This window comes from Cavia porcellus, unplaced genomic scaffold (genome assembly GCF_034190915.1).
Source record: "Cavia porcellus strain 051 isolate PalLab524CR breed Dunkin Hartley unplaced genomic scaffold, mCavPor4.1 scaffold_27, whole genome shotgun sequence".
In the NCBI taxonomy this organism is placed as follows: Eukaryota; Metazoa; Chordata; class Mammalia; order Rodentia; family Caviidae; genus Cavia; species Cavia porcellus.
Genome location: NW_026947510.1, coordinates 35,937,676 through 36,004,016, shown reverse-complemented (window position 1 = coordinate 36,004,016; position 66,341 = coordinate 35,937,676). Strand labels below are relative to the sequence as shown.

At 35.2% G+C, this 66,341-nt stretch overlaps 2 protein-coding genes across 2 annotated transcripts in view; both read right to left on the bottom strand.

The window, feature by feature from the left end:
- Positions 1-22,818: 22,818 nt before the first annotated feature.
- Positions 22,819-33,474, bottom strand: LOC134473572 (C-type lectin domain family 2 member B-like). The gene is made up of 5 exons (XM_063238287.1): positions 33,176-33,474; positions 32,434-32,520; positions 26,575-26,756; positions 25,703-25,809; positions 22,819-22,933 (listed from the first exon to the last, which is right to left on the bottom strand). The coding sequence occupies exons 1-5, from the start codon at positions 33,219-33,221 to the stop codon at positions 22,819-22,821; spliced, it is 537 nt and encodes a 178-aa protein (XP_063094357.1). The 5' UTR covers positions 33,222-33,474.
- Positions 33,475-58,264: 24,790 nt separating this feature from the next.
- Positions 58,265-66,341, bottom strand: part of LOC134473637 (C-type lectin domain family 2 member F-like) — a 17,315-nt gene continuing 9,238 nt past the window's right edge. Inside the window, exons 3-5 of the mRNA XM_063238601.1 lie at positions 64,173-64,354; positions 63,277-63,383; positions 58,265-60,829 (exon numbers count right to left, since the gene is read on the bottom strand). Of these exons, the coding sequence (XP_063094671.1) occupies positions 60,715-60,829; positions 63,277-63,383; positions 64,173-64,354 (404 nt within the window). The 3' untranslated portion in view covers positions 58,265-60,714. The remainder of the gene's footprint in view (positions 60,830-63,276; positions 63,384-64,172; positions 64,355-66,341) is intronic.

Sequence of the window (66,341 nt, the reverse complement as noted above, 5' to 3'; positions counted from 1 at the left end):
ATAACCAAAATAAAACTACACCCAGACATATAATAATCACCATTCCAGAAATCAAACAAAAGAATAGAATATTAAAAGCTGTCAGAGATAAAAGACAGATAACCTATAAAGGAAAACCTATCAGAATCACAGCAGACTTCTCAACACAAACAATAAAGGCAAGAAGAGCATGGAGTGAAGTATTTCAGACCCTAAAGGAAAATGATTTCCAACCTAGACTGATGTACCCTGCAAAACTGTCCTTCAAAATTGATGGAGAAATAAGATACTTCCATGACAAAGAACAGCTGAAGAAATTCATGATCACCAAGCCAATCCTGCAAAGAATACTGAAAGACAGTCTAGATACACTTAAGAAAAAAACACTTAACAAAGCAGACAATTAAATAGAACAGAAAGATAAAGATGCAACAGCATAAATATAACATGTCACTAATAAACCAATATATAACACTTATAACCATTAATGTAAATGGTCTCAATGCACTAATTAAAAGAAATAGACTGGCAGAATGGATCAAGAAACAAAATCCAACCACATGCTGTCTACAAGAAACCCATCTAACCTAAAAGGATACTCACAGACTGAAAGTCAAAGGATGGAAAACATTACTTCATGCAACAGGAACCCAAAAAAAAGCAGGGGTAGCTATTCTGCTTGCAGACAATGTGAATTTCAAACCAATAATGATCAGAAGAGACAAAGCAGGTCATTACATACTGGTTACGGGAAAACTTCAAGAGGAAGAGATAACTATCTTAAATATATATGCACCAAATTCCAAAGCACCCAGTTATAAAAAACAAGTAATATCAGAAATGAAAAACCAAATTAGCAGTAATACAATTATAACAGGAGATTTTAACACACCATTGACACCAATGGACAGATCAACAGGACAGAAAATCAGCAAAGAGATAAAAGAACTGAATCACACCTGTGAACAGATGGAAGTGATAGACATATACAGAGTATTCTGCCCACCAACAACAGAATACACATTTTTCTCAGCAGTGCATGGGTCATTCTCTAAAATAGACCATATACTAACTCACAGAACATATTTAAAGAAATGCAACAGAGTTGAAATCATCCCCTGCATGTTATCAGATCATAGCGCTATGAAATTAGTAATTAATGATAAAAGATACTGCAAAAATCCCATAAACACATGGAAACTGAATAACACACTCTTGAGTAATCAGTGGGTCACAGAGGAAATTAAAGAGGAAATTCAACAATACCTACAAACAAATGAAAACACAAATACACTCACCAGAATCTGTGGGATGCAATGAAAGCTGTCCTCAGAGGGAAATTTATTGCACTTAGTTCCCACATCAGGAAAACAGAACAAATACAAATAAATAACTTGAATGTACACCTCAAACAGCTAGAAAAAGAAGAGCAAGTCAAGCCCAAAGCCAAAAGAAGAGAGGAAATTATAAAAATCAGAGCAGAAATCAATGCAATAGAGACCAAGAAAACAATCCAAAGAATCAACAAATCGAAGAGTTGGTTCTTTGAAAGAATAAATAAAATTGATAAGCCCCTAGCCAACCTTATTTTAAAAAGAGAAGAAAAAGCTCAAATTCATGCAATAAAGAATGAAAAAGGTGAAATCACTACAGACCCAATAGAAATACAGAAGATCATCAACACCTATATCAAAAACCTCTATTCTCAAAGGTTAGATAACATAGAAGAAATAGACAGATTTCTAGAAGCATATGAAGTACCAAAGCTAGGTCAAGAAGAAGTAAAACTGCTGAATAACCCAATTTCTATTCATGAAATTGAAAATGTAATTAAGTCATTACCTACAAAGAAGAGCCCAGGCCCAGATGGATTCACTGCAGAATTCTACAAGAAATACAAAGAGGACATAATGCCGACACTCCTCAAACTCTTCAATGAAATTGAAATGGAAGCAATCCTTCCTAAGTAATTCCTGGAAGCAAATATTACTCTAGTACCAAAACCTGAGAAAGACCCAACTGAAAAAGAGAACTACAGACCAATCTCCCTAATGAACACAGATGCAAAGATCCTCAATAAAATATTGGCAAATAGGATGCAGCAAGTCATCAAGAAGATTATACACCATGACCAAGTGGGATTCATTCGAGGTATGCAGGGATGGTTCAATATACGTAAATCAATAAATGTAATCCACCATATCAATAGAGTCAAAAGTAAGAATAACATGATCATTTCTATAGATGCAGAAAAAGCTTTTGATAAGGTACAACATTCATTTATGATAAGAACCTTAAAGAAAATTGGAATAGATGGTCTTTACCTCAACATAATAAAGGCCATCTATGACAAACCAACAGCCAGTATCATACTAAATGGCCAAAAATTGAAGGCCTTTACTCTAAAATCAGGCACAAGACAAGGATGTCCCCTGTCACCGCTCCTTTTTAATATAGTACTGGAAATACTAGCCAGAGCAATTAGACATGAAAGAAAAATAAAAGGCGTAAAGATAGGAAAAGAAGAAGTTAAATTTATCACTATTTGCAGATGATACGATACTCTACATAGAATACCCCAAAACTCCATTGAAAGACTCCTAGATATAATAAATAAATTCAGCAATGTGGCTGGATACAAAATCAATACTCAAAAATCAATAGCATTCTTATATACTAACAACAAAATCACAGAGAGAGATATAAGAGAAGCCACACCCTTCACACTAGCAACCAAGAAAATGAAATCTTTAGGAATTACTCTCATGAAAGAAGTGAAAGACCTATACAGGGAAAATTATAATACATTGAAAAATGAAATTGAAGTTGATCTCAGGAAATGGAAAGACATCCCTTGCTCATGGATAGGAAGAATAAATATTGTGAAAATGGCCATTCTCCCAAAACTGTTATACAAATTCAATGCAATCCCAATAAAAATACCATCAACATACCTCATAGATCCCAAGAAATCAATCCTAAAATTCATCTGGAACCAGAAGAGACCTAGAATAGCAAGGACAGTTCTAAGCAGCAAAGGCAAGGCAGGAGGCATCACAATCCCTGACTTGAAGTTATACTACAAAGCAACTGTAGTAAAATCAACCTGGTACTGGAATCAAAACAGAGCTGAAGACCAGTGGAATAGATTAGAAGATACAACCACAACTACAAACACACTCAACCACCTCATCTTTGATAAAGGGGCCAAACAGGTTCACTGGAAAAATGACAGTCTCTTTAATAAATGGTGTGGGAAAAACTGGCTCTCCATATGGCGAAAACTAAAACTAGACCCATGCCTGCCACCATATACTAAAATAAAATCTAAATGGATCAAAGATCTAAATATTAAAACAGAAACACTAAATCTATTGGAAGACAAATTGGGTAAAAACCTTGAAGACATAGAGGTAGGTAGAGAATTCATAAACAAGACTCAAACTGCACGGGGAATACTTCCCAGAGTCAATAACTGGTATCACATCTTATTAAAAAGTTTCTGTACATCAAAAGAAATCTCTAACATAGTGAAAAGAAAACCCACAAACTGGGAAAAAAAATCCTAGTGAACTGTCCCTCAGACAAAGGACTTCTGTCTAAAACATACAAAGAATTTAAAAAAATCAGACCCCCAAAATTCAAAGACCCCATCCAAAAATAGGCATCGGAGATGAATAAACAATTTTCAGATGAAGAAATACAAACAGCAAATAAATATATGAAAAAATGTTCAGCATCACTAGTCATTAGAGAAACGCAAATTAAAACCACACTGAGATTTCATCTCACTCCTGAAAGAATGGCCCAGATCAAGAAAACCACCAATAACAAATGCTGGAGAGGTTGTGCGAAAAAGGAACTCTCCTGCACTGTTGGTGGGAGTGTAGACTGGTGCAACCATTATGGAGGTCATTCTGGAGATGTCTCAGAAATCTGGGACTGGAAGCACCATTTGACCCAGCTATTCCACTCCTAGGCATATTCCCAGAAGAACTGAAAGCATCATACCACAGTGATATATGTGCAACCATGTTTATAGCAGCACAATTTGTAATAGCCAGATCTTGGAAACAACCTAAGTGTCCATCAACTGAGGAATGGATAAAAAAGTTGTGGTATTTTTATACAATGGAGTACTACTCAGCTATAAAGAATGATCACATTAAGACATTTATAAATAAATGGATGCAGCTCTAGACCATACTTATAAGTGAAATAAATCAAACGCACCTGTATAAATACCGAATACTTTCCCTAGTGTAAGAAATGATAAGAATACATGAAAGTACGTGGTAATCATGATTCCCAGTCACACTGGTTTGAAGCCATATAATGTTTTCACTCATTACTTGGAATGGTTTTAATTTGGGTGTTTTTATTTTATTGTCTGTGATACTACAAATGACTGTTTTGAAGAGCATAAGAGCGTAATAGCTAGCGCTGATTTAATGTCATCCTGTTTTGAAGCCCCATCAAGTTTTTGTTCATTTGTTTCCTTTGCTTCTAACATGTGGTACCTTATTACATCTTAATGTATGTGATAGTATAAGCAAGTTTTTATAGACAAAGAGATAATATAGAAATTGATGTTTGGTTTCTGCTAGCTGGTTCTAAATTCCCTGCAACAATTTCATTCTCTTGAACAGTCTCACACTGTCTTGATAAATTTGATGCTATAGTATACAAAGTTAGACTCAAAGATTTCAAGGAAAGAGTCACTATGGTAACTACTATTAATGTCAAGCTATCTGGGTGTGAAACACAATGATGGTTAAATTTTTCGATTCTGACCGGTGTTGTTATATTGATACGTTCTTTTTTTTAAATCTCAGTCTCCCCCCTTTTTCTTTCCCTTTTTTAAAAAAATTAATTTATTTCTTAGTATCTTTTAACTAAGGGAAAATTAAATTAAAATAGTGTGATAGATTATAGTAATTTTTTTGTTTCCCTATTAACCTGATTTGAACCCCTATAGTGTTCTCCATATCTTGTTCTGACTGATTTTATTATATTCTGTTTCACTTAATAGTAACAAGTTTGAGGGTATAGGCAACTGTTTGGAAGGCAACCAGATATTCTATGATGCCCATTGTTATTGACTATTATCTTCTTTGGAATCCTGTAAGCTCTCCAATGTGGTTTTATTGGTCTTATGTACAGTTTTGTTCAATTCTTTTATACTAGCTGATATGGGCTACTCTTTTTGGGATAGCAAGAAGCATAATGGTAACCATTGTTGATCACCTTGTAATCCCCCCCCCTTTATTTTTTATTATTATTATTTTTTTATTTTATGCTATGTCCATCCTCCCGATCTAAATGACTCTGTTTTGCTTTGTCACATTGAGTTTTTCTTTGGTCCATCTTGCTTTCTTTTTTGTTTTTTTTTTTTTTTTTTTTTTTTTTTTTTTTGGCCTTTTTTTCTATCTTTTTTCTGTTCCTCTTCAAAGAAAAAGTTTAAAAAACTGTGAAAGTAATGGAAACTAAAATGCGTGATTGTTAGTGTAAAAAAGAGAGGAAGGAAAGTGATCTCAAGGATATAACTGCAAGTTTATTTAAATGTGTAGGAAAGAGAACCATATTGCTGAGTTTTTTTGGATCACTGAACAGAACTGACTGCAATCTCACCGTATTAATCTCCACTTTGTATGCTTTAATTTTGTAATATAGACAGCTGTTTGTAAGTTGACAATGTGTGATCTATTAACTGGTGAACTCTTACTGTATGTTTTTTCTCTTGAAATTCTGTGTTGCTTCTAGCCTTTTACTATCTTGCTTTGTTTAGTTTTGTTTTTCTCTTTAAATAAAAAAAGAATAGAAAAAAGAACAAGGAAACAAGCAGTACCAATACAAAGGCTAGAAGAAGATACAAGAGAATCTACAACTTGAGAATAAACAATGTGAATGAAGAACCAGGGGTACAAACAAAGGAACCACAAAGGCTATTCACAGAAATAATTAAGGAAAACTTCCAAAACATAGGAAAAGGAAATGATATTGTGATGTATGAGGCATACAGAACTCCAGCCACCTACAACCAAAACAGAGCTACACCCAGGCATATAATAGTCGAGATCCCAGAAATCAATATAAGAACAGAATATTAAAAGCTGTTAGAGTCAAGAAACAGATCACCTATAAAGGAAGGCCCATCAGAATAATGGCAGACTTCTCAACACAAACCATCAAGTCAAGAAGAGCCTAGAGTGAAATATTTCAAGCCCTGAAAGAAAATAACCTCCAACTCAGATTGATGTGCCCTGCTAAACTGTCTCTAAAAATTAATGGAGAAACAAGATGCTTCCAAGACAAAGAGGAACTTGGGAAATTCACAACCACCAAGCCAACTCTACAGAGAATACTGCAGGGCATTCTAGAGAGAAAAGTACTAGGATTCCAGGAACAATGGCAGAGATGCCTCAATGAATGGAGCAGAACACAGAATGAAGAAGATAAGCAGACAACTGATGGGAAAAAACAGAGCATAATAGAAATGAGGCAGAGAAGGTTGGTTATAATCTCTCATATAGATGGCCTTGATACACTAAATTAAAAAAAAAAAATAACCACACGTGGAGTAGATCAGGAGGCAGGGTCCACTGAGATGCTATTTATAGGAAATATAATTAACATGAAAAAGAATACATGGAGTGAAGATCAAATATGAAAAACAATGTTCTATGTGACAGAGAACCAGAGAGTAATAAGGGCAACTAGACCAGCATTTATGGATAGGTTGGAAAGACAGGCTTTAATAAGTAAAGGAATGAAATTAGAGATTATGTCCAGAAAAGAGAAGTTTCAGAACCACTTAGGTAAATAGCAAGTTGCCCCCTCACAAATTAAGACCATGGATCTTGGTCAGACCCAAAAATGCACAGTGTACCCTGGGAAAGTGAAAGGGGAGGGAGAGTCTTAAAAAAAATTGCAGAAGATATTGTTAATAGTGTATCTGGATTTAAAACTCACATTACTCACATCACTCTGCTTAGATAGATTTTATTCTTTTTTGATAGATTTTATTCTGTCCCAGTTGTCTACCTGCATTAGATTTGAGCATACAGACAGCTATCCTAAAAACATCAGAATATAGCATAGTATTCATGTTTAATTTCCTATTATCTTAATCTGGAGCCCTGTATGACTTATACTGTTTTATCATGACTGATCTTAGTTAAATCTGGTTTGTTTGATTGCTGTTTGGTATTGATAGATTTTATTCAAAATTGATACGATTGATAATATCAAGTCTGAGAGTATAGGCAACTACACTGAAACTGACAAGACTCTATGATACACATTCTGGTTTGATAACTGCCTGATTTTGATGTTTTATATTATATACAAAGTTCTATTTTCATTAATACTGTTATGTACTGATATATTCAATTACACTATGTCTGATGATATAGCCAATTCTATTGAAGATAACAAAAAGGAACCATGGTAGAACTCCTTGTACAATGGTCTTATATGTCTTTTTCATTTCATGTGTTTATAGGAATATGCTTTGTTTTGTCTTGCTTTGTTTTGTTTCTCCCTCTAACATAGAAAGGATAGAAATACATGTTAAGACTCATGCATGTGTAGAATCTATAAACAGTTTATGAGAACTTATGACGCATGATGAAATGAACAAATACTTTGAAGAAAAAGAGACACTAAAGTACCCAGTGCCAATCCTGGAGTGTCATAATGTGAAACCCAGCAATAGTACTATTCTTTATTCAGAGTGATATTAGACTGCTTGAGTTTGTTCAATCTCAACATAATTGAAAATATGGATAACTGCATGTATGTTTAAGTGTATAGGATTGATGACCATATTTCTAAGTTTTTGTTGGATAGTTCAACAGAACTGGTTGCAGTCTCATTGTTTGAATCACCACTTTATATGCTCCAGTTTAGTATCTTGAATAACTATCTGTAAGAGGACAATCTGTAATCATCAACTAATGATTTCTTACTGTTTATTTTTTCTTTGAAAGTATGTATTGTTTCTACCCCTTATCTGTTTTGTTTAGTCTTTTTCTAAATAAAACTAAAAATAAAAAATAAAAACAATTCAAATAGCTGCAGGATGATGCAAAGAAAAACAACATAAGGTTGATAGGGATAAATGAAAAAGAGGGAAACAACAAAGATATCAAGATGCTATTTAGAGAAGTAGTAGTTGAAAATTTTCCAAATGTGAGAATGGAAATTAACATAGAAATAAGTGAAAAAAACAGAATTCAAATAGCCATAATCAAAATAAAACTACACCCAAGCATATAATAATCAAAATCCAAGAAATCCAACATAAGAACAGAATATTAAAAGCTGTTAGTGAGAAGAGATACCTAAAAAGGAAAGCCTATGAGAATCACAGCAGACTTCTCACCACAAAAAATGAAGTCAAGAAGAGCATGGAGTGAAGTATTTCAGATCCAAAAGGAAAACAACTTCCAACCCAGACTGATGTACCCTGAAAAACTGTCCTTCAAAGTGGTTGGAGAAATTGGATACTTCCACAACAAAGAACAGATGAAAAACTTAATGACCATCAAACTAACTGTGCAAAGAATACTGAAAGACATTCTAGATACACATAGGAAAAAAACACTAAGCAAAGCAGACAAATAGAATGGAAAAGTAAATGATCAACAGCAGAAAGATAACATGTCAATGATAAATCAATGTGTATCAGTTATAACCATTAATGTAAATGGCCTCAATTCACCAATTAAAAGAAACAGACTGGCAAAAAGGATCAAGAAACAACATCCAACCATATGCTGTTTACAAGAAACCTATCTAACCCAAAAGGAAACTCATAGACTGAAAATCAAAGGATGGAAAACAAAACTTCATGAAACAGGAACCACCCTAAAAGCAGGTGTAGCCATTATATTTGCAAACAATGTTAACTTTAAACCAAGAATAATCCAAAGAGATAAAGAAGATCACTACATACTAGTTGGGGAAAATTTCAAGAGGAAGACAAAACAGTCTTAATGTTTATATGCACCAAATTCAGGGGCACCAGCTATACAAAACAAATATTAACAGAAATGAAAAGTCAAATAAGGAATTTCACAATTATAACAGGAGACCTTAACACGCCATTGACACAAAGGGACAGATAAACTAGACAGAAAATCAGAAAGAAACAACAGAATTGAATCACACTTGTGAACAAATGGACATAGCAGATGTATATAGAGTGTTTAACCCAACAACATCAGAATATACATTCTTCTCAGCAGCATGTGGGACACTAACTAATACACACCATATTGCAGTCCACAGAGCATCCTTAAGTAAATGCAAAAGAATTGAAATTATCCCACGCATGTTATTAGTTTATAGCACCATGAAACTAGAAATTAATGATAAAAGAAACTGCAAAATCCCCACAAACACATGGAAATTGAATAATACACTCCTGAAAAATCAGTGGGACACATGGGAAATTAAAGAAGAAATTACTATCTACAAGCAAACGAAAATACAAATACAACTTACTGGAATCTGTGGGATGCAATGAAAGCAGTCCTCAGAGGAAAATTCATTGCAATGAGTTCACATATCAGGAAAACAGAATGAATACAAATAAACAACCTGATGCTACATCTCAAACATACAGAAAAAGAAGAGCAAATCAAGCACAAAGTGAAAAGAAGGGAGAAAACCATAAAGATCAGAGCAGAAATTAAATGCAGTAGAGACTAAGAAAACAATCCAAAGAATCAATGAATCAAAGAGTTGTTTCTTTGAAAGAATAAATAAAATTGATAACCCCCTATCCAACCATATTAAAGAAAGGAAAGAAAAAAACTCAAATTCATGCAATAAGGAATGAAAAAATTGAAATCACTACAGATCCTGTGGAAATACAGATCATCAATACCTTTTTCAAAAACCTCTACCTTCATAGGTTTGATAATGCAGAAGAAATGGGCAGATTCCTAGAAACATAAGAACCAAAGCTAGGTCAAGAAATTGTAAATCTGTTGAATAACCCTATCTCAATTAGTGAAATAAAAAAATATAATTAAATCCTTACCAACTAAGAAGAGTGCAGGCCCATATGGTTTCATTGCAGAATTTTACAAGAAATTCAAAGAAGACTTAATGCCAACACTCCTCAAACTCTTCAGTGAAACTGAAAGGGAAGCAATTATTCCTAATCCATTCCTGGAAGTTAACATTACTCTTGTACCAAAATTTGAGAAAGAGTCAACTTAAAAAGGGAACTACTGGCAAATCTCCCTAATGAACATAGATGCAAAAATTCTCAATAAAACATTGCCAAACAGAATGCATCAAATCATCAAGAAGATTATACACCATGACCAAGTGAGATTCATCTCAAGAATTCAGGGATGGTTGAACACACATAAATCAATAAATGTAATCCACCATATCAATAGAGCCAAAAATAAGAGTCACATGATCATTTTTATAGATGCATAAAAAGCTTTTGATAAGGCCCAACACTTATTCATGATAAAAACCTTACAGAAAATTGGAATAGATGGTCTTTATCTCAATATGATAAAATCCATCTATGATAAATGAACAGCCAGCATTATACTAAATGGACCCTTTACTTTAAAGTAAAACCCTTTACTTTAAAATCAAGAACAAGACAAGGATATCCATTATCACCACTCCTATTCAATATAGTTCTGGAAATGCTAGCCAGAGCAATTAGACAAAGAGAGAAATAAAAGGAGTAAGGATAGGAAAAGAAGAAGTTAAATTATCATTGTTTGAAGATGACATGATACTCTACATAGAAGATCCCCCAAACTCCATTGAAAGACTCTTAAGTATAATAAATGAATTCAGTAATGTAGCTGTATACAAAGTCAACACTCAAAAATCTATAACATTCCTATACACTAACAACAAAACACTGAGAGAGAAATAAGAGAAGCCACACCCTTCACAATAGCACCCCCCAAAATAAAATTCTTAGTAAGTAAAAGATCTATTCAGGGGAAATTATAATACTCTGCAAAAAGAAATTGAAGAGGACCTCCAAAAATGGAAAGACATTCCTTGTTCATGGATAGGAAGAACAAATATTGTGAAAATGGCCATGCTCTCAAAATTGTGTGCAGATTTAATGCAATATCCATAAAAATACTACTAACATACCTCATAGATTGAGAAAAATCACTCCTAAAATTCATCTGGAACCTAGAATAGCAAAGACAATTCTGAGCAACAAAGTCAAAGCAGGAAGCATCACAATCTCCAACTTGAAGTTATGCTACAAAACTATTGTAATAAAATCAACATGGTACTGGAATAAAAACAGACATGAAGATCAATAGAATAGATTAGAAGATACACCTACAACTACCAAAACACTCAGCCACTTTATCTTTGATAAAAAGACCAGACATGTTCACTGAAAGAAAAATAGTCTCCTAAATAGTGCTGGAAAAGTTGGCTCTCCATTTGCCAAAAACTAAAACTAGACCCATGCCTATCACCATGTTCTAAACTAAAGTATAAATGGATCAAAGATCTAAATATTAAAACATAAGCACTGAATTTGGTGAAAGACAAAGTAGGTAGAAATCTTGAAGACATAGCAGTAGGTAGAGAATTCATGAACAAGAATCAAATTGCATGGGAAATTCTTCACAAAATCAATAACTGGGATCACTTCTTATTAAAGAGTTTCTGCATGTTGAAAGAAATCTCCAGCACAGTGAAAAGAAAACCCACAAACTGGAAAAAATTTTTTAGAAAACTATCCCTCAGACAAAGGACTTCTGTTCAGAACATATAAAGAATTTTTTAAAAATCAGACCCCCAAAATTCAAAGACCCTATCCAAAAATTGGCATCTAAGATGAATACACAGTTCTCAAATAAAGAAATACAAATGGCAAGTAAACACATAAAAAATGTTTAACATCATTAGTCATTAGAAAATTAGAAATTAAAACCACAGTGAGATTCCATCTCACTCCAGAGAGAATGGCCAGGATCAAGAAAACTACCAACAACAAATGCTGGAGAGGCCTCAAGGAAAAAGAAACTCTTCTGCACTGTTGGTGGGAGTGTAGATTGGTGCAACCATGTGCAGATCAGTCTGGAGGTTCCTCAAAAAGCTGGGATTGCAAGTCCCATTCAACTTAGCTATTGCACTTCTGGGCATATTCCCAGATGAATTGAAAACATCATACCACAGTGACATATGTTCACTCATGTTTATAGCAGCAACCCATGTAATAGCCAGATCTTGGAAACAACTTAAACACCCATCAACTGAAGAACTGATAAAAACAAGATGTGGTATTTATATACAGTGGAGTACCTCTCAGCTATAATGATCACACTGAGATATTTATAAATAAAGGGATGCAACTTGAGACCAGACTCATAAGTGAAATAAATCAAACTCACATGTGTAAATAACATATAGTCTCCCTACTGTAAGAAATGGTTAAGTGTACATAAGATTTTATGGTAACCATTGTTTCCCATTATATTGTTTTGAAACCTTGTAATTTTTTCATTCATTGATTGGGTTGGTTTTACTCTGCTTTGTTTGATTTTATTGTGTGATGGTATGAACGGCTATTTTTAAGAAAACATTACAGCAGCCATTACTGATTTACTATCATCTTGCTTTGAAGTCCTACAATGCTTGTGTTCTTCTGTTTTGATTGGTTCTATCCTGTTGTGTCTTATTAAATTTTATTATGTGTGATGGAATAAACAAATTTTTTAAGGAAAATGAGATATTATAGTAGCCATTGTTCATTTCCTGTCATTTGGTTTTGAATGTGTTTTGAATGGTTTCATTCTCTTGAGTGGTTTTATACTATTTTGTTATGTATATGAGTGGTTTTATACTATATTGTTATGTATATGATACTATTTTATGCAAAGGTATGCTCAACTATTTCAAAAAAAAAAGAGACATTATGGTACCTACTGTTGATTTCCAGTAGTCTTGTGATGTGCTATGTTGCTTGAATTGTTTTGCTTTGATTTGCTTTGTTCTGTTTTCTTATGTTTTATTCTCTTTAAAATAAAAAGGGCTTCATTTTTCCTATGGCTGTGTAGTACTCCACTGTGCTTATGTACTATGTTTTTTCTTTCTATTCTTTTTCTTGGCTATGCTGAATAGTGCTACAATAAACATATCAGTATGGGTGTCTCTTTCACAGAATGACTTCATTAATTATGGAGATGATGAAGGAGCTGAATATGATAGTAGTTGAGACACATAAAGTAATTTTATTTTAAAAAATTGAGATAGAATCTTATCTTGCTGCCTAGACTGGCCTCAAACTTGCAACCCTTCTGCTTCAGCCTCCAAATTTATTGAGGCTCCAAAGTGCACCACTATGCTCAGCTTCATTCTTGTATAATTTTTTAAAGAGGATAAAATCAAGGAAAGTAAAACAGAATAAAACCAATAAAAATAAACCAGTATAAGTGATATGGCACTTCAAAATCTTACAAAATCAACAATACTTACCATAGTGCTTTTTGCTGTCTTCAAAATAACTACAAATACTTTTGGACATATTAAAAATTGAACACAACAAAATTGAATAGAAACAATAAACACAAAACAATGAATTCAATGAAGGACTTTAAAGCAAGTAAATCCAAAATGGCTACCATAACATGTCTTGCTATCTTTTAAATAGCTGCTCATGCCATCAGATTTAACATACTCAAACAAAAGAGAATGAAACCCAACCCAACAAAACAGTGACAATGTTAGTGTTTCTAGGAAAGGATCACCTCCTTTCAGCTTGGTTCTGTCCTTCTACAGACTGTGAACGGTGCTGACTCACAGAGAAAGGCTTGGATCTGGCTGTCCCCACTTTGGCAGCAGCTTTCTTGTATGCTTTTAATTGAATTTATTCTTTAGGTTTACTATGGATTTATATTTTTTGTTTTCCTAACTTTCAATTCACTTTTTTCTTACTGCTGTGATTCTAAGTCTTTTACTGGTTAAATTTCTAATAAGAAAAATATCTAATTATCAAATTACAATACTTTTTATTATTTAAATACAAGAATTTTTATGTAATTTTAATACTTAATTCTAGGATGCTCTTGTGAATTGCCTTATAAGTACATTGCCATGTAAAATCTTTATGCAGATGACATATTTTATATTTTTCTTTTGTTTCATAAATAAATTTGAATTGCAATGTATCAGTAGCATGCATAATCTATAGCATAGTGTAGGAAATGTTAGTTTAGATGGTTGTCTTAGATTAAATGGGAATACATGAGGATGAAACAGGGAACTCAATACAGTGATCAAAACAAAAAGATTCTCTTTTCAAGATTATAAAATTGAAAATGAACTTTAGAAGGATAAATGGATTTTAAGATATACAGGTATCTTCTCCTCTTCCTCCTCCTCCTCCTCCTTTCCTTCTTCTTCTTCTTTTTATTTCAAGTACTGAGAATTGAATCCAGGGAGCACTGAGTTACATTCACAGTTCTTTTACTTTTTAAATTTTGATTATGGGTCTCACTGCATTGTCCAAATTGCACTTAACTTGAGAGGCCTCCTAAATTTTGGGGGATACAGCCATGCACCAGATTTGTTTTCTTTTGAAACCTAAGCAGTTCATTTGAAAATCTTTGTTTTCATATGTGTTGAATAGCAAACTTTGCTGCTGGAAAAACAATTCTAACTTTGCTACAATCAAATCTTGCAGAACAGCTTTTCAAAGTTTTATACTTCTGCACAGTAAGAATAGCTCAGTCATTCTGAATATAGTTATACTGGCAAATACTATAAATAATAATATTTTAAATAACATTTTCATCTTAGAAGATATTGTTATAGATTACATATTTAAAGAAGAATAAGAATATTAAAATAGGCTTTATCTACTTTTGAACAGTTATTTACAAGGAAAGAGCAATATTAAAATAGTATTTTCCTGAATGGAATGAAAAGACAAACACACTAACACACACACACACAGAGAGAGAGAGAGAGAGAGAGAGAGAGAGAGAGAGAGAGAGAGAGATTTTATAACAAGTGAAGCTATTGTCTTTTTTTCTAGTAATAATGTCCCCGATGTAAGTAGGTCAATCAGCTTACAAATGCAATGGCTCAAAAATTTTGCATAGCTTTAGTTGATTAAAAATGAAATCTGTTTAGTGCGTTTAACAATGGTGACTTCGGCGCCCGGCCATCGGGTGTGCAGAGGAGGAGCTGGGCAGACCTGGGGTTCCTCCTTCGGCCTCTCTGTGTGTCTGGAGGTCTGTGGAGATCTCCGCCCAGACTGTTGGAGTCCCTCCAGACTTCCAGGTGCAGTGAAGGGGAGAGGTGGGTTTGAGGCTTCTACATCCACCTCCCCATCCCGGTTGCACTTGGAGAACTGCTGAGCTCCCGACAGGTGGGCGGGCCCACACTATTAACCGAGCCCAGCCTGTTTTGCTGCCGTGCCCGGCCATTGGTGTGCAGAGGAGGAGCTGGGCAGATCTGGGGTGCCTTCATCGGCCTCTCTGTGTGTCTGGAAGTCTGTGGAGATCTTCACCCAGACTGTTGGAGTCCCTCCAGGCTTCCGGGTGCAGTGAAGGGGAGAGGTGGGTTTGAGGCCTCTACATCTGCCTCCCCATCCCGGTTGCACTTGGAGAACTGCTGGGCTCCCGACGGGTGGGCAGGCCCACAGTATCAAACGAGCCCAGCCTGTTTTGTTGTCACACCTAGCCATCGGTGTGTGGAGGAGGAGCTGGGCGGATCTGGGGTGCCTGCATCAGCCTCTCTGTGTGTCTGGAGGACTGTGGATATCTCTGCAAGCAGGGAGGGATCACAGGTTCCTGAGGCATCACGGCCTATGGTGAGTACCCTAACCCAGCTGCGATTGAAGAACTGAGGAGCTTACAAGGGGCAGGTGGGTGCACAGTGTCCCTCAGGCCCAGCTTGTCTGGAACTGTGGAGTTCTGAGCAGGCAGAGAAGGGCCATTGGTTCTGCAGGCCCAATGGGGGTGACGTGTTGCCAGAGTCTCAGTAGCTGCAAACATAGAAGGGGATTTTCAACAGATCCTGAGGAAGCTTTTAAATAACACTTGAAACACAGAAATATAGGAAAATGACAAAACGAAAGACCAAATTACAACCTCAAACCTCCAGCCCATCTCAAGAAACCCTAGGAGCGATGTATATAGAAGAAAATATATCCCATCCACCTCATATATCGGACACAATAGCCACTGAAATTGACAAGCAACTCCCGGAAGCTTTAAAGAAATTCAAACTCGAAATAATCTCCCAGATAAAAGAAGAAATGATAAAAGAAATGAAAGAGATTCTAAATATATCTAAAGAAAACACAGATAAAAAATTGGAGGAACTAAACAAAAAGATAGAATCCCTAGATGAGCAATATAAGAAACAAACAGAATACATAATGCAGATGCACAGAGATATACAGGAAATAAAAAACTCCACTGAAAGTTGTAAAAACCACCTTAATGAAAGTGAAGATAGAATTTCAGACCTTGAAGACAGGATTGCAGCTAGTGAACAGGAAAGGAAAGATGTTTTGAAAATAACAAGGAATCAGGAAACAACAGTTCAACAACTGCAAGACGATACAAAGAAGAATAACATAAGAATGATAGGGATTAATGAAAGAGAGGGAGACAACATGAAGGATGTCAGGAGGATATTTAGAGAAGTAATAGCTAAAAATTTCCCAAGCATGAGATTAGAAACTGACATCAGGATCAGTGAAGCATATAGAAGTCCAAATAGTCATAACCAAAATAAAACTACACCCAGACATATAATAATCACCATCCCAGAAATCCAACACAAGAATAGATTATTAAAAGCTGTCAGAGAGAAAAGACAGATCACTTATAAAGGAAAACCTATCAGAATCACAGCAGACTTCTCAGCACAAACAATAAAGTCAAGAAGAGCATGGAGTGAAGTATTCCAGATCCTAAAGCAAAATGATTTCCAACCTAGACTGAGATATCCTGCAAAACTATCATTCAAAATAGATGGTGAAATACGATACTTCCATGACAAAGAACAGCTGAAGAACTTCATGAACATCAAACCAACCCTGCAAAAAATATTGAAAGACAGTTTAGATACACAAAGGAAAAAACCACTAAGCAAAGCAAATAATTAAACAGAACAGAAAGATAAAGATGCAACAGCAGAGAGATAACATTCCTACAATTAACCAGTATTTAACAGTAATAACCATCAATGTAAATGGTCTCAATGCACCAATCAAAAGAAACAGACTAGCAGAATGGATCAAGAAACAAAATCCAACCATATGCTTTTTACAGGAAACCCATCTAACCCAGAAGGATACTCACAGACTGAAAGTCAAAGGATGGAAAACAATTCTTCATGCAGCAGGAATCCAAAAAAAAAGGCAAGAGTAGCCATTCTGTTTGCAGACAACGTGAACTTTAAACCAACAATGACCATAAAGGACAAAGAAGGTCACTACATACTCGTAAGGGGAAAACTCCAAGAGGAAGAGATAACTATCTTAAATATATACGCACCAAACTCCAGAGCACCCAGTTATATAAAACAATTATTAACAGAAATGAAAACTCAAATTATCAGTAACACAATTGTAACAGGAGACCTTAACACGCCATTGACACCAAGGGACAGATCAACCAGACATAAAATGAACAAAGAAATAACAGAAATGAATCACACCTATGAACAAATGGGTTTGATAGACATATAAAGAATGTTCCACCCAACAACATCAGAATACACATTCTTCTCAGCAGTACATGGATCATTTTCTAAAATAGACCATATATTAGCTCACAGAACATATTTAAGCAAATGCAAAAGAGTTGAAATCATCCCTTGCATGGTATTGGATCATAGCGCTCTGAAATTAGAAATTAATCATAAAAGATACTGCAAAAATCCCACAAACACATGAAAACTGAATAACACACTCTTGAGTAATCAGTGGGTCACGGAAAAATTAAAGAAGAAATTAAACAATACCTAAAAGAAAATGAAAATGCAGATTCAACTTACCAGAATCTGTGGGATGCAATGAAAGCCATCCTGAGAGGAAAATTTATTGCACTGAGTTCCCACATCAGGAAAACAGAACAAATACAAATAAATAACTTGATGCTACACCTCAAACAGCTAGAAAAAGAAGAGCAAGTCAAGCCCAAAGCCAAAAGAAGAGAGGAAATTATAAAAATCAGAGCAGAAATCAATGCAATAGAGACTGAGAAAACAATCCAAAGAATCAACGAATCAAAGAGTTGGTTCTTTGAAAGAATAAATAAAATCGATAAGCCCCTAGCCAACCTTATTTTAAAAAGGAAAGAAAAAGCTCAAATTCATGCAATAAGAAATGAAAAAGGTGAAATCACTACAGACCCAATAGAAATACAGAAGTTCATCAACACCTATTTCGAAAACCTCTACTCTCAAAAGTTTTATAACACAGAAGAAATAGACAGATTCTTAGAAGCATATGAAGTACCAAAGCTAGTTCAAGAGGATGTAAAACTGTTGAATAACCCAATCTCTGCTAATGAAATTGAAAATGTAATTAAGTCCTTACCCACCAAGAAGAGCCCAGGCCCAGATGGAATCACTGCAAATTCTACAAGAAATACAAAGAAGACCTAATGCTGACACTCCTCAAACTATTCAATGAAATTGAAAGGGAAGCAATCCTTCCTAAGTCATTCCTGGAAGCAAATATTACTCTAATACCAAAACCTGAGAAAGACCCAACTATAAAAGAGAACTATAGACCGATCTCCCTAATGAACACAGATGCAAAAATCCTCAATAAAATATTGGCAAATAGGATCCAGCAAATCATCAAGAAGATTATACACCATGACCAAGTGGGATTCATCCCAGGAATGCAAGGATGGTTCAACATACGCAAATCAATAGATGTAATCCACCATATCAATAAAGCCAAAAATAAGAATCACATGATCATTTTTATAGATGCAGAAAAAGCCTTCAATAAGGTCCAACATTTATTCATGATAAGAACTTTACAGAAAATTGGAATAAATGGTCTTTACCTCAACATAATAAAGGCCATTTATGACAAACCAACAGCCAGCATCATACTAAATGGCCAAAAATTGAAAGCCTTTACTTTAAAATCGGGCACAAGACAAGGATGTCCTTTATCACCACTCCTATTTAATATAGTACTGGAAGTACTAGCCAGAGCAATTAGGCAAGAAAGAGAAATAAAAGGGGTAAAGATAGGAAAAGAAGAAGTTAAATTATCATTGTTTGCAGATGACATGATACTCTACATAGAAGACCCCCTAAACTCCATTGAAAGACTCTTAGATACAATAAATAAATTCAGTAATGTGGCTGGATACAAAATCAATACTCAGAAATCAATAGCATTCCTATACACGAACAACAAAATTACAGAGAGGGAAATAAGAGAAACTGGACTATTCACATTCGCAAGCAAAAAAATGAAATATTTAGGAATTACTCTTATGAAAGAAGTGAAAGACTTATACAGTGAAAATTATAATACACTGAAAAAGGAAATTGAAGATGATCTCAGAAAATGGAAAGACATCCCTTGCTCATGGATAGGAAGAACAAACATTGTGAAAATGGCCATTCTCCCAAAACTGTTATACAGATTCAATGCAATCCCAATAGAAATTCCATCAACATACCTTATAGATCTAGAGAAATCACTCCTGCAATTCATCTGGAACCAGAAGAGACCTAGAATCGCACAGGCAATTCTAAGCAGCAAAGACAAAGCAGGAGGCATCAAAATACCTGACTTGAAGTTATACTACAAAGCAACAGTAGTAAAATCAACATGGTATTGGAATCAAAACAGAACCGAAGATCAATGGAATAGATTAGAAGATACAACCACAACTACAAACACACTCAACCACCTTATCTTTGATAAAGGAGCCAAGCAGGTTCACTGGAAGAACGACAGTCTCTTTAATAAATGGTGTTGGAAAAACTGGCTCTCCATTTGCCGAAAACTAAAACTAGACCCATGCCTATCACCATGTACTAAATTAAAATCTAAATGGGTCAAAGTTCTGAATATTAAAACAGAAATACTAAATCTATTGGAAGACAAATTAGGTAGAAACCTTGGAGACATAGGAGTAGGTAAAGAATTCATGAACAGGACTCAAATCGCACAGGAAATACTTCCCAGAATCAATAACTGGGACCACTTCTTATTAAAAAGTTTCTGCATGTCAAAAGAAATCTCCAGCATAGTGAAAAGAAAACCCACAAACTGGGAAAAGATTTTAGTGAACTCTCTCTCAGACAAGGGACTCTTGTCTAAAACATATAAAGAATTTTAAAAACTCAGACCTCCAAAGTTCAAAGATCCAATCCAAAAATGGGCATCTGAGATGAATACGCAATTCTCAGATGAAGAAATGCAAATGGCAAATAAATACATGAAAAAATGCTCATCATCATTGGTCATTAGAGAAATGCAAATTAAAACCACACTGAGATACCATCTCACTCCTGAAAGAATGGCCAGGATCAAGAAAACCAACAACAACAAATGCTGGAGAGGCTGTGGGGAAAAAGGAACTCTCCTGCACTGTTGGTGGGAGTGTAGAGTGGTACAGCCTTTGGGGAGGTCTGTCTGGAGATTTCTCAAAAAGTTGGGATTGGAAATCACATTTATTGCAGCTATTCCACTTCTTGGCATATTCCCAGAAGAACTGAAAGCATCATACCACAGTGATATATGTGCACCTATGTTTATAGCAGCACAATTTGTAATAGCCAGATCTTGGAAACAACCCAAGTGTCCATCAACTGAGGAATGGATAAAAAAGTTGTGGTATTTCTATACAATGGAGTATTATTCAGCTATAAAGAAGGATCACATTGAGATATTTATCAATAAATGGGCGCAGCTTGAGACCATACTCATTAGTGAAATAAATCAATCTCGCATGTGTGAATACCGAATAGTTTCCCTAATGTAAGTAATGATTCAAATATATAAAAATATGTGGTAATCATGATTCCCCATTATGTGGCCTTGAAGCCTTATAAAGTTTTCACTCATTAATTTAAAGGCTTTATTCTGGGCTTCTTGATATGAAAATATTTGAAGCTAGAGTATATGAAGTTTTATCCAAATATTTCAAGGAAAAAGACAGACACTATGGTAACTACTATTAAGTCGGGTTATACGGTGGTGAAGTACTAGGTTGCTGAAACAGTCATGCTTTGACCTCTATTGTTATATTGTTATGTCCTGTTTTATCTCAATCTCCCCCTTATTCTTTAAAAAAATTATTTAGTTATTTCTTATGTTTGTGTTAATTAAGGGGAAAAATTTTAAAAATTAGAATATATAATAGTAACTCTTTTTGATTTCCTATTAACTTTTTTTGAAGTCCTGTAATACTCCCACGATCATGTTTTGACTGATTAGACTCTGTTTTATTATGTATGATAGTACCAAGTTTGAGGGTATAGGCAACTACTTTGAAGGCAATAAGATTCACTAAGATGCCCATTCTGGTTTGATTATTGTCTCCTTTGGAAGTCCTGTAAGGTTTACAATGCCTAAGTTTTATTGGTCTTGTTCCCTACTGTTTTGTCCAACTTTATAATATCTAATGAGATAGACAATTCTTTTTAAGGAAACAAGAGACAACGTTGATAACCACTGTTGATAACCTTGTACTCTGTTCTACACCATGTGCTATGTCTATCCTTGGTTTTGACTGACAGCTTTGTTTTGCCATATTTGACTGAATTCTCTCCCCCGCAAAAAAGTAATAAGAACTAAGGAGTAATAAAATCCAAAATGTGTAAATTTTGTTGTAAAAAAGAGAGGGGGGAAAAAAGAGCTCTAATGGATATAACAGCAAGTGTGTTTAGGGGTGTTAAATAGCTGACTTTATCAATGTTTTTGGAACATTGAACACAGCTGTTTGCAGTCTCCCTGTTTGAATGTCCACTTTGTATTCTTTGATACTGTGATTTTAGCAACTATTTTCAAGATGATAATATGTAATCTATTAACAGGTGATTTCTTACTGTTATGTTTTTTTTTTTTTGTAGTTCTGTATTACGTGTATCCTTACACCGCTTTGTTTTGTGTTTTTCTCTTTTTCCTCTTAAATAACAAAAAAAAAAAAAAAAACAATGGTGACTTCAACCACACAAAGATTCTGTATTCTATTTTGCCAAATGATCTCTGGTTCACTGAGTAGGGGAACATCATTGATATACTTCACCAAAAGTTTTCACAAGCAGTGACATCGTTTATGTGAAGACGATTTCCCTTGAAAATCTCCACATTTATGAACTAATTTTTCAAGCACTCATAGGGAATACCAGTTCCTCTATCACAGAGCTGGCACAGGATTTGGGGGCCAACTAAGCTTTGGTGATACTACAGTTTTTTCCAGTGGGCAGCAAGTATTTCTCCCATAGGCCTTTGCAAATTCTAAATAAGTAACACATTACTACAACTGAGTGAAATACAGTTAATATTTACAAAAGTTGCAACCCTTTTCTCTCTTTTAGGCAGATTTAGTTGGATTTCAGAAGGTAGAAGAATCTTTTGGTCCCTTTCAGTCTCTTTCCATTTTGTTGCATTTGAGAACCCAGTTCTGAGACCACAGTATGAGTATAGCAACACCACGTGAAACTGAATCCCTAGGCTTTTTATCAATTAGTTAAATTTATGTGAAATTTATTTAAATTTTCCTCAATGCACTTAAGACGTGTTGAGAGCAAAAAATACATCCAAATGAGTTTAAAATACACTGAATATAAAGGTTTTATTTTCAGTATAGAACAATTCTAAGCACATTCACTTTTTCTGCTGCACAAAAATCCTCTTGTTCCATCACAACTTGTAATCTTTTGGCTAGTGGCATAAACGAAGGCACAATTGCCAGTGCCTTCTATACTGAACCTAGAAAATGAGAGAGAGAGATTTTTTACTTGTATCCTACAAAAAGTAACCAAGAAGAGACTCAAGTATAAATATGAATATTTTGGTAACCATGTTTTTAAATGTACAATGTGGAAGGAAAAAAGGAAGTGAAGTGTTTCTTTCCATTAATCAATCCCCAAACTTTAGCTCAGGACTTTGCTAATATGTAGATGCTGTTCTTTATGTTCAAATGCCTCCTTCTAGCCCCACAAGCCTCACACAATCATGGATGCAACCAAATCTAATTAGTTCATGGTGTAGTGCTCAGATTGGTGGTGAGTGCTACAACTGCCCAAGGGTGGAGCCAACGTACTGTGTAAGGGCAGGGAGAAAATGTGTCTTCTCTCTCTTTTGCCTGGTTGACACCTTGCTGCAGGGGCAGACGTGAACAGCTGCCCCTCAGACATGTCGTTTTTCCTTGGAGCCAACTGAGTATGGACTGAAACCTCCAACGTGCAAGAAATAAACCTTCCATTCCCTAACTTTGGATGTCAGGTATTTTGTTTCAATGAGAGAAAAAAGTAAGTAAGAGAATAGGAGAGGAAGCTATGTTAATCCAATGTGTTAACTATATACTCCTGGCATTTTTTTGCTTTTACTAATGTAGAAAATATGTGAATCATTTTGTAAATGATTAGATTCCTTTGTTTATGTTTTAGAATTAAAAAATAATGAGTCTAGACAATTTCAAATGCAATAAAGAAAGGATAGCTAATATTTCATTGAACACCTTTTGTGCATTATAAAATTAGTACAGTTTTGTGCTGAAATCCATGCTCATTTAGTCACTCTGCAGCTAGCACCATAGTAAAATAAGTATTTTCAACTGGATGCAGCATAGTGTAGAGTAGCTTATACCCAATGTCTTCAAAAAGTTTTCCTAATTCACATTTCAGATCATATAGAAATGTATGAAATTACAAACTAAAATGAGAAAAATGATGTTACAATGATTTCTGGTTATATTGAATTAAGATGCTTTTTCTAATTCAGTTTTTGGAGCTTTTTGTCTACTTTATTGACTTCTAGTTATTTTCAAATTTTTATCCAGACTGTTTCCAAAATATCCGTGTATAGTCATGCCTCATTACACTCAAGAGATTAGTTCTAAGATCTCTGCCTTGGTGGATACCAAAATCCACAAATGCTTAAGTTGTTTACGTAAAATAATGTAGTATTTGCATATAAAATATATCCATTCCTATAGACTGTTAATCATTCCTGAATCACTTGAAAAACCTACTACAATATAAACTCTATATAAATACTTCTTATCCTGTACCACTTATGGAATAATTTTATATAGTCATTGTAGAAAAATAGTATATTCCTGATATTTTCAAGTTATGGTTCCATGAACCCATACTTGTGGAGCATGCAGGTATAGAAGGGCAACAGTATTTTCTTGGCTTTGTGTTTCTTGGTGCCAATTATTATAAATTATGTTGTGCCCAGACTGCATATTTTGAAGCCCTAAACCTCACTATTTCAAAATGGAACATACCTGATATAAAGTTTTGAAAGGACTAATCATTTTAAATGAGCTTTCTTAGTGAATTTAATTCAGTGCAATTGATATTCTTATAAAAGGACATAGCTGAAACACAGACTTCAGCACGTACAAAGACTAAACCATACGAAGATGGAGTGAGATGTTCACCTCCACAAGGTAAGGAAGAGGCTACAGAGGAATTTAACAGTGTCAGTCTTGAACTTCTAGCCTCCAGAACTATTTTTAAGATGCTAAGGTTGAGCATTTATTACAGAAACCTTACAACACGAATACACAATCTTTTACTAATGAATGGCTTTTACATCTTCCTCTATTAAAAACTATATGAAATATAGTACTGTTATTCTATTAATATTTTTCTCAAGAAAATGTATTAGCCTATATTTTAGTTAGAAAAAATAATTTTTGTAATACTTTTCTTACATTTTTCAAGGTTAAAATGTAATAGCTACTCACAACACTGTCATTCTCAAGTCACTTAGGGTATAATCTGACTCCACACATGATATAAATACAATAATTACAGAAATTTCTCTAAATGTAGAAACTTTTACTACTAAATTTTTCATGTCATATACACAAGATAGCACCTAGTACATTACATTATTGTCACAGAGTGTCATAAGTAGTTACCCGGTAAATGGTACTGTGTTGATTCACTACGGGGAACCAAAAATGCTTTTAAATTTTCACCTACTCTAGTTAAAGAAAATTTCAAATATTTATAGATAAAAAGAATAATACTCAAATTAAAATTAATCTAAATAATATAGATGAATTCTGGGATTTTAAATAAAAGTAAAATGAGCATACTTTCTTTTCTCATTATTCTTCAATGGTTTTCAACACCCCTGATGACTGTGAAAAAAAAGGAGGCATCATTGAATATTCTCCCATCAATGGAAAAAATCAATGTAATGACATAACAAATAAATATAAAAGATCCAAAGTTGAAAGAGACAAGCATTTATACTTCCATGTGGTCTACAATGAACAGGATACTTGTGTCTCACATGTGGAACAATCCAATTCTGCATCTAGAAATAAACGTTGACCTTCAAGGCAATGCTTCACTCAAGAAAGTCTGGTTCTCTGAATATTCTTTTTGATGTCTACTTGTTGAGGACTGGGTTAGGGGAAGGGTGTGGAGAAAACTATAGTGGTAGCTCCTCACAGACTCAGAATTCTTACATGTTTAACACATCTTATAGTAAATAAATGTCAGTAAAGATTACCAGTTAGTAAAGAGACTCCCATCGGTCCATCTCCACTTATTGTCAGAAGCGTGTTTTCTCAGTCCAATCCAATACGTAGAGTTTTTCAGATAGTTCATCACAAATTGCTGTGACAAAATAGAGTCATAGATCTAATGTCATAGATCTCACCTACCTTTCTCATTTTTACTATATAAAAAACGTGCTGCTTTCCTTGTCTGAGCCCATTATTCTTTCACTAGGGTTACTGCAAATGTTTGGTAGTAAAATTTTCTGCCTTTATTTTAGTCACACAGTTGGCAATCTCACAACGGTAAAGAAAATGATTCTCTTAACATCAGAGTGAGACCATATCACAATTTTGCTCACAGTTCTGAAACACCTTCCTGGTTTGCTTGAAACAAGAAAGACTTATAATGGCTTACAAGGACCCTTATGATACACATACACATCCCTCCCTTCTATTTACACAAACCGACTAGGAAATTCTTTTCTTTTCCTGCAGCATTCCAATACTGAACTGAAGATTGTTCTCTAAGAGTTGCCTTTTTCAGGTGTCCTCCCTAGAGACTGTCTTGGCTACCTTCTTTAACTCCTTTACATCTTTGCTCAGATATCATAATCTTAAAGAGCTAAAACTTTGCCTGCAGTCTTGCCAGGTGGCAACAACATCAAATCCATTACTTCGTACCCTCTTGCATAAAACTTACTAATCTCCAATATACTATGTAATTTTCTTATTCACTATGATTGATCTTCATTGTCCATCCCATTCTCTGGTGTGTAAGCTCTAGAGATTTTTCACTGCTTTGCTATGAGATCAAAATCAACAAATATGTGTCCCACATAACAGCTCTTCAAATTGTTAGAAGTGTTTTGAAAAGGAATCTAACCATTTCACCATAGGAGGTAATTTTGGCCAGAGATCCAAAATATCTTCTGCAGTGTCTTTGTCCTTCAACCCAACTAACTTGATTTTCAGATTGAAAGTAGCAGGTCTGGTGGAATAGATTCCAGGCAGGTGGACATATTCTCATGTCATCAGTGCAATTCTTTTTGATCATTTTAATTCCAACTAAAATTAATGTAGTTAAAAAAGAAAATGTAAGAAGAAAGTTCTGACCTTCCATGTAAAAGACTTTATGTACTTTATGTTGATAAAATGATTTTGCTTTCTCCTTCAGATATTGGAGTTGGATATCAAGCACAAGTAAATATCAACAATATAGCATGAGATCAATTAGCATTGAAGGATGAGCATATATTCATAACTCAAAACAAAAAATGTACATTTACAGAGCCTCCATATCCTCTGGCCATATTCTCTTCCATTTTATTGCACATGCTTCTGGAATCATTTTATCAGTTTAATTCAATTTCTAAAATTTACTATACTATTGAATTTCATTGTAGGAAAATAAATCCATCTATCTAATAATGTCAAAAACTTTTTGAATTACTGATGTAGCTGAGAATGAATTGTTTCTCAAATACAATAATTCCTCAAAAGTTGAAGCATTTGGTTTTTGTCTTTAAACAAAAGATATTAGAAGGAAAAATGTTGAAATTTTACTAGTTTTTTACAATACAGGTTTTACTTCTTAATTTATTGTATTAGGTAAAAGAAACTACTTGTTAGGATATAATTCTTAGAGAAACAAGGTTCAAGGCAACACTCATACAAGCTAAAATGAAAGACTGATTCATTATCAAATCTATGAATGGGAAGATCATGAAATGGAAAGATAAACTAGCAAAATGTTTCTGTATACGTGAGAGTTGGTGTAATAAAATAGCAATAATTAGGTTACCAAATTTTTTTAAAGCATCGTTTAAAATTATTTTTAAGTGACAAATTCAAATCAAGAACATATGCAAACTCATATACTTATTTTGAAATCATGATCACCAGAATTCCAGCTTTGTCTTTTACTCACTAATTCACATACTCTTGTATTTATTTTTCAACTAGTTGAGCACTTACTGCTTAGAAAAAAAAATAGTTTACATAACATGCAAAAATACTTGCTTTCATGAAACTTACACTCCTGAAATAAAGTAACTGGGATAAAATAGATAGCTTTATTGGTGGAAAGAATTACAATTTTCACATAATCCAGAGTATAATGTCAAAGGAAAAATTAATGTTTAATAAAAGCTTGGGGGAAATGGAGCAACAGAGGGTTAAGGGTAATATCTACCTGAGCAACAGGAAGAGAAGGTATAAAAGACTGAAGTAAATGTGTCTATAAAGGCTTGTTCACCAGTTAGTAAGAATATTCATTTCCTTTCAGACATAGTTAATGAACAATCAGCCGGTGATATCTGAGGGATAATGGGGCAATACTCCCATGTGAACATTGTAGTCCACTGACAGGTGTCAGCTTTAATCCAAACTATTGAAACACAATGCAGAATTGTGAACAATTTGTTCATCTTTTTAAAAAAAATTAAATCAACTGTAGATGATGGAAGCAAGAGGTCAGGAGTCATCCAGCACAAACTAGTCCCTCCTAAATATTTGTCCAAGATGATAAGTACATGGCTCTCTGAGGAGACAGCAGTAAAATAGGAACTCAGGGAATGCAGCTTTAGAAAATTAGCAACAAGTTGAACTCTGGAACACTGTTACTTAAATGCAGCTAAATTATCAAATCAATGAGTTCCACAATGAGTGAACTGAGACCTATGAGGAGGGAGAGCTTTTTTCCAGATGCAAGAGCAAAAGGACATACTTACCACAGACCTCTGAGCATTCACTTTGCTACTATAAGGACATAAGCCTAAGCAGAGAGATCTGAGTGCAGCCAATTGAGCCCAAACAGGAGTAAGAATTCACATACTTAGATAGGGTTAGATCAGGTAATTAGCTTTGAAGTAATCCCATGATATCTCAGAAATCACCCTTTGAATAAGAGCAACAGTTCATGATGGCAAAAGACAGAAAAAGACAATGGGCAGGGGAGCAAAGACCAGACTCTTTCCAACCCTTATATTGTATGCAGGCTAGCCACTACAGTGGAGGAGTAGCACTCACACCCAAAATAGTAGCTAGAACTATGCCAAACCAACCAGTGGGCTGATTTACTAATCAAAAACCCTTACTCCTAACATTGCACACTCCAGATTCATCCACCTCTGGAAAAGGCCTGTGACTGCATGAGAATTGGGGGGCAAATCTAAACACAAATCATACCATTCTGCCCCTGACCCCTCCAACACACACGAATATCCCTTTATGCAAAAGATATTTAGTCTATCTCCCAGATTTGCCAAAGTCCCAACAGTTTCAGCATTACTGGAAAGACCAAATCTCAACTTTCCTCTCAGATTTAAGGCAAATTATTAACAGTGAACTCCTGTATATATGAAAAGAAAGTTAAACACTACCAGCGTTCAGTGGCAAAAGACAATGCTCAATCCAAAGCTACAAACAGGGATATAAAAGTATGGGACCAACACAAGTTCAAAGTCCAGCAAAGCAAACATTAACTCATAGTTCTAAGTGCAGCATCCAAGTCTATCTGTGATAAGTTGTAAACTCTAAAGAGCTTATGTGGCTCTACCATGTGAGACACTTCCAGTGGTTATAGCTCCTATGGCTTCTCTCTTGGGCCTACTTTGCTCTCTCCTTGCAGTTTTGCTGAGATGATCTATCTAGGCTTCTCCAAACTTCTAGGGTCTCCTCTGTTCTTTGGTTTCACACTCACAGCTTCCCTAACTATCCTTTCAGAGACACACTGCCAGGACCCACCAGCCTTTTTCTGAAATCTGGGTGAAAGACTTCCTGATCCCACAGCTCTTTATTCAGTATGCACTTAAATCTAGATCCATGTGGATGGTACCAAGATTACTACTAGCTGGAGCAGTCTCCAGGCTTCCCTCTCCCTTGGCTATAAGAGAGTTGGATCAGAAAACACTCTGAATCCAATTCCAAGGAAGAAATTCTCTATGCCACTTCCATTCTGAAACATGGTGTGACCTCCGCCATTCCTGAACATGGTGCACTGGGACTTTCTTCTCAAAATGAAGTCTTTGATTTTTGCAACTGTGAGGCTGCAAAGTGTTGAGATCTGCTGCATCTTATGATGCTATCAAAGCATTTTACAATTTTCTTGTTCCTTGTCAGTAATCAGGATCTCCTATGCTCTGTTTTTGTAGTCCACAGTTTTACTGAAGCTTCATTTCCAATCAACTGATAATGTTTTAAATCATTTTTCTGGAATCTTTGCTCTTAATTCTCAACATAAATCTGGACACACACCCCCAATAGTAGCCATGCTACCACCTCAATATTAGATTGCCTTGAAAGTATTTCTGCAAGATTAATTCATTTGCCACCCTTATTCTCAGTCTCATGAAAAGTCTCTGGAAAGAAACACAATGCAGACAAACTTTGTGCCTAGGCATATCATGCATCACTTGGAATCCAATATCCAATGCCCTTCTTATTTCCAAGTAGAGATCTCCTGAGCCTGAACTGTACTGGGACCATTTCTATCAGCACTCTGGTCTTTTGAGCTCTGAACAGAATCACCCATAGAGTACATCCTCAGGCATCTCAGCTCTACTTTTTCATCCCAAATCTCTGAACCTTTCCAAACTCTACCCACAAAGCAGTCCCAAAGGTTCCTGAACCATATGGTCAGGTATACTCTCAATAAGGGACCCACTTCTTCGGTACCAAATTCTGTCTTACGTACTTTCTGTCATCACTGACACAAAATTCAGACACCTGAAGTTAAAGAGGGAAAAGTTTGTTTAGCTCCATTTATACAGGTTTCAGTCCAGAATGGGCTGGATCCAAGGCAGGGTGGCACATAGGCAACAGTTCATGAAGACAGAAGATAGAAAAAGCTAGGAAGTTACAAGACTCTTTCTGTCCCTTATATTGTATGCAGGCTCTGCACTCTATGGCAAGTGTAGCACTTGAACTCTTAATCCTAGACAGCCTCAATCAGTTGACTGATTTACTACTCATACACTACTAATACCAGCATCTCTAGATACACTACTAATACCAGCATACTCTAGATTCAGCTATCACTGAAAAAGTTCTATGACTACACCATGTTTCGTGGGGACATATAGACACAAACTACAACATGCAGGCAGCAATTTATCCAAAAGAATACCATTATTTTGTATTACACGCATGCACTAACAAAAACTCAAAGAATAGAGTCTAGAATTTTAAAATCTACTATGGCACATAGTGTTGTATCATACAGATACTGAGCAATGAAAATGTGACTAGTCCAAAGCTAGGTATTCTGCAAATGTAACATCTACACTGAACATGAAATTTAGTATAAAATAGAAACATTTAGCTAATAAGTCTATACTGACACATAGTTAATAAGATATTGGCTATACTAAATTAAATGAAAATACAGTTTGAATTATTTTGACTCAATTTGGTGTCTAGAAATTTATAGTACATATGTGTTTGGATAACATTTTGGCTGATATTATATTTTTCCTGTACTATGTTGCTCAATGAAAACAAATTTGACAGAAGGAATCACAAAAGAAAAAATGACAGTTAGGTAAAGGGCAGCAACACTAGAGATGATGAAAAGTGTTTAAGACTTTGCTATTTTGAAACACTAGATAGAATCTTATATTTAGAACACGAGAAGCAAAGAGAAAATAAACAACTATTGGGTTTTGGATTTAAAATCAGAAGTTTCAACTTTTTGTTGAGATAGGAAGATACTGATAGAAGAAATTAGGAGCATAATAGAAGCAAAAAAATTGATACCAAAAAAAGAGACTGAGATAGGTGTCTTTTAAGCAAGATGGAGAATTTATTTTTTGGAAGACATAAAATGGAGCTTGACAAACATTGACTACAATTAGTAAACTGACAATTGTTGGTAAAATTGAAAGACAAATTCAAGGGAAAAAAAGAAGCAGCAGCCTGATAAGAACACATTTAATAGAGAAGCAGTGGGGCTTGGGTGTTCTTAGATGGGAGAACACATACTTAGCAATACAGAGGCTTTGAATTTCTTTCCAGCACCATGACTCCCACAAACACCACCAAATCAGCACTTAAGCAGAAGACTGAAGTTTAGTTGTATGGCAGGTGTTCAGAATGCATGGAATCCTGGGTTCAATATGGGGAGGTGGAGGAGGAGAAAGAAATAGGACGTTAAAAATTAAGGAAAAAGCTAGCAAATAAAGCATTCAAGCAATTACTGTTGTATCCAGGAGGAAAAAAAAATGGGTAGCTGAAGGACACATGATAGCCACTGACTTTGTTTTGTTTAAGCTGGGAGGTATAAATAACATCCATGTTGTGTTGCCGATGAGATGTTTCAATTGGCCGTGAAAAGAATGATGATGTAGTACAGAAAAGATTTACGGGAATAGTGCTAGTGACTAAACAAGATGATATGAGACCTGATGTAGAACGTAAATACCCTGCAGATATTTTAAGGATGGTGGACAGTAGAATAGCTGAATGGATGGGCATGTTTGGAAGTTGTTAAATGATGCTCTTCAAACAAGTTGGAAGCAAGATGTATATGCTATTGTGTTAAAACTCTATTCTTCTTTGTTTTTCCCTTTAGTCACAGATACATTCTTTGCAGGGAAAAGCCCCAGCCCCTCATCACATTTGAGCCATCAGCAGCTGTCACTATGCCTGAACTCAATAAGTAATGATTGAAAGACTAACTCTAGCAGGTAAAGCAGAGGACCAAATCTGCAGAATTCTCAATATGTTAGCATAAATATTCACTTACCTTTTTTAGGAAATGTTAGCATCACCCAAAGAAAAACTGCAAGACCTCCACATAACAAGACGGAGAGGATTATCATCTTCTTTTTTACTATGCATAAGGCAAACACAGGTTATTATCTTCTGGAGAAACACAAGCAACACCCCAAGGAATGTTTATCCTTTTTTTCCATTTTCTGTGTGTTTCCCATTTCCAGCCCAGTAATTCATCAACCAGAAAGTGATAAGGGTCTTAAGCTCTAACCAGCAGCAGCCACAGCCTCAGGAGCTTGTGGCTCCATCTGCTGGCGTCATTTCCCAGAACTGTGCTACTAATCTTTTGGGCCTCTTAACCAAACATGCTGCATTATCCAATGTGAGGAGGGAGCAAGTATGTTCTTTGTTACTAAAGACTGCCTTAACTTAACGATTTTATGGTAAGCACTGTCTTCTGCACCTTCCTGCCTCCCAAATGCTGACTGTCCAGATGGGGCCAGGAAATGGGGCTAAAATCAGAATTTGGCTTCTACAATATAAGTTCTCATCCTCCTTACCCATTTTTGAGCAGGAACGGAGGACAGGGGTTGATACTAAGTGTTTATCCCAGGGGCCCTCTACCATCAAGCTAAATTCTCAGATTTTTATTTTTATTTTGAGACAGGATCTGGCCAAGTTACCCAAGTTAGCCTCAAATTTGCGACCCTCCTGCCTCAGTCTCTTCAGGATTTCAAAAGGCCCATAGCCACCACGCTCTGACTTTAGCCAACCTTCCGCTCTTCTTTTCCGCCTAATCTCTATTTCTTCTCCTTCCATTTTCAGTCTTCACCACAAACGCTCTTCTGTGATCACAGAGACTGGAACTATCCTAGGCGTGGATAGAAAACAGCCAGCTCTCTGGTAGGTGCCTGTAAACTCAAAGGAACTGCAGAATTTGTCTCCTTGGAGTGAGGCCTGACTGTGAGGCCCAGCTAGAAGAGCGCACAGCCCCAGAGCAGGAACTGCCCTGAGCTCTGCAAGATTGGACACCAACGGGCAGCGTCCACCCTCCAACTGCTGGGAATTTCTACTGACAGTGCTCCTGCCCCAGAGGAATGTCTCAGCTCCTGCGATTGGCTGCAGCCCAAGGACAAGGACTCTGATTGGTCCTTAACCTCCCACCATCTAACTACTAGTAATGGTGGTTGGGGGAAAGGGTCCTATGGCTTTTTAGTTTTCTTTTCCATTCTAAATTCTCCCTAACGCTCAAATCTTGTCCAGGTTTTAACATATGGATTGCTTATAGACTCTACATTTTTTGGTTTTGCATTGTTTAGAATTTTTACCTGGTCTGCTTATAATCTACGTTTATCTGGCCGTGACTTAGAGAAAGGAACCCGATGTTGCATGTTTCCATAGTCATTGAGTGAAGACGTGTTTCATAAGCAGTCTTCATTTTGCACAGTGATGTAGTGCAATAATTCCAGAACAAGTAAAAATGACACCAGGAATTTTTAAATTAATACGTGTTTGAAGTGCATCATACATTCCTTGTAAGGAGCTGGTATATGAATGTGACACATCTTATCTGACTTTTCAATTCTTTTTCCTCCCTTCCTTACCACTTTCCAATTGAAAAATATCTATCCCTCTCCTTCTTATTATCTACCTCCTATTTTGCTTTTTATTTATAATTCGTTTTCTCATGTAAGAGAAATCATGCAATATTTAATTTGTGTGTTTGATTTATTAGGCTTAAAATTGTGGTACATGGTCTGAGGGTGCATCTATTTTCGTATTCCATTTATCTTTCTTTAAGGCAAATTAACACTCCACTGTGCAAAAGCAACACTTTTTTCTTCATCTATGCATCTGTTGATAGGCATAGAGGCTGTTTCCTCTTGAGCTCTTGTAAATGGTGCTGCTATAAACATAGACATATATGTGTCACTGTAATATGTCTTTAAGTCTTTTGGAAAGATAGGAAGAAGGCAAACAGCTGAGACAAAGGGAATTTTTATTTATAGTTTATTGAAAATCTCCATTTGAATCTCCAGAGTGTTGATACTAATTTTTATTCCCCTAACAATGTAGAAGGTCACATTTGCCCCCGCAGTCTTGCCAGTATTTATTGTCTGAGCATGGCAGTTCTTCCTGTTGTGTTATGAAATCTCATTGTTGCATTGATTTGCTTTTCTCCAATGGTCGGTGATATTTGATATTTCTTCAGTTATTTATTGGCCATTTATACTTTTTCTTTTGTATAGTTGTTCATTTCACATGTCCATATTTTGGTTGAGTCTTTTATTTTGTGTCAGTCATTCCAAAGTGAATCATAGATTTAAAGGAATACCAGTCAAAACACCAACAGCATTCTTCACAACGTAACTGGAAAAAGCAATCATAAAATTCATATGATATTAAAAGACCTAAAATTGCAAAATCAATACTGGGTATAAGGAGCAAAGTAACAGGCCTTTCAGTCCTAGATTTGAAGTTATACTGCAAAGCAATACTGATAGAAACAACATGGTACTGGCACAAAAATAGACATCAGAATCAGTGGGACAGAATAGAGGATGCAGAAAATAGTTCAAGCACTTTCAACGTTTAATCTTTGACAAAGAGGCCAAATGTCTTGAGAAAAGATAGTATCTGTAATAAATGGTGTTGTGAAAGCAGGCTATCCATATACAGAAGTTTGAATCGAGACCCTTGTCTCTCATTACCTATAGAGCAAAATCAAAAGAGATGAAAGAAGTAAATGTGAAAACAAAAACATTTTACCTGCTAGAAGATAAAATAAGTAAAAAATTTGGAATCATAGGGTGTGGGCAAGGTCTGTCTAAACAGAACCCCAGTTGCACAGGAAATAATAGTGAGAATCAAGGAATAAAATCTTATTAAGTTAAAAAGTTCTGTACAGAAAAATTAACTGTGAAGCTAATATAACTTCACCATCGTGAAGTTACCCAAACTTCAAACAAGTATACAGTATTATGAGCAGTAAATTTGTCCTAGAAAAATGAACATTTAAGCTTGGGCATGCTGAGTGAAACCTCAAACGTGCACATCTAGTGGCAAGCATAGTGTGTGGGTTTGAAATTTAAAAGGTATTCACTTATAGGTAGCAGGTAACACTATGTGAACACATGTTATCACTTGGAAACAGCATAGTAGTATGAGAAACAGAAATAAAAATGAAACTAGAAAATGTTCCATTTTAAAAGAGATGCTTGGAATAATAGGACCTTATGATGAGTATAAGAAGCAATAGCATGAAATTGAAAGACAAAACAGAAGGGACATATCCTGAAATTTAAGAAAGGAAAAGAACTCGGTCAAGTATTACAAAAAGTCCAGTAAGAAGGTAAGCTTTATGTAACTGATGATACATTTGAAGGATGAATTTAGTCACAAAGAATGTGGTGGGGAAAGGCTAAAACCATAGGTAAAGAGGACCAAGAAAATTCAGTTTCTAGAAAGAGAAGTGAGCTACATATAAACTAGAAGAGTCAAGAGAGTGTTGGTGGACTGAGCAATAAGAGCCACTGGGAGAGAGAGAATTAAGGGGGAAAAAGAAGAGAAAAATGACCTCTTGATCAGCATTTGGGTTCTTTTTAAAAATTTTTCCCTTTTCGGGGCTGGGGATTTAGCTCAGCGGCATAAGCACCTGCCTTGCAACAGGCGGTCATGAATTCGATCCCCGGTACCAATTAAAAAAAATTTTTTTTCCCTTCTCTAAGGGAACTCAGAGCTAAAAATAATCAATGAATTCATCCTTAGCCCAAAGTCTCAGGCTGTGGACATCCTTAATTGCAAGTATTTATCTGCCCTTCTCCTAAGATTTACCTGTTGAATGCCCCTTGAATTATGTACTGAAAAAGAACTTGTCCCTAATTACGTTGTAATTGCTTTATCTTCCTTCACTTAATCTTTAAAATATTATTAGAGATATCTAAGACTTCAAAGTCAGTATGGTTTATTCTTTTCACTGTTGGGTGATAAATAATTGTTTCCAGTTAAGTGCCCTTTAGATAAATGGGCATTTATGGGTTTTAGTTTTTTGAAGACTACAAAAAAGTAATAATAAACAACAAAACCATAATGATACCAGAAAAATGAATGTTTTTTTAGTTTTGTTTCAAAAATATTCTCAGTATGGTGAAAAAAAAAAACTACAAACAGCCTGGAATTCTCCCATGGAAGATAAAACAGTACTTAAAGTTGCTGCCTACAGTACTTAAAGATCCCAAATTTAGTTTCCAATAAGATTCTCAGAAAGTAGTACACCAAGAAGTAGAGTCTACTGATCACATTTAGTTAGAAGTGCACAATTATATGGGCACTAAAATTATTTATGTATGTTTATCTGCATAAAGCTTGATTGTGATACCAAAGATATGATGCTTTCTGGATTTCTTCAATCTTTGGTTCCTTCTGAACTTTCCTTGAGTGTTGCTTTTCTTTCTCACATTAAAGGCATTAAACACAAAATGATGATTATGTTAATATGAGAATTAATTAATTGAATTTTAAATTATAAGTTATGTTTAAAGATGGTTTCATATTCACAAAAGAATTGAGAGAACAGTATGTGACAATTCTGTATAACCCCTCACTGAGTATAATATCTGCGATTATTAACATTTTTTGCACACAAGTCCTTTTGTTACAGTAATGAAGCAATGTTATTATAGTATCAGTTAAATTCTTGATATATTTGAGTTTTCTTAATTTTCACTTAGACTTCTTTTTCTATTAAGCAATCATGTCTCTTAAGTTCCTCTTTGTTGTGGCCATTTTTGAAATTTTCTTGTTTTTGATGATTATGCTACAGCAGTTTTTGAGGAGTACTATATTATAAGTTACCTCTCTATTAAAATATTATATTTTTGTAATTATAACATTGGGGTTATTTGTTGCTTAGAGAGAGTTCTCAACTGTAACATGTTATTTTACCTCATGTTATCAGTGGTGTATATTATCAAAATGATTTTTGACTGTTGATCACCTCTCTATGGTAGTTTGTCAAGTATCTCCATTGTAAAGCTGTTCTTTTTATACTTGTTTATTCCAGTATAGTCTTTAGAAGAAAGTTGTTGTGTACAGCCTACACTTAAAGACTAAAGACTTTTGTTTTATAGCTGGTTATGTATTTATTAGTTATAAGTAAGGTGAAATTATTGTATTTCTGTGCATTTTTCAGAAAAATAACATTCTGTGTGTGTGTGTTATATTTCATAAGAGAATGAATTTATTTATTAATAAGGAATTGGTCTCATGGAATTTGGACATTTGAGAAAGCCAACATTTGATGCAAGAAGGCAGCAGACAGGAGATTCAAGGAGTAAAACTTTAAGTCCAGAAGCATTCTGCTGCAGAATCAGGAAGATCCAGGATTACATAAAAAGTACAAAGGCAGACAAACTCCATCTTCCTCAGAGAGGGCATTCTTCTGTCCTATTCTGATCTTCAAATGATTGGAAAAGACCAGTTCACATTGGAGGGCAGTTTGTTCTACACAAACTTTACCATCCTCAGTAAAATCTCATCCAAAGACAGAGGTGAAGAAATACCCAGATTATTTGGCCAAAACAACACTTACTTCTACTTACCAAAAAATATCTACATAATTTAGAGGTATTTGTAATTCTTTTGTATATGCGATTGCTTTTTCTATCCCATTTATTAATTTACCCAATTATGTATGTCTGCATGTACCACTTAATATTAGTTTTACATTTTGACCATAATTCAATACTAGTTCACATTTTTGTCTAACGATGGCCGTGTGGAGTCCTTTCAGCTGGCGCTTGTGAACCACTGATGTGGCTTTTCTTTGCTTCCTCATTTCTCTATTTTGGAATTCAAAAATGCTTAAGACTCAGACCGTATATTTCCTATTCTTTGAAATGAACATGTTCCTAGGAGCTCTCATGCTATCATACACTTTGAGATTTGTTATATTTTTATTTTCACTCAGTGTAAAGTTTTTTTTTTCCTTTTGACACTTTTTTGACTCTGAATTATTTAAAAATGTTATTGAACTCCATGTGTTATTTTCCTGTTTTCCTTCTGTTACTGCTTTCCAGTTGGCTTGCACTGTGATTTGGCAACATCCTACAGATGATACCAATACGTTGAGGTGTGTTTTTATATCTGAATATCTTAGCATATGGTTCTTGGACATTGAAATGAATAGATTTCGTGTTGTTGAATAGAGTGTTCTGAAAATGTTGAGGACATTTTTTTTCCTTGATGATATTCTATGTTCTGCTGTTTTTCTTCACAGCTGTCTCTATCTGTAGTAATGTACTTTTTCCCAGTCTCCATGCACTTGTATCACTTTTTACTTCACATATTTTGTACCTGTGTTGTTTGACATATAGCCATTTGGGATCTTTGTAGGAAGTTGTATTTGGTTTTCCTCTCTATTTTTCTATACGTCAATTGCCAATTGTTTCATTTACCAGTTCCTTATTTTTATGTCCCCTCTATTCTGCTACTGAATAGCAGAAACATTTTTTATACCACAGTTGTTTAAAATCTTTTTCAAATAATCTTAACATGTTTGTTATTAAGGTTGCTGGCACCCAATGATTACCATTGTTTATTAGCTATGAGAACTTTCTGTGTCTAAGTATAACGAATTATTTTTTTTTTTACTGTCTTCCTTCCTCTTATTCTCTCCTTCTCAGTCCTCTCCTCTCAAATTTCCTTATCGCAGAAATTTCACACAGGGTCTTGTGCTGCTTTCTAGGCAGATGCTCTACAATTTAGTTACTTTTTTGTGTGTGATACCAGGGATTGAACTTGACCTTGCACTTTCCAGGCAGGTGCTTGTGTCCTTGAGCTACATCCCTAGCCCTGGTATATGCTTTTTAAATCATATTTTGAGACAAAATTTCAAAAGTTGCCATAGCTGACACTAAATTGTTATCTTTCTTCTTCATTCTAATAAGTAGCTAGAAATATAGGCTTGTTTCACCAAGTACAACTAGTGTGTTATTTTCTGTGAAACTTTGGACATTTCATACGCTGTTCTTAGAGTCTGGGTCTTGTTTAGACATAGGTTTTGACTGGCTTTCCTGATAGCACTCCTGCAAGAGGAGGGACCCTGACACGCAGCGCCTGATGCAGACTTACTGTACAACTGAGGGGTGGAGGCTGCTTATTACCTCTGGGTGAAAACGTCATTTCCAGTTTCCATACGGGCATCTTTGGTCCTTAGTTTTAATAATGCACACTTTTAAAGTGGTTTTATTTTATTGCTTTTCTATACTCTTTCCCCAGTAAACACAAAATCTGAAGCTGTTCCCCTAATGAACTCCTAGACATTTAGCCCCACTGATACTTTTTTTTTTTCCTACTGACTCAAAATCCTTGAAAGGAGTGAGGAGAGCTGCTCTAGCATGGAGGCTAATCTGCTAGTGGTCCACACCACAGAGAAGCAGGTACCGTTGAGAATACAACAGAGTCTAAGCTCTGTCTGTGTATTGTACATATGTTTTTTTTTCCTAAAAGAAAGTGTTTTTTTTTATTGTTTGGGTTATTGGTATTGAGGCTGAAGGCTTTCAATAGAATAGATAGGAAAGTTTCTCTCAACCTTTGTATTCCATCAAGTGGATCTTGCATCAGTAAACGTAACCTACCCAAACAGCTATTGCAACATTAGCAATATCCTCATGGGGATTCAGTGAAAGGAAGACAATATTTCTACCTGAAATATCACCTTGTCATTGCAATATGTAAATGTTTTATTCATTATTCACTGCTTAACTTGAGCAGGGAAACAAAGTTACATCATGAAGAGCTCCAATCCACAAGCTAGAGTGAAATTTTCAAAATCTCATAAAAGGAAAATGATTAAGTTTTTCAAAAATTCCTCAAGTACAACTTTGAAGAATGTCATCACTTAGTGAAGAAAAGAAAGGAACTGAGAGAATTAGTCAGCTTTCCCATTGCTGAACAACATACATGGCATCCACATTTAAAGGAAAAAAGATTTATTTGTCTTATGGTTTCAGAGGACTCTGTCCATAGTTAAGATAGGAATGTATGACAGAGGAGTGTAGTGTAGCAGACCTGCTCACGTCATGCCAGCCAGGAAACAGAGCACAAGGGAAAAGAATTAGTAAGAGATAAACCCTCCAGCATCATGCATGAGTCACCCACATCGTCCAGTTGAATTCTGCATGCTAACAGTGCATTCAGCTATAAACATCAGTGGAATACTCAATTGATAGTAATTTTGCTCCCATGATCTAAGCACTTATCCAGGTATCTCTTAATCCAGTCAAACTGACAATTAAGTTTAATCATCACAGTGAGTCAGGGATGAGAATTCACAATAGCTTTTCTTTTTTCATTTTAAAGAGAAAAAATGAAACATAACTTCATAAGTTAACAGAAGAATAGCAACAGTTAATGTATTGTGTATTTTTATCTTTAAATTAGTAACTCAGAGTAAAAAATATAGGCATTTAATTGTCCAAACAATATTAGCACAAATGTTTCTTTTCAATAAATTAAGGAAAATTAGTTATACTACTTGTTAACTATCTTGTATATACATATATATGAATATATTTATATAAATATATATACATATCTTTAAAGATATATATATATACATATATATATATATATATTTGCTTTTCCCTTCCTTATTTTCTACTTTTTTTCTACTTTCCCCCACTCCAGTTTCTCTTTCTTTTTGAAAACTTCCTATTTTATGTAATCTGCTGCACATTTTGTATCTTATTTACTCTTTTAGTTTCTCAAGCTAGGGAGATAATATAATGTTCATGCATGTGAGTCTGATTTATTTCATTTACATGTGTGATCTAAAGTTGCACCCATTTGCCTGTAAAAGTCTCTAGTTTATCCTTCTTTGAGGCTTATCAGTACTCCATTGTATAAAAAGACACATCTGTTTTATCCATTCCTTGGTTGATGAGGCTTTGGGTTGTTTCAATGATTTAGCTATTACAAATTGTGCTGCTATAAACACGAGTGCACATATATTGCTGTGGTATGTTTTAATTCTTCTTGGGAAATTCCCAGAAGGGAATAGCTGGATCAAATGAGACCTGCAGTCATAATTTTATAAGAAAACTCCATGTTGATTTCCAGTGGTTGCATTAGTCTACATGCCCACTTACAGTGGAGAAGGGTACCTTTTCCCCCACAGCCTTTCCAGCATTTGTTATTGGTTGATTTCTTGATAATAGCCATTCTTGCTAGAGTGAGATAAATTCCCAATGTTGTTTTAATTAGCATCTCTCAAATGACCAACAATGAACATTTTTTCATATTTATTCACTCTTTGAATTTCTACATCTGAGAAATAAGCATTCATCTCAGATGCCCATTTTTGGATTGGGTCTTTTAATTTTGGAGATGTGATTTTTTTGAGTTCTTTATATGTTCTTTATAATAATCCTTCATCTGAGGAACAGCTGTCAAACATTTACTCTGCATTTTGGGTTGTCTTTTAACACTTTTCATGGTTCCTCTTGCTGTGCAAAAGCTTTTTAATAAGATGAGACTTCAGTTGTTGATTTTTTTGGATAGTTCCTATGCGATTAGGGTTTTATTCATGAAGTCTTTGTCTATACCAATGTCTTCAAGAGTTTTACCTATTCTATTTTCCAGTAGAATTAATGTTTCTGTTTAATATTTAGATTTTGATCCATTTTGAATTTAGTTTCATGCAAAATGAAAAATATGGGCCCAATTTTAATCTTTGGCATGTGCAAATCCAGTTTTTCCAGCACTATTTATTAAAGAGATGTTTTTCCAGTGAATGTGTTGAGTATTTTTGGAAAAGATAAGATGGACAAGTATGTCTGTGGTTGTGTCTGTATCATCTAGTTTGTTCCACTGAGCCTTGGATCTGTTTTTCTTTTTTTTTTTTAACAATACCATACTTTTTTTCAAAATCACAATAACATTATAGTATAATTTCAGCTCAGGGGTGATGATGTTCCCTGTCTTGCCTTTGTTACTCAGAACTGTCTTTGCTATTCTGAATTTTTTATGGTTCCAAATGACTTTTAGGATTGGTTTCTATAATTCAGTGAGATATACTGCTGGAATTTTGATCGGAAATACACTGAATCAGCATAACAGTTTGGGAATAGAGCCATTTACTAAAGTATGTTGGTTCTTCTTCCCCATTAGCAAGGGATATTGTTCCATTTTCTGATATTATCTCCAGTATCCTCTTTCAGAATGCTATGTGTTCAAGGTAGAAATATTTACATCCTTGATTAGATTGATTCTTATGTATTTTGCATTTTTGCATGTGATTGTGAAAGGTATTATTTCCCTGATTTTTCTCCCAGTGAATTTTTTATTCATGTACAGGAAGGCTACTGATTTTTGAAGGTTAACTTTGTATCTAGATATGCTGCTGAATTTGCTTATTAAATCTAGGAGACTTTTAATGGAGTTTTTGTGGGCTTCTATGGAAAGTATTATGTCATCTGCAAATAATGATATTTTAAAATCTTCGTTGCTTATTGATATTCCTTTTATTTATCTCAGCTATCTAATTCTAGAACTTCATTAAGTAAGCATGGAGACAGTAGAGATACTTATCTTATTCCTTATTTTAGAGGGAAATTTTTCAGTTTTTTTCAGTTTAGCATGACATTGGCAGTTTTCCTTTCATTGATGGCTTTTATCAGATTGATATGAATGCCATCTATTCCACTTTTCTCTGAAATTTTTATCATGAATAGGTGCTGGACTTTGTCAAAGCTTTCTCTGCATCTATTGAGGATCATACGATTTTTGTCATTGTCTTTGTTAATATGCCATATACTAAATTTATTGATTTACATATGTTGAATCATCTCTGCAACCCAGGGATATATAACGTAGCCATAGTGCAAACTTCTTAGTGATCTTCTGTATTCTGTTTGCCAGTACCTTATTGAGGATATTTGCATCTATGTTCATTATAGAAATTTTCTTGTAGTTCTCTGTATCTCTGTCCTCTGGTTTTGGTATCAGGGCAATGTTTAATTACAAGCAAGGGAGTATTGCTTCACTTTCCATTTTGTTAAAATGTTTGAGAAAGAGTGGTATTTGGTCTTCTCTAAATTTCTTGTAAAATTCAGCTGTGAATCTGTGAGAGTTTTCCAAGGTTTCTAATTACATCTTCAATTTCATTGATTGATATTGGTTCATTTAGAGTTTTTATATCTTCTTGATTCAGCTTTGATAATTAACATGTAATTAGGAATCTTTCACTCCTTCTACATTTTCCGTCTCATTAGAATACAAGTGCTAATATAGGTACAGATGATCTGGATTTCAGCAGGGGCCCTTGTGATTTCACATTCATCATAAGTGCATGGATTTGAGTATTTTCTTTCCTTTTTTTTTTATAAGGTTGGCTAAAGTTTTGTCTATTTCATTTAATCTTTCAAAGAACCAACTCTTTGCTCTTCTTTTTCTAAAAGTTCTTAATTTGACATTAAGTTGTTTATTTGCACTTGTCCTGTTTTCCTCATATAAGTATTCACTGCTACAAATTTACCTCTTAGGACTTTATTGTAACCTGTAAGGTTTGACATTTTGTACTGTCTTTATCATTTAGTTGTAGAAATTGTCTAATTTCTTCTCTAATTTCATTTGTGAACCATTGGTTATTCAGGAGGATGTTATGTAATTTCCATGTGTTTATGGTTTCTTTTACCACTGAATTCCAATTGTATTGTACTATAGTCTGCGAATATGCATGGGGCAATTTTAATTTCTTTACACATACTTAAGCACGTTCTATGAGGTAGTATTTATGTTGTTTTGAGAATCTCCTGTGTGCAGGTGAAAAGAATGTGTATTCTAATGTTGTGATGTGGAACACTGTAGAGATGTACTAAATCCGTTTGGTTCAGTATTTCATTGTTGATTTTTTGTCTAATTCATCTGTCTTTTTGTGACAGAGGAGAATTTAAATACCCCAGTATAACTGTATTACAATTATTTGGGGTTTTTTTTTGCATTTGTTCACTAGTATTTGTATTTATTCATTAGTATTTGTTTCATATAGTTAGGTGCAGTGGTATTTGTTGCACATATATTAATGATTGTTATCTCTTTCTCTAGAATTGTTCACTTCACAAAGATGAAATGACCTTTTTTTCTCTTTTAATCAGTCATGGTTTTGGAATACACTTTGCAAATAGAACAGCTACTCCTTTTCTCTGCATTCCTGTCACATGGAGTATTGTTTTAAATCCTTTGAACTTCACTCGATGAATTTATTTTTGAATGAAATGTGTTCCTTTTATACAGCATTTCCTTGGATCCTACATTTTAATCTATTCTGCTAGTCTGTGTCTTCTCAATAGTGAATTAAGCCATTGACATTGATGGTTATAAATGATATGTATTGACTTATAATTGTTAGGTTATTTTCCTGTTGTAGTGCCCCCTCTGTTTAATTGTTAGCCTTGTATGGCACATTTTTTCTGTTGGTGTTCATGAAGTTGTATTCCTTTGTTATCTCTTTCTAGAATGTCTTTCAAAACAGTTTGGAGTGCTGGTTTGGTGGTTACAAAGTTCCCCAGATGTTGTTTGTCATGGAATTATCTAGTTTACCTTATTTTATTTTATTTTATTTTATTTTATTTTATTTTATTTTATTTTGAAAAGGATAAAACCAAATGAGAAAGAAAACAGAACAGGGTCATTCAAAACAAAAGGATGGATGCTGGAACTTAGGGCACTAGGAAACCAAGCAACCTGCTCACTTCCCTGGTAAGAAGCCATGAGCCTACTAGCATGTGGGCTGAGAATCAAACATTCATTCCCCTCCCTATTAGCAAATGGGAGCCAGAGGTCTGAGTATTTCTTGGGAGGTTGACCATATGCAAAATAGGAAATAGGGCAGATTTCCTTCTACCATCTCTTTAAAGGAAAATGTTGTTATCACTGTTTTGCTTTGTTCAGATTAATTGTATTGCTCTATTTAATATTTTGTTTTGAAAAGTTATATAATGCTGTCTATTTGGTTTTATTTTGCTATACCTGATTGAAAGAACAGCTATTGTATAATGAGATATACTATGGTACCTATTACTGTTATCCCAGTAACCTGTTGTGATGTTCTGTACAAATTTCACTTCACTGTCTCAATTTGCTTTGTTCTGTCTTTTTCTGTTATATTTCACTACCATCAAAATAATAAAAAAAATTAATGCCTGCCTACCTCAGATAACAGCAAATTGGGGAGGGCAGCAAAAACTGCAGTCAGTACGCTTCCAAAAGACCCTAAGCAATATGGAGAGGGCCAGAGACCCCCCAGACTCACCAGTCTGAAAGAAACCAGAAACATGACAAGAGATAGAACTTTTAAAAAATCTCCAGCTGCCAAACCTGGGAAAATAAGTCCAGGAGAAGTAAATACAGAAGAGAACCAGCGAAGTAACCATCCAATACTAGACACAGCATCAGCTGAAATAAATACTTTCATGACCTTGTAGATGAATCTAAAACTATACTTCTGATTCAAGTGAGGCAAAATATAAAGATAATAATTAAAGAAAAAATAAGCCTTGCCCAAGAGAACACAGATGGAAGAACGGAGAAAATCAGAAAAGAAAGAGAAACCTCTGATGAAGAATTTAAACATAACCCAGAATACATGAAACAGATCCAAAGAGATTACCAGGAAACTAAAAACTAAAGTGAAAACTGGAAAAATGCCTTAGCAGAAAGTAAAGTTAGCCTTTTCAAACTTGAAGAGAGATCTATGATATATGATGGTGGAAGAAAAGACCTTTTAAAAATAATGAGGAACCAGAAAGAAACAATTCAAAGGCTAGAAGATGACAAAAGGATACATAACTTAAGAATAAAGCACTTGAGCAAGGAAGCAGGAGTAACCAGAAATGAAATACAAAGAATATTCACAGATATATTAAAGAAAAACATCCCAAGCATAGGAAAAAGAAATGATATCCAGATAAATGAGGCATACAGAACTCCAGCCACCTACAACCAAAATAGATCTACACCCTGACATATAATAATCAACATTCCAGAAATCCACCAAAAGAACAGAATACTAAAAGCAGTCAGGGAAAAGAAGCAGATAACCTACAATGGGAAAATTATCAAAATAACAACAGTCTTATCAACACAAACTCTCAAATTGAGAAGGGCATGGAGGGGGGGGAATATTCCAAGCTCTGAAAGAAAATAATTTGCAACCAAGACTGATATATCCAGAAAAACTCTCTCTCAAAATTAATGGAGAAATAATGTTTCCAAGACAAGGAGGACCTCTGGGAGTTCGTGGCCACCAACCCAACCTTACAGAGAGTGCTGAAAGACATTCCAGAGAGACAGAGAGGAAGGGATGCCAGAATTCCAGCAACAGTGGCAGAGAGGCCTCAATGAATGGAGCAGACAGTGGAAAGAGGGAGTAAGGTGGACAAATTATAGCAGTAAAGTGGAGTAGCAGACATGAGGCAGAGATGATAAGCTATAATCTTTAGTATAGATAGCTTTGATACACTATAAAAAAGCAGAGGTCATTGCTAATAGTGTATCAGGATTTAAAAGTCATAGTAGTCTTATCACTCTCTTTAGTTTGAATTTATTTTGTTCTGGTCTGTCTACTCATATCAGATTTGAGGGCACAGACCTCTGATCCAAAAATAGCAGGCTATACCATGGTAACTATCATTAATTTCCTATTAACTTAAACTGAAACCCTGTATTACTTACATTGTCTTACTATGACTGATCTTACTTGAATCTGATTCATTAGACTGTGGTTTTTGCCTTGGCTGATTTTATTTGAATTTGGTATGCTTGATAGTATCAACTCTAAAAGTAGAAGTAAGTACTCTGAAGATGACAATATGTAAAAGATATCCATACCGGTTTTGATTATTAACAGCTCTCAAGTCCTACAATATTTTCAAAGCTGTGTTTTTATAAAAATAGCTATGTAATACTATACCTAATTATATTAAGCCTGATGATGTGGACAAGTCTATTGAAAATAACAAGAGAAAGCATAGTAACTACGGTAGATCACCTAATATTGTGGTCTTATCTGTCTTTTTCATTACATGTTTTTCTAGGAATTAGTTTTGCTGTCTTGTTATGATTTGTTTTTCCCTTAATACAGAGAGGATAGATATACATGTAGAAATTCACACATGGGAAGAATTTTTTAAACTATTTATGGGAACAGATTATATAATGCAAGATGTAATGTAGAGGTATAGTTTTTCTTCTAAAGAAGAAGAGACACTAAGAAACCCAATGCTAATTCTGTAGCATTATGATATAAAATCTAGCAATACTATTATTCACTGTTCAGAGTGATATTAGTCTAGTCTCTTAAGTTCAATTTCAGCATATGTAAAGATAAGGACAGCTACTATGAAGAGAATGAGAGACACTATGGTAGTCATTACTGTCTTCCCCAATATCAGATCTTGAAGACCTAAAAAGCCTTCATCATCTTGAAATGATTTGATTAGTTTAATAATATACAGTATGTATTTAATGTGTGTGAAAATAGGGACAACAATTTGGAAGAAAACTAGAGATAATAAGATAAACAGTGAAGATCTCCAGTGACTTGCTTTGAAATAAATATTTCTTTAAATTGTTTCTCTTTGAACTGTTTTGTTCTGTTTTGATATGTTTAATGTTATAGTCTTTAAGATAAAAAAAACAAGTGTGTGTGACTGATAACCATATTACTAGGTTTTTGTTAGCCCATTGAGCAGAACTGTACGCAGTGTCACTATTTGAATGTTACTTTACATACTTTAATTTTGTAATCTGAACACCTATTTCTAAGACGACAATATGTAACTTATCAACTGGTGATTTCTTACCTTTTTTCTGTAATTCTGTATTATTTATACCCTCTTTTTTCTCCATGTATTTTCTTTGTGTTTCTTTCTCTTTAAATAATTTTTTTAAAAAAGCAAAGTTTTCCTTCCTTGTATCTGAGTAACTCTCCACTGCACAAAAGTGTCATGGTTTTCCAACCTATCTGCAGCTGCTGGATGAGTTGTCCCTATTTCCCTCTGGTTCCCTGTCACATAGAGCATCATTTTCTCATGTTTGCATTTCAGTCCATTAACCCTCTTTCAGGATGATTTTATTTCCTATACAGAGCATCTCAATGGACCTTATCTCGTGATCTACTCTGCCTGTATTTCTTTGTGTTAGTGTGTCAAGGCCATATATGTTAGAGATTATAGATGCCTTAGTTACTTTTTACTCATCACTGAGATAAAACACCTTATGCCCAAAGCTGGGAAAAGAAAGGTTTATTTATTACAGTTTTTGGAGGTTTTAGTCCACACTCAGTTGGCTCTAAGGCAGGCAGGCATTGGCTGGGCCGCAGTTCATGACGGCTGCAAAACAGCAAACAGGAACCAGCAAAAAGCAAGACACACCTTCTTTCTGCCATTACATCACATCCTGGCTCCACCCCTCTGTGGGTGGAGCACTGACACTATCAATCCAAGCCCTAGACAATGAATAAATAACAAATACACAATCAAACTCATGAGGCCTGGGGGACACAGACATAAACCATGACAATAGACAACCTTCTGTGCCTCATCTCTGCTATGTTAATTTTCTATCATTGGTTGTCTACTTTGGCCTTCATTCCACTGTCTGCCCTGTTCATTGAGGCCACTCTGCCACTGTTCCTGAAACCCTGGTGTTTTTTTTTTCTTTCTCTAGAATGCCCTCCAATGTTTTTTGTAGGGTTGAATTGGGCATCATGAACTCCCCCAGTTCTTCTTTGTCATAGAAGCATCTTGTTTCTCCATTAATTTTGAGGTATAGTTTTGCAGGGTACATCAATCTGAGTTGTAGGTTATTTTCTTTCAGGGCTTGGAATACTTCATTTCCAAGCTGTTCTTGATTTGCTGGTTTGTGTCAAGAAGTCTGTTGTGATTTTGATGGGTTTTCCTTTATAGGTGATCTGTTTCTTTTCTCTGACAGCTTTTAATCTGTTCTTGTGATGAGTTTCTGGGTTCTTTATTATTCTGTGTCTGGGTGTAGATCTGTTTTGATTGTGGCTTGCTGGGGTTCTGTATGTCTTACACATCTGAGTATCATTTCCTTTTCCTATGCTTGGGTAGCTTTCCTTAAGTATTCCTGTGAATAGCCTTTGTATTTCATTTGTGTTTTCTCCTGCTTCTTCGCTCACATTTTTTATTCTTAAATTATAGATCCTCTTATCATTTTCTTGCCTTTGTATTATTACTTCCTGATTCCTTGTTATTTTTAAAAGATCTCTTCTTTCATGGTCACAAATTGCATACCTGTCTTCAAGTTTTGATAGTTTTTCTTTAGTTTCTTGCAAGCAAATCTGCAAGGTTTCAATGGAGTTTTTAATTTTTTTGGTAATGTCTTTGAATTTGTTGCATGTATTCTAGATTTTTTATATTCTTCATCAAAACTTTCCCTCCTTTTTCTGTGTTCCTCCATTCTTCCATCTGTGTCTTCTTGAGAGGTGCTTAGATTTCTTTTATTAATCTTCTTATATCTTGCTTTACTTGTATTAGTGTTTCTGTTTTGAGCTCTCCTATAGTGTCACAAGGATATTTCTTTATGTCAGTGATGCTGTTTCTGATAGTGCATGTTTGTTGCCCTCAATCTCTTCTATGTTTAACTTTCCTGAACCCATATTCTCAAGATTGGAAGCTGGAGACTTTTTTTGTTTCTTTCTCTTGTCATGTTTCTGGTTTCTTCCAAACAAGTGTATAGTGGAAGCCCCAGGCCCATTCTCTACTGTTTACGATTGTTCTGAAGCATGCTAGTTAGGGATTGCTGCCCTCTCCAGTTTGCTGCTGATTACTGAAGTGCAGGATGCCCCTCCTCTCCAAGCCAGTCAATTACAGGGGTCTTCACCACATTAGTGTGTGCCACACAGATGGAACTGGTTTGGGACGGTTTCAGGGGCCACTTCACTCCTGGCTATTGGTTCCCCTACAGGGGGTGACCCAGCCTAAGCAGTTTCCACCAATCTGCTCTGCACCAGGAGTGGCCAACTAAAGCTGCTACAGTTCCAGGTTCAGGCCCATCCTGCTCGATTCCAATATGTCACCCAGCCGGTCACCCCTTCCTGTGGGAGGACCAACTTCCAAGCACTCACTGCTGGCTTGTGCAGATCTCCATGCTGGCTCCATTTTCTGTTGCGACATGTCCTCCAAACCGAGGTCCCCAGGCTTGCCAATCCCTGACTTCAGCATGACTGTGAGTCGTCAGACTCCATGGCACCTAGTACAGCTTGGGACCAGCTCCAGTGAGAGCATGTCTGGCTCCAGCCTTCCATCCACCTTTTTCTTTTCTTTTCTTTTCTTTTCTTTTCTTTTTTCTTTTTCTTTAGTTTCTTTCTGGGTCATGATAATCCCTCTCCTTTCATTTGGTCTTCATGGTGTTAAATTCTAGCATCTGAGCTGTTTCTCTCAAAGAGGCTCTTTACCTTGCTACTTACTGATCCTCCATTTTCCTGGGAATTGAATTAACTGGTTTCACTGTCAATTTTGAAGAACAGTTTTGAGGGGTACATCAGTCTGTGTTGAAGGTTGTTTTCCTTTAAAACTGAAATACATCACTCAAAGCCTTCCTTAGCTTGAGAATTTGTGCTGAAAAGTCAACTGTGATTCTGATTGTCTTTCCTTTATATGTGATTTGTTTCTTTTTTGTAACAGCTTTTAATATTGTATTCTTGTGTTGAATTTCTGATGTGTGTGGCTGTAGTTTTTTATCATAGCTTATTGGAGTACTATGTGCTTCACTTATCTGTGTGTCAAATTCTTTTTCTCTACCAGGGAAGTAAGTTTTCTACTATGATATCTGTGAACAGTATATATATATATATATATATATATATATATATATATAGTCTCACAATCTCTTACTTTTTTGTTGACTCCAATCAATCTTAAATTATTCTGCTTTGTCTCATTCAGCAGCTGCAAGATTGATTTCTCATAGTTCCTTCCCTGCTGTTGTGTCCTTTAGGGCAATTTTTTTCCCTCTCTTTATTAGAACAAAATTTACACATTTGGGGTTTTGTTGCTCCCATAGATCTTATTACTTTTTTTGTAAGAGAGTAAAATCAAACATGATAAAACAAAGCTGTCAGTCAAAACCAAGGATAGACATAGCACATGATGTAAAAACAGAGTACAAGCTTATCAACAATGGTTAACATAATGCCTCTTGCTTCCTTAAGAAGAATTGTCTATCTCATTAGTTACTATAAAGTTGAAAAAAACAGTAGAGAACAAGTCCAATAAAGCCTAAACATTGTAAACCTTACAGAAATTCAAAAGAGGATAATAGTCAAACCAGAATGGGCATCAAGTGAATCTTATTGCCTTCAAAGTAGTTGCCTATACTCTGATACTTAATACTATCATACAGAGTGGAACAGAGTCTAATCAGTCAAAACAAGATAGTGGGAGTATTATAGGACTTCAAATCATGTTAATAGGAAATCAAAAAAGTTAATATAATATATCCTGCTAGTTTCTTTTTTATTTTTACCCTTAGTTTAAAAAAAGAAATTAAAAAATTAAATAATTTTTAATGAATAAAGGAGAGGTTCAGATAAAAGAGGGCACAACAACATAACAATACAGGTCAAAGCATGACAGTTTCAGCAACCTAGTGCTTCACCACCAAATAACTCGACTTAGTAGTTACCATAGTGTCTTTTTCCTCAAAATATTTGAATATAACTTCATCTGCTATAGCATCAAACATATCCAGACAGTGTAACACCATTCAAGTGGATGAAAGCATTGTAGAGTATTTAGAACCAGCTAACAGAAAAATGAACAATGGTTTCTATATTGTCTCTTTGCCTATAACAATTTTTGTTTATATTACCACATATGATAAAATCCAGCAAGATAAAACATGATAAAACCAATGGAGACAGAAGACTCATAGTTTGGTGGGGCTTTAAAACAAGATGGTAATAAATCAGCACTAGCTATTATGATGTCTTGTTTTCTTCAAAATAGCTGATCATTGCATCACAGGCCATGATATCAAACAGCCCAGAATAAAGCCATTCCAATTAATGAGTGAAAACTTTATAAGGCTCCAAGGCCACATAATGGGGAATCATGATTACCACATACTTTTATATATTTGAATCCTTTCCTACACTAGGGAAACTATTTGGTGTTCACAGATGCGAGTTTGATTTATTTCACTTATGAGTATTTCTTGATAAATATTTCAATGTGATCCTTCTTTATAGTTGAGTAGTATTCCATTGTATAGAAATACCATAACTTTGTTATCCATTCCTCAGTTGATGGACACTTGGGTTGTTTCCATGATCTGGTGATTACAAAGTGTGCTGCTATAAACATAGGTGAGCATATATCACTGTGGTATGATGCTTTCAGTTCTTCTGGGAATATGCCTAGAAGGGGAATAGCTGGAACAAATAGGACTTCCAATCCCAGTTTTTTGAGAAATCTCCAGACTGACCTCCACAAAGGTTGTATCAGTCTACACTCCCACCAACAGTGTAGAAGAGTTCCTTTTGCCCCACAGCCTCTCCAGCACTTGTTGTTGTTGGTTTTCCTGGTCCTAGCCATTCTTTCAGGAGTGAGATGGAATCTCAGTGTAGTTTTAATGTGCATTTCCCTATGACCAATGATGTTGAAGATTTCTTCATGTATTTATTTGCCATTTGTATTTCTTCCTCTGAGAAGTGTGTATTCATCTCAGATGCCCATTTTTGGATTGAGTCTTTGAATTTTGGGGGTCTGAGTTTCTTTAATTTTTTATATGTTTTAGACAAAAGTCCTTTGTCTGAGAGGGGTACACTAAGATCGTTTCCCAGTTTGTGGGTTTTCTTTTCACTATGCTGGAGATTTTTTTTGACTTACATAGCTTTTTAATAAGAGGTGTTCCCAGTTATTGATTCTGGGAAGTATTTCCCGTGTAGTTTGAGTCCTGTTCATGAATTCTCTACCTACCCCTATGTCTTCAAGGTTTTTACCCAATTTGTCTTCCAATAGATTTAGTGTTTCTGTTTTAATATTCATATCTTTGATCCATTTAGATTTTAATTTAGTACATGGTGATAGGCTTGGGTCTAGTTTTAGTTTTCAGCAAATGGAGAGCCAGTTTTTCCAGCACCATTTGTTAAAGAGACTGTCATTCTTCCAGTGAAACTGCTTGGCTCCTTTATCAAAGATAAGGTGGTTGAGTGTGTTTGTAGTTGTGGTTGTATCTTCTAATCTATTCCATTGATCTCTGTCTCTGTTTTGATTCCAGTACCATGTTGATTTTACTACTGTTGCTTTGTAGTATAACTTCAAGTGAGGGATTGTGATGCCTCCTGCCTTGCCTTTGCTGCTTAGAATTGCCTTTGCTATGTTCTAGGTCTTTTCTGGTTTCAGATGAATTTTAGGAGTGATTTCACTAGATCTATAAGTTATGTTGATGGTATTTTTATTGGGATTGTATTGAATCTGTATAACAGTTTTTGGAAGAATGGCCATTTTCACAAGGTTTGTTCTTCCTATCCATGATCAAGAGATATCTTTCCATTTTCTGAGATCATCTTCAATTTCTTCTTTCAGTGAATTATAATTTTCCCCGTATAGGTCTTTTACTTCTTTCATAAGAGTAATTCCTAAGTAGTCCATTTTTTTGCTTGCTAGTGTAAAGAGTGTGGCTTCTCTTATTCCTCTCTCTGTGATTTTGTTTTTAGTGTATAGGAATGCTATTGACTTCTGAGTATTGATTTTGTATCCAGCTATATTACGGAATTTATTTATTATATCTAAGAGTCTTTCAATGGCGTTTAGGGGGTCTTCTATGTAGAGAATCATGTCATCTGCAAACAATGACAATTTAACTTTTTTTCCTATCTTTACTCCTTTTATTTTTCTCTCTTATCTAATTGCTCTAGGCTAGTACTTCCAGTACTATATTAAATAGGAGTGGTGATAAAGGACATCCTTGTCTTGTGCCTGATTTTAAAGTAAAGGTTTTCAATTTTTGGTCTTTTAGTATGATGCTGGCTGTTGGTTTGTCATAAATGGCCTTTATTATATTGAGGTAAAGACCATCTACTACAATTTTCTGGAAAGTTCTTATCATGAATGAGTGTTGGACCTTATCGAAGGCTTTTTCTGCATCTATAGAAATGATCATGTGATTCTTACTTTTGGCTTTATTGATATGGTGGATTACATCTATTGATTTACGTATGTTGAACCATTCCTCCATTCCTGGGATGAATCCCACTTGGCTGTGGTGTATAATCTTCTTGATGATTTGCTGCATCCTATTTGCCAATATTTTATTGAGGATTTTTGCATCTGTGTTCATTAGGGAGATCGGTCTATAGTTCTCTTTTTTAGTTGGGTCTTTCTCAGCTTTTGGTACTAGAGTAATATTTGCTTTCAGGAAAGACTTAGGAAGGACTGCTTCCCTTTCAATTTCATTGAATAGTTTGAGGAGTGTCGGCATTAGGTCTTCTTTGTGTTTCTTGTGGAATTCTGCAGCGAATCCATCCGGGCCTGGGCTCTTCTTGGTGGGTAAGGACTTAATTACATTTTCAATTTCATTAACAGAGATTGGGTTATTCAACAGTTTTACATCTTCTTGATCTAGCTTTGGTACTTCATGTGTTTCTCAGAATCTGTCTATTTCTTCTATGTTATCAATCCTTTGAGAGTAGAGTTTTTCGAAATAGGTGTTGATGATCCGATAGCATGCAAGGGATAATTTCAACTCTTTTGCATTTATTTAAATATGTTCTGTGAGTTAATATATGGTCTGTTTTAGAGAACATCCCATGTACTGCTGAGAAGAATGTGTATTCCGTTGTTGGGTGGAATACTCTGTATATGTCTATTAAGTCCATTTGTTCACAGGTGTGATTCAATTCTTTTCTGTCTGGTTGATCTGTTCATTGATGTCAATGGTGTGTTAAGATCTCCTGTTAGAATTGTGTTACTGCTGATTTGGTTTTTCATTTCTGTTAGTACTTGTTTTATATAACTTGGTGCTCTGGAGTTTGGTGCATATATATTTAAGATAGTTATCTCTTCTTCTTGGATTTTTCCCCTAACCAGTATGTAGTGACCTTTATCCCTTCTGATCATTATTGGCTTGAAGTTCACTTTGACTGCAAACAGAATAGCTATCCCCGCTTTTTTGGGGGTTCCTGTTGCATGAGGTATTGTTTTCCATCCTTTCACTTTCAGTCTGGGAGTATCCTTTTGGGTTAAATGGTTTTCTTTTAGACAGCATATGGTTGGATTTTGTTTCTTGATTCATTCTCCCAGTCTGTTTCTTTTAATTGGTGTATTGAGACCATTTACATTAATAGTTAGAACTGTTATATATTGGTTTATTATTGACATGTTATCTTTCTGCTGTAGCATGCTTATCTTTCTGCTCTGTTTGTCTGCTTTGTTTAGTGCTTTTTTCCTAAATGTATCTAGACTGTCTTTCAGCATTCTTTGCAGGGTTGGCTTGGTGTTCATGAAGATTTTCAGCTGATCTTTGTCATGGAAGTATCTTATTTCTCCATCGAGTGGAGCAGTGGCTGCAGGGAATCCTGCCCAGACAGCCTGAGGGAACTTTCTTTCTGGCCTGTTGGAAGATATTTTATGAAAACATTTATTTGAAAAGCTTTCTTATTGTTGTAAGTTTCAAAAACAAGAGAAAAAAGCATGAGTCAGACAAATGATAGCTTTATTCCTGATAATATTGATGTTGAATAATAAAGCCACAAGTGTATTAAACAATAGATTTCCTAATTTTGCCCCTGAGAATAAAGCAGATTACTAACCGGTAATTAATATTACTCCAAAGGAAGACATTGGTGAACAAAATACACAAGCATGCACTGTTACAAGAATACACTGGATCTTCAGAAGGTTGGTGAACCAAATGCAATTCTTGACTTCAATTCTCAGCTCCTTCGGAGAAAATTTTTGGAAACATTATTCATTGTTGGAGACCACTATGAAGTGACTCTGAGCAGGATTTAAATTTTACTGATTGGCTTTCTATGTTTATCTGTGAGTCTGTCCTAGGCCTAGGCCCCTTGCCTGGCGACGGGAGCTCATTCATAGTAAGTGAACCTCTATGAATCACCGGTCCTGGCTGAGGCCTGTAGTGGCCTGTGAGGCCAGAGATACCTCAAAGGGCAAGATACGGTCACAGCTGGGGACACTCTGGCTCCAACCCCAATTAACTAGGTAGAGATTGCAGCTGCACAGATTACTCCTATAGTCTCACTTCTACCATGTCTTCATGATAAGACAGAGCTACTGAATTGACTTGATTCTTTACTTGGATTACCTTGAGGTAACTCCCAAGGTCCTGCTCATTGCCTGCACTTTCGTCAATTTCTCCACCTTTTGTCCTTGGTACTAATAAAAGTGGACTGATTCAGCATATTTTTTGTCTTAGCCCTCAGAGTCATGAGCTTAATTAAAGGGTTTTGATCCTTCTGGAGCCCTAAAAAAATTATACAATTTGTTTCTTTTTATTTAACCTCTGCTGTATACTTGTTTGGGAGATCAGGGGTCTAGGTCAGGACCCGATAATTCATGACAATCAAACCCAGAATTAGTGCCCCATACTCTCAACATATTAGTATGTACTCATTATTTGTTGCCTTTAGAGTTATATATATATATACATGTTTTTTGGGCATATTATTTTATTCAATAAATAGAGTGTCTAACAGGTATTGGATATGGCTCTGAGCTTTTGGAACATATATATATGAAATTAACATTCAGAAGTCCTTTACTCACAAGGTTTCCACTCCAGGAAAATTAACCATATTTAAAAGACTAAAATTAATAAATGTCATATGTCACTGTACAATAAGCTATATTAAAAAAAGAAAAATAAAACAGAGTTGATTAATAATGTTAGTGTAGGAACACTGTAATTTAACAGAGTTGTCAGGATGACGTCACTAAGAATGCGAAATCTAAGTGAACTTACGGAGAGGAACGCAGCATATCATGATCTGATACCAATGTGAAAGGTTCACACTAGATACTGTCATTGGAGAAAATTAAAAGAAGATGAATCACATTTACCTAGACTGAAAAGATATGCTCTTTTAAATGTTCAAACTCCTGTCCTTTGCGGTCATCGTGAAGTTTACCCCAATGTCTTTCTTTATCTCTGTTTCCCTTCTTAGCTTAAAAGTCTTTATCACTGATCACTCTGCCTCTAACATTGTGTCCAACTGTGATGGCAGTTTAAAGATGAAGAGATACAAGACATCACCCTCAATGCGATCATCACCACTCCCGAGGGCATCAGTGAAGAACCCATTTAAGCCATCCCTTTGAACATGCACAAGCCCATTCCATTTTCTCCTTTTGGTGACAACAGTTATATTTTGCAGCACAGGAATGTGAAAAACTAAGAAATTTTTTATTCTTCCACAGGTTCCTAATCATATGTTAATGAACATGTGTTTAACTTGGTAGCATATTTTATACACTAGCAAATCTCTGTCCCTCTAGAGAATACAAGAAGTGTTGAATGTGATTTCTGTGATACTGAATATGATTTATTTTTATACTAGTTCCCATGTACATTAAATATCTGTCATGTGCATAAGACAGAATTCTATTTCATATGTAGTTCTATCATTTTAATATAACCTTAGGTATACAATCAATTTTAATTTGCTCATTTAAGAAAACTACTTAATAAAAATACCATAGTTCATAGTACAAGTTAATACTAAAATAAAGCTGTTCATTATGGTCATAAATATACAAATAATAAAAATTTAGGCTAAAGTAATTTGAAAAGTAAAGAGATTTTTATTGGTGGTCAGATGTTAATTATTACTCTCTCTGAAATGTGTTTAAGAATTACCAAAAATCTGAGGAACTCAGCTTTTGAGAATTCAGAGAGATCATCATTCAAGTCACAATGAGTTATGACAATAAGATCCAATTTGGAGATATCCAGAGTGAGTATCATCTCAGTGCCAGCCACATCATGTCTCCTCTTTGCTCCCTTGAAAGTGACCCAGGACTAGCACATGTCTTTCAGCCAACACTGAAGTTTGTCTCAACAACACCCTACACCACAGCTTGCTCCTTCTTTGCTGACAGGAGCCCTGGCTGTGATGGTCCTCCCTCACTCCTGTCTGTTCAGGTGCTACTGCCTTCTCTGTCAGGAAGACTGTGCCTGACAGGGCAAAGATATGCAAGGGACTGGGTCCCACTGCCATCATCTTCCAACTCCCCAAACCCTATTAAATCATTATCAACACTGTAGCAGTCGCTCATAGAGACTCTTTGAAAGGAGTTCTAGTCACAACTTTGGCTTTATCAGTTCAGGTTGAAATGGCAGATGTCCATCAGTCATTTTTGCAGTTCACAAGAGCTGTCACCATGAGAGCTGAGGTTACTCTAGATGGTTCATGGTCACATTATAAGATATTTGAGTTGGCTGCTGCAAGCTCCAAACAGACCTATCCTACATGACATCACCCTAAAATCTCTCCAGATGACTCCTCCCACTGTACTCAAAGTCCTAAAACGGTTCTAAGAAATGCAGAACAATGAACATGTCAGCCATGGTCTTTCCTTAAGTAGCATCCCCATTACCCTTTTCCAGTTAGGCCAGGAGGACTCTCTTCTTGGCATTATCTCCCTGCAATGCTCCACATGTCACAATAAAGTCTTGATTTTTCTGCCTTCTCATGATGTTTAACTGAGGAGAATGGGATAAGCAGGTTGCACTAACAGTATATCATAAAGAGAGCTTTGGTCTTGAGAATACTTGCCAATCAGAGGACTTCTGAAACGTGCTGGAGTGGTACAACAGTGCCAAGCCAAGACTCACAGAGCCCTGTGACTATGCTTGAGAGATGCCCAAAGCTGCTGAAGAACTCCAGACATCCATGAAGAGGTATATAGATGAGCTCCAGCTGCTGAGTAGAAAATTGGGAATATCCAAGGATTATATAACACAAATAACTACTTACTAAGCCCTAAAAGTCACTGGCTTTAAAGAAGTTTAGAGTGGAGGAGAAAGAAAAAAGAAGGGACAGCAGGGGGTAAGCCAGCATCAGTAAGAGCAAAATGGACAAGGAGATGAAGATTAAGAAAAAGGAGAAGAAGGAGAGGAAAAAAAGAACAAAGAGACAGAGAAGAAGTGGGAAAAAGAAGAAGGATAGACAGGTGAAGAGAAGCCAGAAGAGGGAGAAAAACAGAAGGAAAATGTAAAGGAAAGAAGAGGAGGAAGAAGAGGTATAAAGGGGATGAGGATGGGAAATAGGAGGAGGAGAAACAGTAACTCGGCCACAAAATTAAGGGCTGAGAGTTGTATTTGCCAATTCATGATTTCTATCCAACCTGAACAAGAATGCTCAGCCTATTGGTAATAGCATGGAAGCCCTCATGGAATCTTCCCCTTTTAGAAGTCCTTGAGCCACAGAGTGGGCAATGGTATCATGAAGTCATCAAGCTAACTAGTGACAATCAGGTCTTTTTTCCTTGTGGTCTTTTCTAAACATTCATATTTTACTCAGCATGATGCATGTCACAAAGACTGATTTCTTCACTCATTTCAGGAATAGTGGTAATAGGAAATCTGGTTAATTTAAGTGATTCTTCTATTTAGTAATGGACTAAGGATGTACAGAATCATGGAGAGTTGTCTATGGCTCAGTATGAATTTTATTTTCTGGAAATTTGGTCTCTGATGGCAATACAGTACCTAATCAACCTCTGAGTATTTCTCCCAAGCGTCATCTTTACAGATTCTGAATGAGAATTCTTACATATTACTATGAATGAGTGAAACACTGTTAATGTTCACATAAAGTTGCGACTCTTTCTTTTCTTTTAGGCATATTTAGTTGAATGGATGTCTGGAGTTCTTCAGCAGCAGAAGGTAGAAAAATCTTTCTGTCCTTTCAGTTGCTTTCCATTCTGTTATGTTCAGGAGTTGCTGCTTTACCTTCTTTTAGGCAGATTCATCAGAATTTTAGAGTGGTGCAAGGATCTTTCAGTCTCTCCATTTTGTTGCACTGAGGCATTGCTGGGAATCCAGTTCTGAGACCACTGGCATGCATACATCAACTTAAGTGGGGTAGCAACATCATGTGAAACTCAGTTTAATTCTTAGGCTTCTTATCAGTTAGTTAAATTTAAATGAAACTGATTTAAATTTTCATCGACTCATTTAAGACACGTTGAAAGGAAAAGTGTATCTATATGAGTTTAAAATGGACAGAATATGAATTTTTTTCTCTATTTGCAGTAGAACCATTCTAAATACAATAGCTTTTTCTGCTGCACAAATATCTTCTTGTATCATTACAACTGCTAGTGCTTATGCCATCATCATTCATAAAGGCACAATCTCCTGAACCACTTATGTTGAACCTAGAAAAGAAAGAGACAGAGAGTCTTTATTGGATCTCATAAAAATGTAACAAAGCATAGTCTCACACATTCTGTGCTTTAGTAACAATGTTTCCAGATGTGCAATGTAGAAAGAGCACAGGAAATGAAATAAACTGTTTTTCCATTTATTAGTCTCTAACCTTTAGATCAGAACTGCTGGTGTATAAGAGAAAACTGTTAATCCATTGCATTAACAATACAGTCCTGCACTTTTTTGCTTTTGCTAACATAGAAAACATGAAAATGATTTTGTGGAAGATTGTATTCCTCCCTTTATGCTTCAAGATAAAAAGTAATGAATCTAGACATTTACAGATGATATAAAGGGAAATATAATTCACATTTCATTGATTGCCTTTCATTCATTGTAAGATTGGTGCAATTTAACGCTGAAATTGGTGTTAATTTGGCCACTCTGCAGCTACCACCATGGCAAAATAAGTATTCTCAACATGATTCAGCATGATGTACAGAGTATCATAAACAAAGTACTTTGAAAAGGTTTTCTCAATTCACATTTTAGGTCACATATAAATGCATGAAATAGAAAATTCATAGTGAAAAATGTAGGATGGTAAATTACGATGATTTCTGTTTATACTGAATGAAGATGTTTTCCACACTGCAGTTTTTTGAGCTTGACAACACCAGTGTACACTTTACTAACTTTTAGGTTACTTTCAGAGTTTTATTCTGCCTATTTCCAAAACATCTGTGTACATCCATCTGTCATTACCCTCAAGTTCAAAGACCTCCAACTTGCTGGATACCAAAATCCGCAGAAGCTTAAGTCTTCTATACATGTTGCACTATTTGCATTTAATCTACATTCTCCTGCAGACTGTGAAGGATCCCTGCATCACTTGTACTACCTAATTCAATGCAAATTCTGTGTAAATATTTGTTATACTGAATTGCTTAGGGAATAATGATAAACTGTTTGTACATGGTCACTATAGACTAGTTATTTTTTCCTGATGTTTTCAAGCTCGGTTGCATGAATCCATGCTTGTAGAACATGCAGGTAGAGAGAGAAAACAGTATTGTTATGGCTTTTGTGTTTCTCAGTACCAGCTGAGAACTCACCAACTATTATGAATTATGTTCTGCCCAGATTTTGTATGTTGAAGCCCTAACTCTCACTGTTTCAAATGGAACCATAACTGATCTAAGGTTTCAAAAGGGTTAATAATTTTATATGATCTCTTTTTAGGAAACCTAATTCAATATGTTGTGTTCTTATAAGAGGGATTTTTGATACACTGACTTGAACATACACAGAAAGTAAACCACGTGAAGATTGAGATGTTCACCTGTTACAAGACAAGGAAACAGGCCACAGATGAAACCAATGCTGCCAGCACCTTACGCCTGCACTTGTAGCCTTCACAACTATTTTTAGTCTGCCTGGCCTGGTGTTTATTATCAAAGCAACAGAAATACATGGCCTTTTATCAACGAATAGCTTCTACTTCTTTCTCATTTTTTAAAAAATCTGGGATTGTATATAAAACATAGCACCATGTTTTGGTGTTACCATATTCTTTCAAGAAAATATAAAAAAGCTAGCTTATATTTTATGTATAAAAGTTAATTTGTATAATATTTTATCTCACACTTTCAAGGTTAAAATGTAATTGGCATTTTCAAATCACTATTGTTCTCAAGTTACTGCATACGTTCACCCCAAACGTGATGTAAATACAATAATCACAGAAGCTTCTCTAAATTTACAAACTTTGGCTACTAAATTTACCATGAAATATATATAATGTAGCACGTAGGTGCATTATATTATTGTCACAAAGTGAGTGTCTGTCATGAAGGACTCAGTACATGGAGCATAATGATTTCTCTATAGAGAACATAATACCATTCTAAATACTTCATACACACAAGTTAGGAAAAACTTTTAATAGTTTTAGAACAAAAATGGAACCTATGAGTAAAATTAATCCAACAAGTACAGATGAGTTCAGGGATTTTAATTAAACTGAGCAAGTTTTTTCACATTGTGCTTCCCTTGTTTCCACAACTCTGATGAATGTGCAAACTGCAGACTTCTTTACATAACTGAATACTGTCCCATCAATGAAGAACTCAAAGGACAGATCTAAATAATAAATAAGTACAAAAGGTCCAAAGGAGACAAGAACCAAACTAATCATACTTGCATGAAGTCTAGGATGAACAGAACACTTCTGTCTCACATGTAGAACAGTCCAATTCTACACCTGGAAGTAAATGTTGCCCTTTGAGGCAAAGCTTCACTGAGGAAAGCCTGGCTCTCTGGATATTCTCTTTGGTTTGTGCAGGACTGGTTAGGGGAAGAGCGTGAAGGAAACTACAGTGGTAACTGCTGATAGATTCAGAATTCTTGCCATGCTCAACACATTCTATAGTAAATAAATGTCAATAAGGCTTACCAATTATTAAAGTATTTCCCATCTATCCATCTCCAGCTGTTGTCAGAAATGTGTTTTCTCAGCCCAATCCAGTATGTAGAGTTTATTGTATAGTCCTTCACAGATTCCTGGGACAAAATACAGACAAGTATCACAGATCTTGCCTATGTTTTTCATTTTTACCACACAAAATGCTACTCTCCTTGTATGAGTCCATTATCCACTAACTAGGGTTATTGTAACTGATTGGTAGTATAATTTCCTGCCTTTTTATGTCACTCAGCTGCCAGTCTCATCACAGCAAGGAAAATGATTCTTTTAACATTGAAGTGACACCATATCACAATTGTGCATATAATTCTGAAACATCTTACTGTTTTGCTTGGAACAAGAACCTAAAGTCTTTACAATGACCTTTGTGATAAACATCCACACCTCTCTCTTTAAACATAGAGACTGGCTGCCTTTTTTTCTGTTCCTGAAGCATTCTAGCCCTGACCTGAATGTTCTTTTCCAAGAGTGTCTTTTTTTCCAAAAAGAAAAAGAGTTTTCTTTTTCAGGCAGCCTTCCTAGAGACACCTGAAAAAGGGCTTCTTAACTAACTTCTTACCCGCCTTTACATCTTTGCTCAGACATCATATTCTTAAAGAGCTAAAACTTTTCCTGTAACTTACTCAGTTGGTGACATTTCATTACTTTGTAACCTTTTTCATAAAACTTACTAATCTCCAAAATACTATGTAATTTTCTTATTAATTATGATTGCTTTTGACTACCTGTCCCTTTCTCTTGGGTGTAATCTCCACAAGGACTAAGATAGTTCACTGTTTTGTTGTCTAAGAGAAAAAAACCAACAAATATCCTTCCCATATAACAGCTCATGGAATTGTTAGATGTGTTTTGAGAAACAATCTTACTATTTCAATCTGAGAGAAGATCTTGGCCAGAGATGCATGATGTTTTCTGCAAAGTTTCTGTCCCTCAACCCAAGTAACTTCATGTTCAGACTCAAAGAAGCAGGTCTGATTGATCAGGTCCCAGTTCTGTGGACATGTCCTTGTATCATCTGAGCAATTTGTACCACTCCTTGTAATTCCAACTAAAATTAACATAGTGATAAAAAAGAAAGTGTGAAAGAAAAGGTCTGACTTTCCATATAAAAGACTTCTATGTATTTTATGTTGATGAAATGTTACTTTCTCATTCAGTTTGAATAATTTAATGTAAATATCAACTCAGGGATATTTGACTTGAATATCAAGAACAAATGAATATCAACAATTGAGTATGAAATAAATTAGTATTGTAGGATAAGAATCTATTCATAAAACAACAATAGCAAACAAGAAAACGTCCAGAATTTCTATATCATGTAGTCATATTTCATTCCATTTTTACTCATGCTTCTGGAATCATTATTGGTTTATTTCAATTCCTAAAATGTACTATGCTATCTGAAAAAAGTTTCACTGAAAAAAACTCCATCTACTTCATTACCTCAAAGATCTGTTTCTAAATTATTGGTTTAACTGAGACTCAATTGTGTCTCAAGTACAGTATTTTCCCAAAAGTTAAAACTTTCAACTTTTGTCTTTAAATCAAAGACATTAGAAGGAAAATAAATGCTGAGATTTTACCAGTTTCTGTCACCCATATTTCATTCCTTCGTTTACTACACTAGGTACAGGAAATTTGTTAGGATAGAAATCTGTGAGAAACAAAATTTAACGCAACCCCACTCAAAGTTGAACTATATGACTGCCTCATAGTCAAACTTTGGAAAGAGCATGAACTGGAAGGATAAACTAGCAAGATGTTTCTGTACATATGAGAATTTGTATGAAAGTTAATTGAAAATAATTTAGGTTACCAAACTTTTTTGAAAGTGTCAAGTTCAAATTTATTTTTAAGTGCCAAGTTCAAATCAAGAACATCCACAAATTCAAATATTTGGTTTAAAGCCAGAACTTACAGATAAGTTTTGTCTTTTACTCACTAATTCACATACTCTTTCATTAATTTTTTCAGCAACTGTCAGTTGAGCACTTACCTCATGCCAGACTTTGTGGCTTTAGAATTACAATTATTTATATAACATGAAAATAATTTACTTTCATGAAGCTGACATATCTGAAATTATATAATTAAAATAAAATAGATCAGAGGGAAGGGATTCAGGATTACTTCTGAAAAGAGTTGCAATTTTCTTGCAGTGCACAATATAAGTTCAAAAGAGAAAATAATGCTTTTTAAGCTTGAAGAAGGTGATACAAAAGAGGGTTAGGGTAAGATCTTCCTAACCAATGGGAAGAGGGAGTGTGAATGACTGAGGTAAACGGTCTATAAATGATTATTCACCGGAGAGTAAGGATGTACACGTCCCTGAAGACATAGCTAATGAGCAAGCAGTAGGTGATATCAGAGAGGTAATATGGGACATCTCCAATCTGAACACCGGAATCCATTGATTGGTCTTGACTTTAATCCAAATTAATGATATATAATTGCAGAATTGTGAACATATTTGACTCATTTTTAAAAAATTAAGATAGACTCTAGAGTATGGAAGCAAGAAGGCAGGGGCAGCCAGCACTCACAAGTCCCTCCTAAATATTTGTCCAAAATGAGAGGTACATAGATCTCTGAGGAGATAGGAGAACTATAGGAAATCAGGGAAATGAAGCTCGAGGAAAGTAGCAGCAACAGGCCAAACTCTGGAACACTGCTACTTAGATGTACAACTAAATTAACTAAAGCAATGCACTCCACATTGAGTGACCTGTGACCTGTGAAGAGGAAGAACTTTATTCCAAATGTAGTAGTAAAAGTATAAATTTACCTCTGAACATTCACTCTGTTACTGAAAAGACAAGATCTGAGTTTAGGCAAATGAGCTCAGACAGGAGTGAAAATCCTCTACTTTGATAGTGTTGGTTGGGAAGATATCTTAGAAATCACCCTCCATAATCCCTGCCTCTGATTATATCAAGCTATTTTGGTGAAATTGATTTTGGTGAATTAAGTAATGCACTCTGCGTAGGCACAAACTCCCTAGCTTCTCCATGTCCACAGTATACCATAGTGAG

Excerpts from the sequence above, each read along its gene's own strand:
- LOC134473572 (XM_063238287.1), bottom strand. The coding sequence starts at position 33,221 with ATGGAAGGAGAAGAAATAGAGATTAGGCGGAAAAGAAGAGCGGAAG. Across the intron at positions 32,521-33,175 it reads GCGGAAAAGAAGAGCGGAAG|TAAAAAAGAAGATGATAATC; the intron begins GTTGGCTAAAGT and ends CCTTATGCATAG. Across the intron at positions 25,810-26,574 it reads TTACCTCCTATGGTGAAATG|CAATTTGTGATGAACTATCT; the intron begins GTTAGATTCCTT and ends ATTTTGTCACAG.